Consider the following 72,089-nt stretch of genomic DNA (forward strand, 5'->3'; position numbering starts at 1 on the left):
TAGATTGATTAATTGGTAGATAATTGACTTAGAGAACAATGTTTGATTGTCCAGGAGGTTATAGATGTCCCTCAATGTCGAGAGCGATTTCCATCCATGAGACATTTGATTCTGGATTTAGATGTTGTATTTATTAGTCATATAGATGCATGTGGATTGAGACACATCTTATATAAATATGAGATCAGGATGAACAGGGGGTTACTGACAGCACTCATAGAGTGATGGCATAGTGACCACAAATATTTTCACCTTCCTACTGGCAAGATCAATGTTACACTTGAGGATGTGTATAGGATCTTACGCATCCCTATCATTGGTGAGTTGGTGCAGTGTGACCATCATGAGATGGATGGCACAATAGCGTTGCAGAGAGTATTTGATGATTAGACAATTGGTGGCTCTGAGGTGTGATGGGAGGATATGTTGATGTAATATGAGCCTCTGCCCTCCATTTTGGCAGGTTTGATTAGGGGGTTTATCTGTCCTAATAGGAGATCACATGGGCTTTTCGTTGGCTAGGGTCATATTTTGGAGATGATGATGCAGTATAGGACTCAATATGCATGGGGTGTGTGTATGTTGGCACATTTATATCACAATCTTCATTAGGTAGTGTATGATGGTGTTGCTAGTCTGTCGAGTAGGGTTACATTACTACATATATGGTGTTGGGAGCATATTGCAGTTACACGACCTATACATGATCAGGTGTGAGGGGATGGACAAACATATATATCTATATTGCGGTATTGTAACCCAACCCAAGCTACGTAAGCTAGTGTACTAGAGGTATGTGTTAGATACCATGGATGTCGTTAGGTCTGGAGGCCATATGTTGCTTGTGAGCCCTTGTTGGATGATGCTAGGGTTCTGCTAGTGATATACCACAATCGATATCTTATTGGTAGGACACCTTATGTCATTCAGCGCCAAAGTTTCTCTTAGATTTATAGATAGTTTGAGAGAGTTCAGGGGATGCCACAGGGAGTTGCCTAATATGCATGGACATACAAGGATAGGGCAGAGTGGGGTCCATCTCGTTCTTTTGATTGCACCTATGTAGAGTTTGTTTCTATGCCACATTTTCCATATGATTTATGACCACACATATTAGACGCAAGGATGATAGAGGATTATGCTCAATATTTCGCATAGCATCCATTCCCTAGGTTGATTGATCCTGTAGAGCCACCACCTAGCTCAGGTGACTTAGATAATGATAAGGTTTAGGACCGATGACTGAGGAAGAGACGACAACATGGTGTTCGGGGTGGAGATGGAGAGGGTGGAGATGATGGTAGAGGAGGGAGGAGAGGGGGTAGAAGAGGTGGTAGAGCTTGAGTACGGGGTAGACCTTTTGGAGCTGCAAGTAGAGGATTTCCATTGGCTATTCGTGGAATGCATGGAGGACGATGTAGAGATGGGGGGAGAGATGGAGGTATAGGAGGAGATGGAGGTCGCAATAGAGTTAGAGATGTAGGGCAAGGTTTAGAGGGGAGAGGTGGTCCATTACGCAGGATTGTACAAGATATTGGAGGCGTTGGGGGCTATGAAGGACATGACTCAGAGGATGATGTACCCCTGATTAGGTAGAGGGTAGTGAGAGCATGACAACTGGATGCCCATTTACAACAACCCACACAACAACCACAGATATAGGATCCTCAACAGCCACAAGATGATAAAGATTTGTTGTGAGCCCAGATTACACAGCTACAGACACAAATAGATTAGATGCAGACTCAAATACAAGCCTTGACATTAGAGGGATAGTTCCATTGAGAGATATAGGCATGCTAAGGGCATTCTTGAGTAGGTGGAGAAGGTTGGGACATCGGGAGCCCATGGTGATACCATTAGGGAGATGGTGCATGTAGGGAAGGAGATAGCACATTGGCATGGATTGTATGAGAGTATGGTTCCCCCTAGCCAGATATCAAGCAACTATGCTTCTACATCACAACGACCATCAAGACAAGCTTAGAAAAAGAGTGGCAATATCATGGGGCCACCTCACAAAGATCTAGATCCAGGGGCAAGACCATTTGGTGGAGCAGGCACAGGTCCTCACAGACCCACAACCTCTGGTGGTAGCGCCACCTAATTTATTGAGACTTGATTTCATACTTTGTTATATCATTTGGGACTATATATTTTGGACTCAGATATCATTGTATACTTGGACATTTTATAATTCATGATATGCAGACAGACTTTGATGGACTCTCTACATGGTTTATATTTTGATTTTCATGCATGCTATTATGATGATGATCTATGAATATGCTTTTGATGTTTTTTTGATGATCTACGTGATGATGATACCTATATGCATTGCTAGAGTTATTTTTAGCATGATGATATATATAGTGATTTATGAGATATTGATGCCATGACCCTCTACATGTTCTTATGATGATTATGTTTCCCATATGTATATCTATGATGTATGTTAGATGTATGATGTTCATGATGTTCTATGATGAGATGCTTATAATGCTTACAATGCCTATATTATGTGATTAATGATACGCTGATATGATATTGTGGTAATAATGGTATATACACATGTTATTTAATATGACTATATACTAAAATGATCCTACAATGATATATTATATGAAATCTTATTATGAGGATGAATATAATGATGAATGGATAATGTTAAATGAACTTAAATGATTCTAAATGATAAACACAACAAACTCTAAATACTAAGGATAAGATAAACTAAATGAACCTAACAAACACTAAAAAACGATGAGATGAATGCAAATGTTTTTGTTTGTCCAAGTACTCTCAATCATAACTCATAATAATCGTTGACCCCAATGAATGATTAAATGATGACCTAATGAATGAATAATGAAATTATTATAATGCAATGAAATGCAAAACCTATCTAAATGATTTTTCCATCTTTTCAACACATTGTTAGAGTGCTTTATTTCATCATTGAGCTTTTAAAATGTTGTAAGAAAATACAAGCACCAAGCTGTAATTACACCAAGATGACCTGAGTATTTCTTACATGGATTTTTATTTAGCAAGTTAATACAAGCATCAAGGTACAATGAGACCAAGATGTCTGGACTACCCTCACATCAACAAACAAGGATTATCCCTTTTCACGCATAATTAGGAACTTCCTCAATGATCTTTTGCCAATCATGTCCTTAGAAAAGTATATACATTACTAAAGAATAATCCACAAGCAGAAAACAAAGAAAAATAACCATGCCCCATCATATCTCATCTAGTCTCAGACATCCTCGAGTAGCATACGAAACGTGATCAACAAAAAAATCAAGACACAAACATTAAACCATCAATGTTGTAAGTATGATATCTTATCACAACATATATGATCATCCCATTTAATGGCTTTTGATACAGATTGATAGTTGTTCATTTATTTGTTAAAAGTTGATATTTCCTATTTGTGTTATGCTCATCATTCAACAATCCATATCTTGATTTTTTTTAAAACCACATTGACTTGTTTCTTAGCATCCACATATCAAAATCCAAATTGTTATCCTCTGATGTGTGACACTCAAGGATCCTACTCCACAACCAGGTCAAGGATTTGTCCCCAGTATAAGAATGAGCCACCTTATTATGGGTGGAAAGATGATGGACAAAGTATGGAAATTTTATTATGGATGAAATGGGATAGGCATATGGAAGCACTAGCTATCAAGCCATGACAAGATTTATTAATGGGATATGGAAAATGGATAGATGATGGGTGGATGGGAACTTTATTAAATGATCAGATAGAAGTGAATAGAAGGTTTTATTATGGATATATACAATGATGACAGATTGGAAGGAACTCTAGAATGCCAATAGATAGAAGAGTTGGTTTGTCACAAGTAGTGCCTGTTGCCAGGTTTTCACCACTTGTTTTATTGCACTTTTTCTCTTTTTGTTTTTGTATTTTTTGCCCCTTGCACTAGGGTTTTCAAAAATATTAAGTATAAAACTTACGAATATTTATACTGTTGATTGGATCATCCAACAGTTCACCTTCGGGTGTAGAGAGATGATAAGCCCTTGATCCATAGACTGCCACAACAACAAAAGGACCCAACCAATTGGGTTCGAACTCCCCCTTATGTTATCTATCTTGTTGATTTTGGGGATTCTCTTCAAGCACAAGATCACCAACCTAAAAGATGCGAGGCTTGACTTTATGATTATAACTTCTTGACATGCATTGTTGGTAAGCCTTTAAATGATTGAATGTCTTTTCTCATCTCTCATCCAACAACTCTAGTTCTTGCAACCTAGAGACACAATAATCCTCATCTGATATTATCCCCTTCAATGAAACTCGGAGTGATGGCAACTCAACCTCAATGGGTAAGAGGGCTTCAGATTTATAGACAAGAGAGTAGGGTGTTGCACATCTAGGTGTGTGAATACTAGTTCTGTAAGCACATAAAGAAGGGTTTAATTGTACATGCTAGTCTCAACCAACTTCATTGATTGTCTTCTTTAGAATTTTCAAAATAGTTTTATTTGAGGCCTTAGCCTGGTTCGTTGCCTTGCAGGTAATAAAGGGGTGGAAAAATGATGTTGGATATGAAATTTGCTACAAAGTTGCTCAACATCTTGGTTTTTGAAGGGCCTACCATTACCATTAATAATGGTTTGAGAAATACCACAACAATAGATAATATAATCCATAATGAATGAAGCAATTCGTTTTCCATTGATATTGGTGAGAGGTACAACTTTTATCCACTTTGTAAAATAATTTGTGGCAGTGATGATAAACTTATGATCGTTAGAGGATGGGGGATAGATCTTACCCATGAGGTCAAGTCCCCATTGACAAATGCATAATGGATTTGCCAAAGGCTATCTCTTGTCTTGGTGCATGAATCAAATTGCCACGAATTTGACACTTTTTACTTTTTTTTGAGAAATTGATGTGCATCTGTCTCCATAGTTGGCCAATAATATCTTGAATGGATGAGTTTCTTAGCTAAAGTCGAACCACTAGAATGAGTCCCATAAATGCCTTCATGAACTTCTCGCAAGGCAGTTTCATATTTGTCATGTTCCAAACGCCTAAGAAGGGTACCATCAAGACCTCGCCGATATAAGGTATCAACTATAAGGGTGTAACGGGATGCTTTATGGATGAAGGTTCTCTTTTGATTGTTGGATAAATTAGGAGGAAAGGTATTATTTTTCAAATAAGTATAAATGTCACTATATATGAGGGAATTAGGTCTGGTGAGATGACATATGACTTGGGATTGTGGGTCTTCATATGCAGGAGTGTATAATTGTTCAACCAAGAATTCATATCGCTCATGCTTTTCAAGTATCTAAAGTAATGAAGCAATGATAGCCATAGCATCAGCTACTTGTTTTCCAATTGAGGCACTTGTTCAAAGCGATCGGAGCAAAAATATTTCTTAAATTCATCTACCATACTTTTATATGGCATCAAATTTTCATCCTTGGTTTGATAATCATCATTCGCTTGATTGATAACCAACTGAGAGTCTCCATAAATATAAAGATTTGTTATTTTCCATTTCACTGCCATTTTTATTCCAGTAACCAATGCTTCATACTCAACCATGTTATTTGTACATGGAAACATCAAGCGGTTTGATTTTGGTATAGTGTCTCCTTGTGGTGTAACAAACCATATTCCCACTCCCGATCCATGTTGAGTATATGATCCATCAAAATATATTTTGCATGTGGTTTCTGTGACTGTAAGAATTGAAGCATGTGGAAATTTTGAATAGAGTGGTTGATTATCTAGTAAAGGTGCCTCAACCAACTGATTTGCAATCACTTGCCCTTTGATAGCTTTTTGGTCTACACATTGTATGTAAAACTCACTAAGAATGAGCACCCATTTTGCTAATCTCCCTATTAAATCTACCTTGCTAAGCAAATACTCTAAGGGGTCTATATTGGCTACGAGCTTTACAATATGAGTTAACATGTAATGGTGCAACTTCTGAGATGCAAAAACTACGACCAAACATGCCTGCTCAATTGGAGTGTAGTTTATGTCATAGCCTACAAGAGTTTGATTAATATAATAAATTTCTCTTTCTTTCCCCTCATGATCTTCCTGGGCTAAGAGAGCATCAAGAGATACTTGTGTAGTTGATATGTAAAGTAAAAGAGGCTTTCCCTCAATAGGAGGCATTAAAATAGGTGGATTCATTAAATATTCTTTCAACATCTAAAAGGCTTCTTCACACTTGTCATCCCACTTGAAAGGTACATTTTTGTGCAAGAGATGCGAGAAAGGATGACATTTGTTTGCTAACTGTGAGATGAATCTTTAGATAGATTGCAATTTTCCTTGTAGAAAGCGCAATTGACTAATGTTCTTGGGAGGTGGCATCTTCATGATGGCTTTTACTTTCTTAGGATCTACCTCTATTCTATTTGCTGACACAATGTATCCTAGGATTTTGCCAGATGTTACTCCAAAGACACACTTTTAAAGATTAAGACGTACATTGAATTTATCCATCCTATTAAAGATTTTCTCTAGAATAGTAAGGTGCTCTTCTTTGATATATGATTTTCCCAAGATCCCATCAATATAATCTTCCATAAAAGTGTGCATCATATCATGGAAGATTGTGGTCATTGCCCTTTGATATGTAGCACCTGCATTTTTCAGTCCAAATGGCATGATGTTCCAATAGTATGTTCCCCAAGGACAAGTAAAAGATATTTTGTCTCGGTCATGTGGGGCTATCCTTATCTGATTATAACCAAAAAATTCATCCACCAAAGATAACATAGCATGTCCTGTAGTCATATCCATGATAATATCTATGTTTGGCAGGGACATGCTTTGTTCAATTCTCTAAAATCTATGCTAGAATTTTTGTTTTAGTTTATTTTGGCCTCACATGTGAAGGTGGGCATCCCATTTTAAGGTGGCATGATTGTTGATATGTGGCGACTGATCAACAAAGTACTGTACATATTTTTTTGGATATTTTTTGTTGATGAAAACCGACATTGTAATAAAACCCTAAAAAGGCCGACTTTGTTTGTTTCCCTAAAAACGCATGTTATAAGTGGCTGGGATGCTTAAGGCATTAAGATGTTTATGTATTGTTTTTGCTGGATAATAAGAAAGATTGGATGATTGTGTATGGTGGACGTAACCCATTCTGGATGAACCACGTTAAATCTCTATGTTATCCGTGTCTTGTTTTATTCCTTTATCTTTTGTATTTAGATCTGCATATAATTGTTAGTTCATATTTGCTTCGGATCTGCTTGAAACCCTAACAATGCTTTTTCCATGTGTTGGCATCTTGTGGCATGTGTAAGTATTAGATTATGTGAGAAACAAGAATTGAGTCAAGATCTAATGTCCCAGTCACAGATCGCATGTAAATCCAAGCATTAGACAATTGAAGATAATAATAGTTGAATGAAGAGAAATCTAAAATGACGTAAAAAAGAGACAAGACAAGAGAAATTGCATAACTCTCAATACTCTCACCAAGCTATCACCAAACTAGTGAAGGTGAGAGGAGAATGTTGAATATATAGCAAAATAAGGGCATATACATCTAAGAGGTGCATTAAATCCCACTCGGGCCATAAAAAGTGATGCCAAAATCTGTGGCATAAGCTCCTTACATGAAGACAAACGATTTATGAAAGGTGTCACATTAAGCCAAAAGAGGGCGAGAAACCCAACTACCTAATGACCTAGTTAGGTAATGACAAAATAGTGGTTATGAGAGGTGGCATAGCATGCCAAAAGAGGGCATGTACCTCAAATACCCATGTGTGGGAGACAATAACACATGTAGCTGAAGTATTTCACTATGTTTCCTCATATTAACTACTCCTAATAACCTAAGCAAGCTTATATAATATGTGTAGGAAAAATAAATACCACCTAACATGGGAAAAATAAAAAACCTACACTAATAGTAAGGCCATCATGAAGGGAGATATGTATGGTATATTTTATGATGCATAATAGCATGTAAGAGGGAGGTTAGTTTGGAATCTTGACTAACATCATGGAAGGTTGTTGCGCTCATTAGAGGACATATTTTTAAATGTTAAACAAGGATAAATTTGGGTGCCCAAGTTTGGGTGGTCGAATATGGGAGTTTATGAAATTATAAGATGTGATAGGAATATGATAAAAATAGATAGGAAGATCAATACCAAGGGGATGACATTGGAATTCAAACCCAATTTTGGGTGCCATGATTCATATGGTTTTTTTGATGATTTTTTTAAGCTATCCATGGTTTCTATTTTGTACTTTGTCTATTTATTGGTTCTTGGAGTTGTAGTTTGTATGGTTGATTATTAGGTATCATTATGCTCTCAGATTTACTCTAATTTTACATGTTGATGATAGTAGTTTTCTTTGTAGAGTATTATATCATTTGATTATTGACTACTATAGAGTTGCTTTGGAGTGGTGTCTTGATATATTTATTTTGTGTTTATTTACTTACAACTTTATGACCAGTTTATTTTTTGCAAACTTCCTCTCAAAGATTAGTTTAGGAAGCATATTTTGTACATCTTTTCTTCCTTTCTTAGGGTAGTTGTGGTTGCTATCGCATATTACCTAAAAATAGGTCTCTTACATCATTTTTGGATGATAAAATCCTATCGAGGTTGTAAAAATTTTGTATATCCTTAAGGAGAAGTGATCAAAACTAATTAATAAGGAAATAAAATGTATCTTCATTACCTATCATATCAACATAAAGGGGTACACGATTTAGGGTCCTATGACTAACGAAGTTTGATATAATTATAATGTGATATTTAGAGATATTATGACTTATCTTAAAGTTGAATATGCAAGGGAGAATGATAAGTTAGTCCTAAAACTACAACCTAAGACAAAGAAGATTTCACCATATATTGATCCATGGGTTGAGGTTGAACCTAATAATCAAATTTTTTGGAGAGCTTAGAGAATTCAAAAGAAGGAAAACACCTCCTCCTCAACCTTTGAGGAGATCCATTTAGTAGAAAAGACAACTAGAAAGGTATATTCAATTTTTTTCTTTGTTGTAACATTGATGAGCCTAGAATAGTTAAGAAGGTAATGTAAATAGATGATTGCTAGTCTTGGATATCCATCATGGATGAGGATATGCATGCATTGAAAAATAATGATCCCTAGGAGTTGGTTCAATTTATTGAAGGATGAAAATGATTTCGATGTAAATAGGTATTGAAAATGATACATTGGGGGGATATCCAATCATTTTGGGAAGACCTTGGCTTGCTACAACTGATGCATACATAGGTTATAGATCAAGGGACATGACCAATTCAAATGGTATGACCACTAAAACTCTTGCACTTTATTCTCCTGCACAACCACAACTTGATCAAGAGAAAATAGTATGGCCAGATATAGGAGAAGAAGCAGAGGAATTTAATTTTGTTCAGCAGCTTATGATGTTGACTAGAGAACCATTCATAGAACTCCAAGAAGATGATAAGGTACTCTCCAAGATCATAGGAAATCATTATGGAACAACTCAATAGTTTCCTGGTATGCCAACATGTATTTTGCATACACTCCTTCCATCTGCAAGTTCTTTGGATTCTCCTACACTTGCAGCTATATTTCATACTTTGTTGCCACAGGAAATCCAAACCTCTTGTCTATTTGAAATACCTAATATTGAGTCAAGCACTCAAGTAGAGGTTGTTGCAAGAAGGAACCTAAACATCAATAGTGGACTTACAACAGACCAGAGATTATCCTTAATAGAACTACTCAGGACCCATAAACAAGCCTTTGCATGGGATTATCATGGCATGAAGGGATTGGATCCTACATTGTGTATTCACAAGATTTATATAAGAGAAGAGTGTAAACCAGTTAGACAAACTCAACGTAGGATTAATCCTTCATTAAGGGAAGTAGTCAAAGAGGAATTACAAAAATTACTTAATGCAGGGTTCATTTACCCTATTTCAGACAATCAATGGGTATCTCCTCTGGTTATAGTCCCTAAGAAAGGAGGTAAATGGAGAGTTTGTGTGGATTATAGGGAGCTCAACACCGCTACTAAGAAAGATCATTTCCCACTTGCATTCATCGATCAAGTATTGGATTCTTTAGCAGGCAAACAATACTTTTCATTTTTGGATGGGTTTCGTGGTTACAATCAAATCAGAATAGCTCGAGAAGACTAGGAAAAGTCAACCTTCACTTGCCCTTGGGGAACGTATGCCTATCCAGTTCTCCCGTTTGGTCTGTGCAATGCTCTTGCAACCTTTCAAAGGGTTGTCCTCAGTATGTTTTCAGATATTTCCCATGATTGTATGGAAATCGACATGGATGATTTCACTGCTTATGGGGTTACCTTTGAGGAAGCATTGCAAAACCTTGCCAAAGTGTTGCAATGGTGTGAGGATCACAGTTTGTCCCTAAACAGTGAAAAATATTTCATGATGATGCAAGAACGGATAGTGTTGGGGCATTGTATTTCTCAATTAGGCATTCAAGTTGATCTAGCCAAAATTGAGGTAATACTTAACCTTCCCGCTCCTGCAAAACAAAAGGATGTAAGAGGCTTTTTAGGCCATGCAGGGTATTATAGGAGTTTTATAAAGGACTTCAATAAGATGGAAGGACCTCTATATTTTCTCTTGACACAAAATGTTGAGTTTTAATGGATGCCAACATGTGAAGAGGAATTTTCTAAACTTAAGGGAGCCTTAACCCAAGCTCATGTACTCAAAGGACCTGATTGGTCTCTTCCTTTTCACATTCACATAGATGCATCAGATTTTGCAATTGGAGCAGTCTTGGGGCAGAAACAAGGAGTTTTAGAGAATGCAATTTATTATATCAACAAAAATTTGCAGGGACCTGAGCTAAACTATATTGTTACAGAAAAGGAAATGTTAGTTGTTATCTATGCCCTCAACAAGTTCAGACACTATATCACTGGCTATCAAATCTTTGGGCATATTGATCATCCAGCCATCAAGTACCTTATGAATAAAAGTTCCATTTTAGGTAGGTTGGCACGATGGTTATTGCTAATGCAGGAATTTGACATCACTATTATCGACAAGCCAGGAAAGGCAAATATAGTGGAAGACTTTATGTCCATACTTCAAAAACAGGATGGTCCTAAAGCCATTGATGATTCATTTCCAGATGAGAATTTATTTTCAATTAATGTGAACATTACATGGTATGCTGACATAGCTAACTACTTAGCTGCTAACAAAATCCCTTCTTATTTCTCACCCAAAGAAAGAAGATTACTTGTAGAAAAGAGTTTCAATATTTCATGGATAACAGATTGCTTGTTCTATACAGGGCCAGATCAAGTTATGAGATGATGTATTAGAGAAGATGAAACTTATGATATCCTTCATGCCTACCATAATGAGCCTTGTGGAGGTCACTTTGCTGCTAAGAGAACAACACTAAAGATACTGACTACAGGATATTATTGGCCAACTTTGCACAAGGATGCAGTCAAGTATACCAGGAAGTGTGATAGATGTCAATGTATGGGCAAACCAACTTGGTCTGATGAGATGCCTTTGCATCCACAAGTGATTGTTACACCATTTGACAAATGGGGGTTAGATTTTGTTAGGCCAATTGATCCATCCTCAAATGGTAGGTCATATATTCTTGTGTGTACTGACTATGTTACAAAATGGGTTGAGATCAAAGCATTTAAACATGTCAGGGATAACAAGGTAGCAAAATTTTTGTATGAGGAGATCTTTACACGATATGGAGCTCCCATAGAGATTGTGACTGATCAAGGGGCACAATTTACTTCCACTTTGATCACTGCCCTAGTCAATAAATATAATATAAGGCATAGAAAATCAACTCCCTACCATCCTCAAGCAAATGGGCAAGCTGAAATCACCAATAGGGATCTTGAATCCATATTAACCAAGATAGTATCCCTTCATCGTAAGGATTGGTCTAGTAGGTTGTTTGAAGTAGTATGGGCCTATCAAACCACATGGAAAACTACTATAGGGTTTACACCCTTTGAGGTGGTGTATGGGACAAAGGCTATGATGCACGTGGAATTTGAGCATAAGACACTTAGAATAGCCATAGCTTTGGATATGATTCTCTCTGCAGCACAACATGATAGGATCCTGCAACTTAATGCCTTGGATGAAATTAGGAAGTCAGTTCTGCAACACACAGAAACAATTCAGAATCAACACATGAAATGGCATGATAGATATATAAAATACAAAGAATTCAAGCCAGGTGATTGGGCCCTTCTTTATGATTCCGAGAATAAGGACAATTTGGGAAAATTGCAAACACGCTGGTTAGAGCCTTATGAGGTGATTGAAACATTTTCCAATGGTGTAGTACGCTTGTCCATAATTGATCCTGTAAAATTCAAATTGTTGGTGAATGATCATTGCATGCGCCTCTATCATAAGCCTCTTTCCAAAGAAAAATTCCTACAACAGTTCACTACTCCAGCAAATGCCAAGATTCCTGCACCAACAGGCGGCAGGCTTGCCGTCTCGCCTTCTTCCTAAATCTTTGCTGCATGCTCATAATAAATACTTCCATATCTTGTGGAATTACTTTTCTTCGTAATAAATATTCCATTTTCGTATTCACCCATTCCCTTCCACTCCCATCACTCATTTCTCCACCTCACTTGTCGTGCATTACAGATCAACTTCATAAATAATGAATTTCTCCAACAACCGCCATGATGGTACGATATCAGGTATGCTCGTGTGTATTTATTTTTTCTTGCATACATTTAATTAAACCATATTTCATATCATAATGATATTTGCATAGTGTACTTTTAAGTCATCCTCTGCATGTGTGGACACCTGTTAAACCTTAGGTTGGGGGGGGAGTACGATGCAAATTATTCTCACAGATAATTCTTATGTCATCTCAATTTGAATTTAAATTTTTAAATTATTTTGGTTTGATGTGATATTATGTACTCTGTTCCTTTTGTCTGCCTTAAGTTATTTTGGAATTGTAGTTGGGTTCTTGGCAAATAGAGCATATTTCTTTTGAAAGTTTGCAGAGTTGGACATATTTTCGCCATTGGTGAGTTGAGAGTTTCAGTGTTACGATGGGTGGTCCACCAGTTCGTCATGAACCTACAGTCCATGATATCCTGCTGCAAGACTAGGATTGTGAGCCTGCATTCCACAATAGTGGGTGGTTAGATTATTTTCTGAAGCTAACCGAGTTCAATGAGGAAGTTGCAAGAGAATTCACCCATACATTTTCAGATGGATAAGCTTAGGTGAAAGGATTGAGAGTTGTAGCAACAAAAAAATGGATTGCAGAAGTAACTGGGTTTCCAACAGATGAGAAAAAATACCCTGAATCAAAGGATGCATGAAGTGAGAGAACAAAATTTACATGACAGGGAGACCCACCTTTGGTAATAGATAAGTAGGGGCCCAGATGAGAATCCCTTCCGCCTAAATGGAGACCAGTAGCGTTATATGTGATTAAATATTTAACTTGTGAAGGGAGATTCTCATGTCTACATTCCCATCATTTCAAGCTTCTGAGTCATCTGCGCCATGGAAGAAGAATAAATGTTCCAAATATATTGTACAATATTCTTTCTATTAGCACAACAGAAACACAAAAAGGTAGGCCTCATTTTGTTACTCATCATTGCTTGATTAAGTTGTTGATTGAAAGGTCTTTAAGAGATGTTTCCCTGATGTCCTAGGATGAATTTGTAAAAATTAGAAGAATTAGGGTAGATAATGTGGGTCCAGCAAAACCGAGCCCATCTCAAGAGTGAGAAAATTTAGAAAGACCTGGTCCTGCCATTGAACCCTCATCCTTCGGGATATCACTAATTCAAAATATTCTTGCATTAGAGGAACCCTAACAAGAAGAATCCCCATCTGAAGCAGCAGGAGCCTCGACAGGGGTTCCTTCTCAAAACCTAATAAGAACTAGGGATACTGCACACAGGGAGAAAGGTAAAGAAAAGAAAATTGACACGAAAAAGTGGGGATTTAGACTCTCTTGTTGCAAAGAAAAGAAAAGTTGCAAAAGAGGTTTCTCCTGCAACCACTATAGAAGCTAAGGATGAAGCTAAGGAATTAGGTACAAAAAGTCGTCCTGCAACCACAAAGAAGTGTCTCAAAGAAGAAGCGATAGGCTTCAAAAAAAGCGTAAAGATTAAAAGCAACCAGAGAAGCCAAATGTCAGTATTCTGGTTGATTCCCTAGAACATGAACCACACACTCCTTACCAGAATGATATTCCTTCATCCTTGCCTAAGGAGCTTAGTAAGGAAGAAGATAAGGATGAGGAAAAAGAGCTACAAAATCCTCATGAGCAGCTATAGGAAGGTGTAGGTTTTGATGGGCTAAACAGTTTGGCATCCGCCACACACCAGATTGTTGAAATAGGAAGTGGGGCTGGAAAGTCAAAGCCTAAAGCTCCTATTCATATACCACCATCTTCTCTTACTAGTCATGTTGTTGCACTTATCTTTTACTGAGAATGCAAATTAGAGAAAGCAGAAATGCAAAGGCTCATTGATAAAAAAAAGAAGGTTATTGAACAAAAAGATGAGGAGATTGCTCAATTTAAAATTAAGGTGGAAACGGTAGCCACCATGGTACCACAGCTCATGTAATGCAGAGAACCGCCTCGCGTTTACTCCTTGTATTTGAAGGAACAACATATTTATTTTCAAATGATGAGAATTTTTAGGGATCTAAATGTTGGCATCATAACAGACAAGAAGAAGGTTGGCATTCCAATTACAATGAGAGATTGTTGGCATTTCAATAAGGATATTGAGAAGGTTGTTGATGACTATGGATATAACTGATTTAAGATGATTATTGTCTTAATATTATTATTTTGTCATTGATGTCAAGAAATTGATTTTCTAATTCAGTATGATGTTGCCATATCTTAAGAAGTATGATTTGATGAGTATAAAGATGTCGGTAAAAGACATAGAAAGAATATGATGAATAATGGGATAAGTTATTCAATGGGCAACTATTGCCGAGTTAGACAATGATGAGATCATGATGTTTAGATTGTTTTGATATCCTACATATGCTATTGTTTGAAAGGTTGATACTATACTATGTTACCGAGCAAAGAACCTAGTCAGTAAACCCTAAGGAACCTAGTTGGTAAACCGTAAGGTTATCGCTATCGGTTAATGAAGGCAGAATGTCTACCGAGTGAAGTTTAGTATTTACCGAGTTACAACCGAGATATAACAGAATGCATTAAATGTTTACATGTGATATTTAATGAAGGAAGCTGATGAGCTAGAGCGGATTAAATGATTGGTAAGCTGTGTATGAAGATTGTTAAAGAATCTATGGTAAAGAAAGATCGACAGGAAGATCTACAGCTCAGATTGAACCGCAATACCCTAACACAAGTTCCAAGGTGGGGTAAAACATTTTCAGATTGAAGGATACATCGAATCTGGACAAGATAGAGGATCTGATGGTTATGATTGATCATGGGAAATGTGATCAAGGAGATTAAGCGGTTGGAAGATTGTTTATAAATAGGAAACTGTTGATAAACAATGTATGCGACAAGTGTATGCACAGGGATGCTACATAGTGATTACTGAGCACAGAAGCTTGAAGACCTGTTAGAATAACAGAGTATAGAAGCCCAACAGATAGACAAGAATAGTTCTATGTCTAAATTGTATTGAACAAATAGGAATCTACTTTAGCATTTTTAGATGTGAAGTTGCAGACATATTTTTATTACTGTTATTTTGAGAAGTAGCAGAAAATCTCTTAACCGAGTGGACTTAACAGTCTTATTTGTAAAATCCTCTAGCAAGGTGACATTCTTATTGAGTGTTTGAAATCCTTTAACAAGGTCACTTCTCACAAGGTGAAGATCCTAACAGATCTGAGGGAAATCCCTTAACCGGGTCACATCTAGCAATGTGTTTGTAATCTTTAACAGGATTTGCTTTTAATCGAGCATACTCTAGAAGAGTATATTTCTTAGTGGGTCTGAAATGCCACAGTGGTTTTTCCCTATTTGGGTTTCCACGTTAAATCTGGTGTTATATGTTTGTGATCTTATCTATTTATGGGTTTGCATACATTACTGTTTTTCTGATAAGGTTACTGAGGTTGAATCTGTTGTTTTTATTGAAGATTAAGTTTGAATGATTCACCCCCCCCTCTCATATTGTTAGCTTGGCATCTGTACTAATCATATTTAGTATCAAAACTATCAATTGGTATCAGAGCTTTGGACTCCAGAAGAAAAGTTTAAAGGCACTTGAGTTAAAGATCCAAAAGATGTATAAGAGGGATGCACCGAAGCTGAATAAGTCAAGTTTCTCTACATGGCAGAAAAGGATGAAGATGCATCTATCAAGAATTGGAGAATATGCTGTCTATTATCTGGAGAATAATTTCATCACACCGAGCACCTATCCATTGACAATGGAAGAGATAAAGGCAAAGCAAGAACGTATTCAAGCAATGATTGAAATAACATCTGCATTGACCGACTCAGAGTTTAATGATCTAGAAGGATGTATCGATGCAAAGGCAATGTGGACTAAGCTCATATCTGTGTATGGTGGAGATGAACACGTTCAAAGAGCAAAAGTGGATAGTCTAAGAGGACAAATTGAATCTATGAGGATGAATGAAGGTGAGAACATAACCCAATATAGTACAAGACTAAAGGAGATTGTAAATCAAATCAAAGGAGCAGGAGGAACTATTGAAGAAAAGGATGTAACAAGTAAGATGCTGAGAACCCTTCTACCTGCCTATGCAATCTGAGTCTCTGCAATCAATGAATTGAGGTCTGTACCCAATATGCCAGTTTCTTTAGATGCTACTATTGGTAAGCTACATGCATTTGAGTTAAGTAACTTTGATAACAGTGGGTCTTCGGTAAATAAAGTTGAATCTGCATTCAGTTCTTTTCATATTGATGAAACTAATGATTACAATGATAGAAAGTATAAGTACTCTGAAGGAAATCACAGTGGAGCAAGTGAAAGATTTCGCAAAAACATGGAGGAGGTACACAAACTGTATGAGGAAATCAGAAAGCAAGAAGAGTTTGAAGCACTATTAGCCAGAAGGCTACCGAGAGGAAAAGGTAAGTATAAAAGAAAGCTACCTTTAAAATGTTTCAATTGTGATAAGATGGGACATATGGCTTCTAACTATCCTGACAAAGAATCTAGTGAAAAGAGAGATTACCGAGATGATAGACAGAAAGATAATCATTACAGAGGACACTGAGACTTCAGGAGAAGAGATAAAAAGACATGCCTAATAGCTGATGAGGAATCCAATGATGATAAATCAGATGAAACTGATACATAGGAAGTTGTTTATGTGGCTATCAAAGATGGATCAGATGAAGAAAGGTATGAAGAAAAAGCTTTAATATCTCATATAAATACTAATGATTCTTGGATCATAGATAGTGGTTGCTCACATCACATTACAGGTGATAAACACAAGTTTATTAAATTAGATGATTATGATGGAGGCTATGTAAGATTTGGTAATGATGCACCATGTCTGGTAAGAGGTAAAGGATCCATAACACTTCTTGACAATGCTAAATGTAATGATGTTTATTGGGTTGAAGGTTTGAAATACAATTTGTTGAGTGTAGCACAACTAAACAACACAGGTCACCGAATAGAGTTTGAAAAAGGAATTGTCAAAGTTCATGACAAGCATGGAAAGTTAGCTGCTACCGGGACACAAACAAGAGGTAATGCATTTCATCTTGACTCAACTCAGAATAAATGTCTATATGCAAGGATAGATGATACTTGGTTATGGCATAAAAGGTTTTGTCATGTTAATTTTGATAATCTAATCAAAATAAGTAAGAAGCACCGAGTAAGAGGTCTACCGAGTCTTGAAAAACCTGAGAATACTATGTGCCAAGGATGCCAGATGGGTAAGATGACAATATCAAGCTTTACAAGTAAGTCCTACACTTCTAAGGGAATTTTAGATCTTGTGCATACTTATCTTTGTGGTCCTATGAAAGTTCAGAGCTATTATGATGATAAATATTTCATATTATTTAAGGATGATGTCAGTAATGTTTTTAAAAGAAAAATTAGAAGCTTTTCAAATGTTTAAATGGTACAAGGCTAGAGTTGAAAATGAAACAGGAAGACAACTGAAATGTCTCAGATCAGATAGAGGAGGAGAGTTTACTTCTGATGAGTTCAACTTATTTTGCAATGATCATGGTATAAAAAGACAAGTCTCTGCACCGAAAACTCCACAGCAGAATGGGATAGCTGAGAGAAGGAACAAATCTATTGTGGATTGTGTTGGGACTGATTAAAATTGAATCAAGTTTAGAGGCCCATTTCAAAATTTTGCCCTGCATTTCCAAATGATTAAAATAAGTCAGTTTGAATGGCCTAGTTAGCAAGGGGGTAAAATGGAGCCGGTTGATTTTCAGAGGGTAAGGCTCGAGATTCATGTCCCACACCTTTCATTTGGCCTATGCAGTGATGTGCATCTTTCAGAATTCAATTTGGATAAGTTTACTAGGTACCCATTTCGAGGGGTGAGCTGAAAGTGCATTCTAGGCACAAGTGCAAATTTTATTAAGTAGCCTACTTTGGGTGTTTATATCTTTTTCCATGTTTATTATCATGAAGAATTTCAAAATGGATTGAATTTTATGCATAAATGTGAGTCAACATGCAAAATTTCAAGTCCTTATGAATCCGTTTGCTCAGTTTTCAAAGCTCAATCCGTTTGTAGTTTGTGATGTTTGCACAAGTGTAAAAATGTCCTGGTGAGCGTCATGTCAGAATGTTTGTTCCGGGATAATGTTGGTATAAATGGTGAGCTAAGTTTCAAATTTCAAGGCTCTACCAATCCGTTTGATCGGTTTTCAAAAGAGCTCATTTTGCCATCAAATTCAGTTATCCACACTCCAGTGTTATATCAGTTAATGTAGCCATTTTGGTGAGCGTGCCGTTTGCATCCTGTCAGTCTAGTGATCGAATTGAGAATTCAAAGATTTAATATGTACTTTAAGGTACCTATGTTTCAAATTTGAGGACCCACGGAGGTCGTTTGATATTTTTGAGAAAGGCATCATGTGTTGCCAGAACATTGACTTCATCAGGTCCGCAGTGTCGACAAAGCCAGTTGGCCGTTTTCGGAAATTAATATCTCTTCGCTTGGGACTCGTCTTGAGAAACCATTTGGTAGATTTCATCCCTGTATATCAAAGTACATGCCTGTCAGATGGCGAGCTCCAGAAAGGTGTTTTGACAGGTTTGAAAATTACGTCTTCGCGATTAAATGCGAAAATTGTGGCGTAATTGCCTGAAGGTTGTAAAATGCGGATTAATGATCCAAAAACGATGTCGATCTTTTCCAGAGGTATGTTTTAGGTCCGCGAAGCATTCCAGGGGTCAGTTGCATGAAAACAAATTTTTTTTTAGTCGGACCCACTTTGGGGCCCGACCTGGCTCATGCCTGTGCATTAATTTCATGGCGAAGTGGTCTTAATTCAAAGTAATGTATATCACTGTTAGCTCGACTGTAATTCACTAGTAGGATGGAGAGAGGCGACTTCAGTGTACTTGTTGTTTATGGATCGAAGGATATATATTTGAAATGAAAATGTATAAGCCATTTTAAAAAAAAAGTGTTTGATGAACTAGATGCTGTTGGCCATTTTTCCAATGAGATGCCATATTGCCCAATAATGCATGGACTGATTTAGGCAGCCATTAAAAAACTCTCAGCAAATCCAATTGATGGATTAGAACCTTCAACAAAGTGGTAAACGGGCAGCATAGTGAATAGTAAATGCAATTAAATTGCAATGTCTTCCCTCCAATGGCAGCATAGAAGTTGAAAGAGGGCATCATGAACTTTCTGGCAAATGAAAATTGCCATTCCTTCCTCTCATATACAACAGCCCCATGGTGAAATTCCAAGCAAATGCAAGTGGTTGTTTGAGACCACATTCAATGTGCAACTTACGGAAAGTGGCATGCTGAAGCAATCATGCCAACACCCATTTCTCCCTTTGGTAGCAGCTACAACAGCAAACTAAAACATTTAAACAAATGCATTGGCTACAATAAGACCTAGCCAAAATCCTCCTCTCCCTGTGCATGGTGCATGAACTGTGAAGCACTGAAGAAGGCATTTAAAATCACAGCAAATCCAACGTGGCTATGGCAGCAGAAGTTTTTTTTTATAAAAAAATGAAAATGCTATTGGCTGCTGTAAAGCCATCCCCTCCCCTATGTAAAAACGTGGCAGATGGCATTTTATTTTGAAGAAGAGTCTTCCTCCTTCATCCCTACGTGGCTATCCCTCTGTGTGAGTTAAACAACATGAAAAACTTTTAAACAAATGCACAGGGTAGCCTTCTCCATGACGTGGTGGATGGGGAAAGAAGTTTAATGCAAATTAATGTATATGGAAAATACAAATTCGACCCTGGTAGCAGTCTCTTTGTGTTTGGTATGAAGAAAAGGCCATTGAATTCCAAGCAAATGCAAAGAAATCACCATTAAAACTCAGAGAGAACCTCCAAAGTGCAGCTACAGGCAAATAGCTTTATCCCACATTGGCTGGGAAGTGGTATTTTTTAATCTTTATAAGCAAAAACGCACAGTAGTAATATGTCTAAGCCATAAAGGCTTTTGACGGATGGTGCCCGATGCCGCCCAAGGTGGGCACACGCATGAGCACAGATCCCGAGGTGACGGAGGAGTTGATTGGATGGCGACTAGGTGGACCCCACGCAGGCACACTTCCCAAGGCAAGCATGTGAAATTTTGCAGAGGAAGGCCGGCTTAATGAGTGAGCAAGTTCGAGATGGATCAACGGTGCGCGCTATTTCGTGAAAGGAAGATGCACGTGAGTTACACCCTGCGAAATAGCGAAAGTGAACGAGAGCCATCCACGTGTCGTGATAGATGGTCATGGTAGTCCAGTGGCAATGACATGGCGATGAAGTGGCATACAAGCAAGCAACCCAGTGGCGGTGACGTGGCCGACAGGGGGTAAAGGATGAGGTGTCGTCCCAAGTGGCGTTCGGTCAACCCCATCGACCAATCAGAGGCCACCACGTGGCAAGGCGTCAGAGCACAAATGGAGGCAAAAATCAAAATTAAAATGAATAAATGATATAGTTCTGACTATATTAAAATTCGAAATATTTAAATGACTGAGCACAAATGGGAATTAATTCGCCCAGGGTCTAAATTTTGGCCAAGATATAAAGTATTATATATCGCCGGAAAGCTCTCGGAGTGAGGAATCTGATTATGAAGTTAATTTTGACAAATGTGGGATATTTTGGAGGCAGTTTCCATGGGAACAAAATTCAGTTAGAGAGGAGACACTTGGCAATTCAGTTGCAGATTTGATTTGGTTCCCTCTCCCTTTTTATTCCCAATTATTCTCAGTTGTAAGGGTTCCAGAAATTTGGAAAATGCTTCAGATTTGATGGCTTCCACTTTCTGAATATCATGACCCAGATTTGTGAATGCTTCTGTTTGGTTTCAGGGTACAAAGATTGCAATGCACTGTTGTAAATATGGTTTTAATTGTAGGTCTTACTTGTGTCAGGCATGAGTAATTTCCCACAAGATTGTCTCTGTGACATGTTTTTTCATTATTATGAATTCAATCCTCAAGGAGGATGAAATTTGTCATCTCAAGGAGATTGTATGATTGTTTGTAAGCATTCTTCAATGAAGAGTTTAAATTCTATAGTCAGTCATAAATAATGAAATATGTATCTAGATCTGATGAATTTGTGAATGAATCAAATAGTGCATTAATATAAGGTATTGATGCATGAATATCTTGTTTAAGGAAAACAAACTTGCATCTATGATTCATATTTGTAGTTCTGTGAGTGACTCTGCTGCCCAATGAACAAGGCACTAGTCTTTGATAGATTTGGGAATGGTCTTAGATATGCATTTTAAAAGACAAATCTATTTCCCTTTATGTTTAGGGGTTAATGTTCTATCCTTCCAAAGCTCTATTTCACCTATTATTTGTATAAGATCTAGCCCATCTGTACATGTTACCTAATTTGGTGAGCTTGTGGAATGGTTTGTCTGCTCATTGTTGATGCAGTCTTATGTTTGTGATTGTTGTATTCAATGCATCAAGAGGGTGTCCCCCCCTAGGTCTAGCAGAACCTGAAGTGCAGGAGGATCATTAGGATCCTATGTTATGTTGTCCCAGCCCTGAAGTGTTTCATTGATTGAGATTGGCTATCTCATAGATAGATTTACAGGTGTCTTGGGTTATCACTTTTGGTAAACAACAGATTGTGCCAGAACCTTGATGATTGAAAAGAAAGTTCCACAAACATTTTGGAGAGAAGCAATAAGCACAATAGTTTACACCTTGAACCGAGTTCAATTGAAGAAAGGTACTTTGAAGACACCTTATGAAATCTGGTATGAAAAGAAACCTAATGTAAGTTATTTTAAAATCTTTGGGAGTAGATGCTATGTTCACAAAGATGATAGAAATGGTAAGTTTGATCAGAAAAGTGAAGAATGAACATTTCTAGGTTATTCTTCTAGAAGCAAAGCATTTAAATGTCTGATCAAATCTGTAGCGTCCTACAATTGTGACACTTACAATTTTGACTGCATTTGGGTCTTCACGATGGCGATGCAACACGGAACTTGAATGGAGACCCCGAAACTTGTTTACAACACCAAAAACTGCATTTCTCAACACCCTGGCCTGATCCTCCTTGCACCCTGCTGTCCCTGGAGGTGGGACCATGGCGCCCAGCGCCCTGGTCCCTGGCCCTATTTTTGGGCCCGGTCTCTTTTGGGTCTCGGGTCTTTATGTTTGCAAATTGGAAAATAACATTTCCTGGTCAGCCTAAGGTCAGGAAAATCAGTCTTTTAACCTTAATTGGCAAGTATATAAACTACATTTCCTCTCCCATTTTGGAAGAGGGAAAAAAAAGGCAAAAGCGATATTCAAACATTCAAGCATTCAAGCATTCAAGCATTCCTTCAAGCAATTGAGCATTCTAAGTCTCCATTCAAGGCCAAGTGTTGCATTCAAGACAAGGATTCAACCATTGAAGAGGAGATCACATACAACACATTACATACTACATACATTACACCTTCGCATGTAAGAATACAAACATTCTTACAACAAGGTATCAGTACTTGTTTACATTACAAACATTTACATTTACAACATTCTCATTTCTTGGTTAATTCCAAAACCGGGGTTTGACCTAAAGGCAAACCCCTCATCCCTAACCCCCCAATCGTCCTCTCTTTTCTATGTGTAGGTTGCAGGTACGCGGCTGTAATTGAGGATCTGGAATCCTTGTGCAGAGACGAATAGATCCCCCTTCATTTCGCGGATTTTTCGGAGGACCGTGTGCACGCCGGGCGCCATCGTCCCATCAACTTTCGCTCAAATTTGTAGAACAGCACCGTCTCGACATTTTACTACTAATTCCAGGTCCGTAGCTTCATCCCATATCCCTATCTCTGTTTATAAGCGAATCTTTCCTACTTTACATGCATTCCTAGTTCAATCTTTCTATCTACATTCTTTACAAAAGAGGGTATCCTATGTCACAACCCTTGAAACTCATTTAGAATCCAATCTTGCATTGCGTGGGATTGGATCTTGTGGGTTTCAACCCCTTTTTTGAATGTAAAGTCTCTCCTAAGTGAAAACCATCAACCCTAGTGACTCTCCATTCTCTCTCCTCGGAGTTGGGGAGGGGAGAACGACTAGGGTTCGATTTTTCCGCTTTACAAAATCATCTAACAAAATAGTAGAAAGTGCAAATGTGAAAATTGATGAATTTGCAGAAAGAAATGATGAAGGAAACTCCAAAGAACCAGAAGATTATGAAGGATTTGTCTATGTTCAACTGAGAAGTCTTACCGAGAAGACTGCTGAAGAAAATGAAGAGAATATCCAGTTACCGAGTGATGAAGAAGATCATACAGAGCCTAACGAGCCTGTATTAGCCAAGTATGTTAGAAGGAATCATTTACCAAGTCAGATTATAGGAGATAAGGATGATCCAGTGATGACAAGGAACAAACTAAGACAAAACACATATTTGATATCTGAATTTGAACCGAGAATAGTGAAAGAGGCATTTAACAGTGAAGATTGGATAAATGCTATGACAGAAGAGATTGATCAAATCAAGAAGAATGACACATGGACACTGGTCCCAAGACCGAAGGACAAAAATGTAATCGGTGCAAAGTGGATCTTCAGAAACAAGCTAAATGAAAAAGGCGAGGTCATTCAGAATAAAGCAAGACTAGTTTGCAAAGGTTATGCCCAAGAAGAAGGAATTGATTATGGTGAGACTTTTGCACCTGTGGCAAGACATGAAGGAGTAAGAACATTGTTGGCATATGTTGCTTACAAGAATTTCAAGGTATATCAAATGGATGTCAAATCTGCATTTCTAAATGGTATATTAGAAGAAGAAGTTTTCATTGAACAACCTGAAGGATTTGTTGAAGAAGAAAATAATGATCAGGTATGCAAATTGAACAAAGCTTTATATGGTCTGAAACAAGCACCTAGAGCATGGTATGAGAGATTGCACTCATATTTGATCAAAATTGGTTTTATAATAAGTGAAAACAACAATATGTACATGAAGAATGATGAAAATGGAATACTTATCTTAGCCATATTTGTTGATGATATTATCTTTAGTGGAAATAACTCTCTATGCAAGAACTTTGGAAATGAAATGAGTAAAGAATTTGAGATATCATTAATCGGTGAGATAAAATATTTTATAGGTCTGCAGATACTGCAAATGAAAGATGAGATTTTTATTACCCAATCCAAGTACATAAAGGAAATCTTGAAGAAATTCGGAATGGAGGATTCAAAACCAGTAAGTACTCCTATGACTACCAATTGTAAACTATCAAAGAATGATGAATCTGCATCTGTTGATGAGACACTTTACCAATCTATGATTGGAAAGTTGCAATATGTTGTTCACAGTAGGCCAGATATAGCACATCCAGTAGGTATTGTTGCAAGATTTTCTGCAGATCCTAAGGAAACACACATGACGACAATCAAAAGAATTTTCAGATACTTAAAAGGCACTGAAGATTATGGCTTAGTATATCGGAAAGGAAATGTTTTTGATTTAAAAGTTTATACTGATGCTGATTGGGTAGGCAACATTGATGACAGGAAAAGCACAAGTGGAGGAGCTTTCTTTTTAGGAGAAAGACTAGTGAGTTGGCTTAGCAAGAAACAAGGATGTGTTTCTCAGTCAACAGCAGAAGCTGAATATGTTGCTGCAACACTGAATTGCACCAATATAGCATAGATCAAACAACTGTTGGAAGGTATAAATGAGCAAGTTACAGAGCCAGTAACTATATTATGTAATAACACTAGTGCCATTAACATTTCAAAGAATCCTGTTATGCACTCTAAGACAAAGCACATCTCTATCAAATATCATTATCTTAGAGAAGAAGTTCAAGAGAAGAAAGTGGTTTTGGAGTATGTTAGCACAAAGGAACAAATTGCAGACATCTTCACCAAGCCACTGCCAAAGGACACTTTTGAGTATCTCAGAAGTCAGTTAGGGGTCCTACCCCTATCTTTCATTCACTGACCGAGTTCGGTGAAAGCATGAATTCGATGACTGTACAGAATATCTTTTAGGAGTTGATGCTGATTTACACACTTTAGGAGGTTTTCTAAAGGTGTGCAGGAAACAATAAACAGGGAACAGGAATTGAAGTAAAAAATGCTCTGACCGAGACTGAATTTATACATAACATCATGGAATTCACTTCTCAGAGGAAGAAATTATGTTTTTAGTTCTTTTCATTTTTGGCATTGTTGTCAAAGGGGGAGAAGACTAATGTATGGGGGAGAAGTCTACTGACCGCAGGAGAAGACTACATTTCAGAACCAGGGAGAAGACTAATGACAGAGGGAGAGCATTTTAGAATTTCACAGCAATCTGAATCCGAATCAATAAAGTCAAATCAATTGGTTTTGCCATCAATGCCAAAGGGGGAGATTGTTGGCATCATAACAGACAAGAAGAAGGTTGGCATTCCAATTACAATGAGAGATTGTTGGCATTTCAATAAGGATATTGAGAAGGTTGTTGATGACTATGGATATAACTGATTAAGGATGATTACTGTCTTAATATTATTATTTTGTCATTGATGTCAAAAAATTGATTTTCTAATTCAGTATGTTGTTGCCATATCTTAAGAAGTATGATTTGATGAGTATAAATATGTCAGTAAAAGACACATAAAGAATATGATGAATAAGGGGATAAGCTATTCAATGGGCAACTATTACCGAGTTAGACAATGATGAGATCATGATGTTTAGATTGTTTTGATATCCTACATATGCTATTGTTTGAAAGGTTAATACTATACTATGTTACCGAGCAAAGAACCTAGTCGGTAAACCCTAAGGAACCTAGTCGGTAAACCCTAAAGTTATCGCTATCGGTTAATGAAGGCAGAATGTCTACCGAGTGAAGTTTAGTATTTACTGAGTTACAACCAAGCTATAACAGAATGCATTAAATTTTTACATGTGATATTTAATGAAGGAAGCTGATGAGCTGGAGCGGATTAAATGATTGGTAAGCTGTGTATGAAGATTGTTAAAGAATCTATGGTAAAGAAAGATCGACAGGAAGATCTATAGCTCAGATTGAACCACAATACCCTAACATAAGTTCCAAGGTGAAAATGCAAGTTCCAAGGCGGGGTAAAACATTTTCAGATCAAAGGATACATTGAATCTGGACAAGATTGAAGATCTGATGGTTATGATTGATCATGGGAAATGTGATCAAGGATATTAAGCAGTTGGAAGATTGTTTATAAATAGGAAACTGTTGATAAACAATGTATGCGGGAAAGTGTATGCACAGGGATGCTACATAGTGATTACCGAGCACATAAGCTTGAAGACCTATTAGAATAACAGAGTATAGAAGCCCAACAGATAGACAATATTAGTTCTATGTCTAAATTGTATTGAACAAATAGGAATCTGCTTTAGCATTTTTAGATGTGAAGTTGCAGACATATTTTTATTACTGTTATTTTGAGAAGTAGCAGAAAATCTCTTAACCGAGTGGACTTAACAATCTTATTTGTAAAATCCTCTAGCAAGGTGACATTCTTATTGAGTGTTTGAAATCCTTTAACAAGGTCACTTCTAACAAGGTGAAGATCCTAACAGATTTGAGGGAAATCCCTTAACCGGGTCACATCTAGCAATGTGTTTGTAATCTTTAACAGGGTTTGCTTTTAACCGAGCATACTCTAGAAGAGTATATTTCTTAGTGGGTCTGAAATCCCACCGTGGTTTTTCCCTATTTGGGTTTCCACGTTAAATCTGGTGTTATATGTTTGTGATCTTATCTATTTATGGGTCTGCATGCATTATTGTTTTTTTGATAAGGTTACCGAGGTTGAATCTGTTGTTTTTATTGAAGATTAAGTTTGAATGATTCACCCCCCCCCTTGATATTGTTAGCTTGGCATCTGTACTAATTATATTTAGTATCAGAACTATCACTAAGCTCCTCTCTAAAGATACCCGAGGAGTTATACCATGTCTACCAAACATTTTCTACTACCATAAAAAAAATTCTCTGTGAATTCTATTTGCATAATTACGTCGTTCTTGATGACACTAATTGGAATCCTCCACTTTACATTAGGGATATCCAGCTAAGGGCTCTCATGTCATGGGTCCAAAATGAAATTACAAGGGGAGAACAATTTAAGATACATAGGAAGGAAGAACTTGGTCTCTCCCTTCCATTGAGAGCTAAGTCAATAAATCCAAGAAGACTTTATTGTGACTGACAAAATTGTGTATCAACCAGATTTTGGAAAAGACATTCTACCCTTGAGAGAAGAGATATACAAAGAGTATGAGCAAATGGCTATAGGAGAGGGACATGTGGCAATTGGACATTTAGTCCAATGCTGGAATAGTCTAACAGATGAGATGAAACACTCCAATCCACACTCCTTATCAAATTACCATGCAACACTAAGGAGGGCACCCAAATATATATAGTTGGGTAGAACAAAAGGAAGACGCTGGTTGCCCCTTAGCTTCCAGCCGCCAATTCTCCTATGGCCACTAATGGGTTGTAGGAATAATGACCCACAATATGATGAACCAGCAGAACACTCCAGGTGGACATGGTTAGAAAATATGAAAGGGTTCTATTGGAGTTTGTCTACAGGAAGTTCTGGGCAGGTTACCCCCGACAATTTCATAATCAATGCTAGAATTATAAACTTTCTTGTTGTTGGAGGATCAACAAGAAGCTAGTTTGGGGGAAACGATGAGCCAAAATAATGGCTCAATTTTGATAGATTTTTTCATAGAATTCTTTCTTATGTCTTGTGTCTGGGTATATTTGGGTCAGAAGACTTTCTTGGTTAATATTTTTTTAAGTATTTTTGGAACTAGTTTATCATATACCTAAGGATGTTATCTAATGATTTTTAAATGGTCCATCTATGCAAATTATCTAAATCAATCTTAGAATGTGGTTTAATTTATGTTATGTCAACATCAATAGATACACATATTTTTGTGCACATTAACGTCATGATGCAGGGTCAACCAAGATGAAAGATAAACTAAACTGGCGGATAAGAGGAACATTAGCATGTTGCTAGGATGGAGACCCAATCAAAAAAATATAGCAGCATTGAAGAAGATTATAACCACTTGATCGCTTCCTCAACATAGAGGTTTGTGAAAAATTCATAATTGATCTGAGTGGAGCTTAAATCCAGGAAGGAGATTGTGCTATATTTTCTCAATTGCATGACAATTGTTGTTGTTATGTTTTCCTGTGTTGGATTCTTCTTTAATGTAATAAACCTTGTTCACCTATTCCTTTGGGATGTGGGTTGATCAGTTAGGAATCTATTATAAAGTTTCCTTACAAATAAAAGGTCTCTATCTCCTCTCAGGGGGATGAAATAATCATAGAATTTGTAGTATCCATCTTTCAGACTTATATATTTTGCAGTTGATTTGAAATAAAGAAGACAATTTTATTTTGAGATTATCAGTTGTCATCTAGAGTTCTGGATATACTCACCCAAGGGGGCCCACTTGGTGAGTAGTCCCTTTGTGTTTTCCAGTTAATTTTCATTTTGTTATAGTTGTTGTTTTGGCATTCGACTATTCCTGTAGCCACTGGAAACAGTTCCTATGTCTGTTCCTACAACCATTGTGAGAAGAGTAGTTCATATCCATTGGCCAGAACATTGTTATTTAGTAGTAGTTGCTTAAGTTACTTTCAGTTGTGAGTTCTGATTAAGTATTAGTTCATTATGTTTTTGCACGTTTATTTCAAAGAGTTTCCTTTTTCAGCAATAGGATAGAATGGTTGCAATTTGAACTTAGTGCACATACAATGTTGGCACGTTTCAAGTTTACCTTTCTGGTCGATAAAATAAATGAGTCTTTGCTATAGGAGAGTTAGTTGTCCAGTAAGGATGTCCAATCTATGAACTGTGTTTTTATAACCTAGTTGCTATTCCAATTGTGAGGACCAATAGGAGACAGTAACACATGTAACTGAAGTATTTCACTATGTTTCCTTGTATTAACCACTCCTAATAACCTAAGAAACCTTAAATAATATGTGTAGGAAAAATAAATACCACCGAAAATGGGAAAAATAAAAAACCTACACTAATAGTAAGGTCATCATGAAAGGAGATATGTATGGTATATTTTATGATGCATAAGAGCATGTAAGAGGGAGGTTAGTTTGGAATCTTGACTAACATCATGGATGGTTGTTGCGCTTATTAGAGAACATATTTTTAAATGTTAAACAAGGATAAATTGGGGTACCCAAGTTTGGGTGGTCGAAAATGGGAGTTTATGAAATTATAAGATGTGATAGGAATATGATAAAAATAGATAGGAAGATCAATACCAAGGGGATGACATTGGAATTCAAACCGAATTTTGGGTGCCATGATTCATATGGTTTTGTTGATGATTTTTTAAACTATTCATGGTTTCTATTTTGTACTTTGTCTATTTATTGGTTCTTGGAGTTGTAGTTTGTATGGTTGATTACTAGGTATCATTATGCTGTCAGATTTACTCTAATTTTACATGTTGATGATGCTTGTTTTCCTTGTAGACTATTATAGTATTTGATTATTGAATACTATAGAGTTGCTTTGGAGTGGTGTCTTGATATATTTCTTTTGTGTTTATTTACTTACAACTTTATGACTAGTTTATTTTTTGCAAACTTCCTCTCAAAGATTAGTTTAGGAAGCATATTTGGTACATATTTTCTTCCTTTCTTAGGGTAGTTGTGGTTGCTATCGCATAGTACCTAAAAATAGGTCTCTTACATCATTTTTGGATAATAAAACCCTATTGAGGTTTAGACAAGAAAAAAACCATCATTTTAGCATAATTTTGTATTTGGTTGTAGAAAATTTGTATATCCTTAGGGAGAAGCGATCAAAACTAATTAATAAGGAAATAAAATGTATCTTCATTAGCTATCATATCAACATGAAGAGGTACACGATTTAGGGTTTTATGACTAACAAAGTTTGATATAATTAGAATGTGATATTTAGAGATATTATGACTTATCTTAAAGTTTAATATGCAAGGGAGAATGATAAGTTAGTCCTAAAACTACAACCCAAGACAAAGAAGATTGCACCATATGTTGATCCATGGGTTGAGGTTGAACCTAACATTCAAAATTTTTGGAGAGCTTAGAGAATTCAAAAGAAGGAAAACCTTCTCCTCAACCTTTGAGGAGATCCATTTAGTAGAAAAGACAACTAGAAAGGTATGTTGAATTTTTTTATTTGTTGTAACATTGATGAGCCTAGAATAGTTAAGAAGGTAATGTAAATGGATGATTGCTAGTCTTGGATATCAATCATGGATGAGGATATGCATGCATTGAAAAATAATGATACCTAGGAGTTGGTTCAATTTATTGAAGGATGGAATGATTTGGATGTAAATAGGTATTGAAAATAAATTGGGCTAGATGATAACATTGAGATAAACAAAACATAGTGAATGCCAAAGGTTATGGCCATGCGGAAAAAATACATTTTGGTTGGATTTTCTCCCCCATTACACTATTGGCATCTATTAGAATTATTTTACCAATGAGTAGCTGGATGTGAAGACAATTGTCTAGCATGTTGATTTGGAGGAAGAGACCTACATGTCACATATAGAGAACTACCTTATAAAATGCAATAAAAAATGGCCATATCAACCCAAGGAAATTAGATAACAATGTTAGAGATCCTCTTTTCTCTTGCAATGTATTTAAAAAGTAGGATTTTTTTGTAAGGGTGTCTCAACCTTACATTCGCAATGTTGCAATTTAATATTTGTTGTATCTACTTACCATTTTATCCTCACATGACAAGCGGGGCATCTTACTTTGAGGTGGAACTCTTTGTTATATGTTAGCCATCTTGGATTATGTGTAATGATTTGTAAGAGAATCTATTATTATTACTATGCATAATAATATTTCATGACATTGTAATATGTGGGAGTTACGTAAGGCAGGTTCAATGATGTATAAGAGCATGATTATGTGGATGAAAACTTATGGAAGAGTTTTATAGACATAATTTATCATTATGTTATGTAATATGCTTACAATGTATTATGGTATGTATTTAAAGAAAAAACATGTTGAAAATTTGTGATTGATAATATCGTTATTTAGTGATTGTTTTAATTGGGTCATTGTAAATAGTAAGATTTATGAGAATTGAGACTAGACCATACATACTGTTATGGCCATGGAGGGAAGTCCATTGAATTCTTTGATGACAATAAAATCTAGTGGCTAATGTGATAAGATAGAAAACATGTAGACAAGGAGTACAATGTTGATGCAATTAAGATTGAGAAGTCTAACACCTAGATTGTGTTTTTTGTAATTCAATGTAGACATAATATTTTCTCTCTTAGATGATCTATTGATGATTAAAATAATCTAGAATGATATCCTTAAATACAAGTCCTAGATAGACATGTCAGGATCCTTGGTGCACAAGTCAACATGGATGTGATCATATTCCTATAAAGCAAAACTAGGAAATCAACAAATTTAAAATTGCAAGACTAGGTTATGGACACAATTCTATTCAAGAGATAAAACCACATAGATAAGCTAATCGAAATTGACAAAGCCATTATAGAATAGACCAATCCTAATATAAAATTACACAATAAATGTATCATAATGATAGATTCAAGACTAAAACCAAATAATACGCCAACAAAATCAAATTAAATACCAAGACTATATACTAATAAAATCCACAAAATACACACACTTTTCCTCTGCAAAATGATCAAATTTATATCTAATATTTACCTGTATCCCACTTCTGTTGAAATACATTTAAAAAAAGAGCAGGATTACGATACATCGAGCCAAAAGTTGATTTGTGTTTGCCAGATATTTAATCATCTCTGAATCTCACAATCCAATTTGTGCTACTGTTTTTGGGATAAGGTATAATATTTTGTGATACAAATTGGATTGTGAGAGTAGTGGAATGTGAAGAGACTAAACGGCATGACAAGTCAGGGTGATGTGAATTTGTTTGAGTGGATGCCACGATCAGTTGAAACTTGGTTGGTTGGTTTATCAACAACTAGAGTTTGAAAGCACTAACTCCTTATGCTTCAGAGCTGGATTACACAATATATATTATCACAGCCTATCGATAAATAGCACTAACTCCTTATTTGGTATCTCATCTGTACTTTATGCCTCCATCTCTTCACAAATAAAATAACAGATTTTTAATTATTATTGATTAGGACAAAGCAACAAAAAGAAAAGACATAGGTTAATTATGGAAGAGAAGAAAGCGATTGGAAAGAAAAAACAGATCTGTTAATTATATTTCTTTTGACCGTTTGGGGGAGAACTAACACAAGAAATCTGGAAGAAAAGGAAATATCTTTGTATACCAATGTACCCATTATCATATCTTATACGTACTTTGTATTTGGATAAGTGATATGCTTGTTTATTTATTGTATGTTATATATTTTTAAGTTTTTGTAAAGAAAGAGATTCAAAATGTTAATCACATTTAATGTGTATGTGTATTTGATTTTGTATTATTTTTTTCTAAATGAACATTAAAAATGTAGAATACAAATAAATATATTTGTATGATTTGTGATTGAAAATAAAAATATGGAGTCATATCTTATATGTACTTTATGTCTTGATCAAGTGAAGAATAAAGTGAGAGATTCTCGATTATTAAGAATAAGAAAAGAGCATTAAAAAAGACACGTATCAATTATTGATGAGAAATAATGTGTGTCTGTGTGAGAAAAGTTCATACCTTGCACTTTTTCCTTGTTATTTTATTTTACAATGTTCTTTATATGTATAGGGTTTTAATTAGTTTAAATATATACTAGCAATCACACCTTGGTATGTTGAAGAGGTGTAGATGGTCAATTGGGAATTTTTTTGGTATATTAGTTGCAAACATTTGTGTAGTACACGAGGTCAAGTGGTAGGCCAATTAGCAAATGTTCTTGCTCATTGAGAAGTGAGAGCTTTAAATAAACTATACATCCTTTCAAACATAACAAAAAAACCTTGGAATTAGGAAGATAATTAGGGTTCATTAGCAATAGGCTCACGTTATTTTCAATAGGGAGAGAGGGAGAAAGAGATATGGATAGAAAAATGGAGAGATAGTGGGTGAAGAGATATAGAAAGAGAGGGGGGCAAGGAGATATAGATAGGGGAAATAGATAGAGACAAAGATGAAGGTAGGGAGATGGATATGGGGAGATAAATAGAGAGAGGAGATAGAGAGATAGAAATGAAAGAGATAAATATATAGATAGAGAGGGAGAGATATAGAGGAAGAAAGAGATATAGAGGAAGAGGGAGAGGGAAAGAGAGGTAGAGATATAGATGGTCAGATGGATCAATCGAGAGATAGAGATATAACGACATAGAGAGAGAGGGAGAGAGGGATAGAGAGAAATAAAGACATATAGAGTGATGGATAGAGATGGAGAGAAGAGAGAAACAATGGAGATAGAAAGTGGGAGAGATAGAGATATATGAGAAGAGAAAGAGAGAGATGTAGATATATGGGAAGAGAAAGGGATGAAGAGGTAGAGATAGGGAGATAGATATTGGGATATGGAGGGAGTGAGGGAGGGAGGGAGGGAGAGGGATAGAGAGGGAGAAATAGAAATGGAGAGAGAGGTATAGGAGGGATAGAGATAGGTAGAGGGAGGGAGAGAAGTTGGAGGAGAGGAGAGAGATAATTAGAAAAGGGGGAGGGAAGATATCTAAATTTATATAGAGAGAGGGGGGGGGGGGACAAAGAGAGGGAGATAAGGAGAGACATAGATAGAGGATGCTATAGAGAGATAGAGAGATAAGGGGAGATGGATGTAGAGAAAGTTATGGATAGAAAGAGATAGAAAGAGGAGTGAAAGGGAGGTAGAGAGAGAAATAGTGAGATAAATATATGGAGTAGGAGAGGTGGAGGGAAGGATGGAGTGAATGAGAGAGAGAGATAGAGAGAGAGATAAGTTAAGTAGAGTGATAAAAGGAATTGATAAGGAGAGAGAGAGAGGAAGATTCATGCATAGAAAGAGGGAGATAAGGATAGAAAGAAGAAGAGATAGAGAGATAGGTACAACCTGGGAAAGATAGAGGGTGTGTGTGTGTGTGTGTGAGAGAGTGAGAGAGAGAGAGAGAGAGAGAGAGAGAGAGAGAGAGAGAGAGAGAGTACTATAGAGAGAGAGAGGTAGAGAGGGATATATACAGGGAGAGAAAAACAAGGTGTGTGTGTGTGCGTGCGCGCGTGTGCGATAGATATGAAGTTGGAGAGGGAGAGGGAGAGGGAGAGAGATATATATAAAAAGATAGAGAGGGAGGGAGAAGGAGGGAGAGGCATAAAGAGGGGATAGAGGAGAAGTATAGAGATATAAAAAGAGGGAGCAATAGGGAGAGAGAGGGAAAGAGATAGGGATATAAAGAGGTGGATATAGTGAGAAATGTAGAGAAGAGGGAGATAGAAATGAGAGAGAGGTAATGAGATAGAGATAAGGGAGAGAGCTATAGAGGAAAATAGAGATAAAGATATAGGTATAGATGGAGATGGATATGATTGCTCTTTGTTGTAGATATCTTAAACAAATTCTAGAAGCATTTTTTTTACCTTAATAGTTCTATTCATTTTTCGTCCATAAAAATGGATGGACAACATGATTGACATCAATCAAAGTATTATGAAAAGAGATATCATCACTCATTCACTTTCCAATATGTGAGAGGATGATTTGCACACAACTTCTTTTCATAATTTTTTGTAAAACTTGAGACAAATTTAAAATTTATTACTGTAGCGTAGAAATTAGGAATCATCACAAGATAAGTAGATCAATCAAAACACAAGACATGATAACTCAATCATGAGAGCACTCATTGCAAATGAACCTAATCCTAAGCACACTCAATAGAGATATGCCTAAGCACACTCAATAGAGATATGAAAACAAAGCATTCAAAATGAAAGATTATGCAAACCAAATGCAGAATTGAATGCTCCTTCCATGCGGCTCCATTGTTGTTCTTTCCTCTTCAATGGATTTGTGGATCTCACCTACAAGTGCACATACAATTGAAAGCAAGATTGATGAAAAGCTCAAGAGTACTAGAAGCGTAAGTTCGGTAGTTTGATTAAGGATTCGAGATTCAAGATTGAAGAAAATCATCCAATTTATAGATAAATTGGAGAAAAGACAAGATTAGCATGACAGTGATTCGAATGGAAATTCAAATCAAGAATAGCAAAATTATGACATGTTTATGACAAATTGCTATGCAAGGATTTATGACAATTTATGACAAATTCTATGACAAATTGCTATGCAAAGATTTATGACAAGAATTTGAAATAGAAATAGACATTTAGGAATTTAGGAGAAATTAGAAAATTAGGTTGGAAATGATGACTTGGAAATTAGAAAATTGATGAAAAATAGGTAAATTAATTAATAATTTCTCATTCATTAATTAATTTACAAAAGAGGAATAATTAGCCAATTAAATGAACATTTAATTGTGACAAGAAGACTTAGGATAAATAAATAAATTATTTAACCTAGAGGGAAAATGCCAAACAAGATTAAATGAATAAATCATAAAACCTTGGAAGATGAATTAGCAATGCGAGAATGACAATTAGGTCTTGATTGAAGATAATTGATATTGATTTAATCATGATTTTGAATTGATAAATGACCAGTGTTGATAAATGATTTGACTGAGATTGGTTGACAAAAATCAATGACAAATTGACCAAATTGATATGATTGGAAAGGACAAGGATCGATGACGAATCGATCGCAATATGACAAGATTGACAAGGACAAAGATCGATCCTAAATCATGATTGAAGATTGTTGTCGACAAGACCAAATTCGAGAGCGAGATGAATGAAGAATGTAGAAGAATGACTCGATGTTCGCAAATGATAAAAACCAAGTACGAATCATAGGAGAAATGTTAATGCGACGCAAAAACCTAAAATGAGGCAATGCGCAAATGTTAAAGTATGACTCCGCAAGCGTTGACAATTTTTAGGTGTCTACAATTACATTGCAGTCAAACATAGTAATTAGTGTGTTGTATACATGATTTATTTTTAGTTTAACACTATAGTTTATTTATGTTAGATATATTATGTATTTAATATTTATTTGTCTCTTCGCCTATTAATGGGAATCAATGGGTTGATACATCTTCGAAAAATAGAAATGTAGAGTGGACCAAACTAGAGGAGGGATGGGTCAAAATAAACTTCAATGGAGCATCTAAAGGCAATCCTTTCCCTTTAGGGGCGGGTTGTGTGGCTCGAGATTGGATGAAAAACACTCTTGCCATTGGAGCTCAGAAGCTAAAGTTGGGAACTAATAATGAAGTGGAAGTTCAAGATGCTTTGCTTGTCGTAAACCCGGCGAGAAAAATATCAATTTCTAAGTTGCACCTAGAAGGTGATTCACAAATTATTATTAATACAATAATTAACAATGCATATCAGATTCAAAAAATCAATAAGTTTATTAAATTAATAAACGCTAAACTAGTTTTGTTTCATGATTTCAAAATCATCCATACCTATCATAGTGGTAATGGGTTGGTAGATGTATTGGTGAGTTGCGTGTCTACATTAATTTTGACAGCCAGAGAGTTGTGTTGGAAGATTATCAAGATGTGTGCTTTGAAGAGGATGAAGTACCCTTGCCAGATGATACCTAGGAATAATCATGTGAAAGGATTTAGGGAAAGATTTTGGGTATTGTTAATGAGTGCAATTCTTTATTAGGATGGTGTGGTCATGGAGATTTATTTGGGGTGTTTTTAAAGTTGCAATTGTCATGGTTAAGTGAGCAACTTTGCAAGGATGGATGTTAATAGAGAAATGGCTAGGGTTAGAAATAATTAAATAAATAATAGATATTTATTTAATTTAGGACAATTTTTGGTGTCTACACTACTATGACATCAACATGATGTCATCTAATCTTTGTGGAGTACTTGTGCCCAACTCAATCAAACTTAACCAAAAAATAAATTTCTATCTCACATTGAAAGTTTCACTTCTATATAATAATCACATCAACATGTGCTAGAATAGAATCATCTATCTTAAAGTCCTAATTGAGCATACTCTCACATCTTAATAATGTCATTATTCCTTTTTGTGATGTCATAATTGGAAAGATCCATTTGAACTTGAACTTAGGCTCCTTAACACAATCGGTTCACTAATGGTTTCCCACATGTTGATAGCAAATAGAAAACCCACATTAATAAAAAAGAAGCATCTATTTGAACCTGGCCTTGAAATTAAGAGAAGTGACTAGTTCTTTAAAAATTTAAGTGCATGTGGGTAAAAAAGTTAAAAATCAATTCTATTTGAACTCAATTAATTTAAACTATCAAAAACTAAAAGGCAATTAACCATTCAAAAGTCTGCAAATGGTCCTCCAATGATTGAGGAGAAAATTCTTGAGGATCAATTTAACAAAGGAGAGCTTGTAGAGATGACATAGCTACACATCTAGAAGAAGAATATCCATGTGCAACATGGTTTCCTTATTTAATTAAAAGGTTTGATTCACCAATCTCAAGATTTAGGTATGCAGCTACATAAATTGACGATTTCAAAATTACTCAATTATTCTTTATTGCAATTAAAGTTGAATTCTCATTATTTAGATATTCTTATCATTTGGAGGTGATTATTATTTCATGCTTTGTTTAGGAATTAAATGTAAACCCCTACCTAAGTAGAAAATGCAAATAAAATTTTAATCAAAGAATGGTTATAAAACCCTAGCACATTCATCTCGTAATTATAGATTTTCCTTATCCTTGCATGATAAATGAAGCAAAGAGAGAATAAAATGAGGGAATAAAATGAGGGAAATTAGATGTCTTGGAAAATGAAGTTACAATTGAAATTGATAGTGAAGAAGAGTAAAATTTGATCATTAGTTAATTTTGTAGACCTTCAGCTATCATCTTGTTATACCATTTGAGTTTTGGATCATATCTTTGCTTGCCACATCACCAAAGTAGTTGAAGATGTATTCAAATATTTTTATTCAAAAAAAAATGTTGCTAGTTGTTTGCTTTTGCAAAGGGAAAAATTTGAGAGGGAATAAAACTAAAATATCACAACGGGCCAAATGCGAATGATTTGAATGAATCTATCAATACTTTCTTAGATCAATAAATCAACTCCAAAATTTATTATTTTAAAGTTGTAATAAATCAACTCCAAAATTTATAATTTCAAAGGTGGCATTGAAGTTCCACGACTCATCTTGTGACTGATATTTCTCTTATTTTAGATCTAGTTGCTAGAGTTAGGCTTTAGTTCAATTATTTTTCATATCCTAAAATGATGTATGATCCATCATTTTTCCTCTCTTCTCATGCTTTCTTTCCTTGATGATGGATCATAGAGTTTGATCTAAAATGTTGGCACAAAAAAATCTACACAGTTGAACCCAAAAATAGCTTGTGTATATTGGATTCCATTACTATATCAAATGACTAGAATATTTCATTCTCTTCAATCTCAATAAATGTGTCCAACTATAAATATTAGCAAATAATAATTGAAATTATGCAAAGATATTTATTATCTACTTGAATCATTAATATATGTAAAATTGAATCATTAATATATGAAAAAAATCATTATTTCTATTAAAAAAAATAAAAAAATCATAATACAAAATATTTTGGCTATTCACATTTCCTTCTTCTATGAATGCCTCTTTCACTTTAGAAGGTATAGTATATAAAGACAACTCAAGGATCACACGTCTCTTTTATTTCTTATATTTCTCATGCATTTATTTATTGACATATGCAAGATAGTTATTACTCACAACCTTTGTAATACGCCTTCACTGAGTCTAAGGTTTAATATTATATTATGTGTAGTAAATTTCAGTGTGATGCAATAAAAAGGAAGAACTTAGATATGTAATAAGCATATACCAAATTATAATAAATTACATACATTCATATATACACACCCATAACATCCTATATTAATATATTTTGTGGCTTATACATGTATAATTTATTCTAATAATTTACTTCCTCTTGTCATCTTCCTCATTCTCACATTTATTTAATTCATGTTACACTATTACACACATTTATATCCCAATTTTCTCTCTGTATATAGCCTTGTAATGCCTTTTCATATTGCATTTCCATCACTTCCTTTCATAATAACACTTAATTATCTTATTCCCATGAATTTTCCTCTTCTTCTATAATATCTTACTCTTTTATAAGTTAGTATGGATATTAGAGGTGTTTTAAAGCCATTTAAGCATTATGTAATTGATATATGGGGTCTAGAAATGACCCAAATAACATTTGTGGTGCATTACAACCCTCTAAATCCTCCATCAAAACCCATTCTAATTAATTTAATTTTTGAAATTCAAATCTATTTTCATATTTTTCATGTGCTAAGGGGGAATCACTACGAAACTATATTAATTTTGGGTCTCAAATTAGTTATTTTATCAAAAATTTAATGAAAAAGGCCAAGTAATTAATAAAATATTATTTTTAAATAATTTCTTGAGAGACATGTGAATTCATGGACAATGGATAATACAACTCCCAAATCTTTTGGTATTTTTTTTTATGATAGGTTTATGACACTTTTGTTGAGTTCTTCATTAGGGAGTTATAAGTTGGATTTTATAACAACATGATCTATTTTAATGGGAGGAATATTTTATGAAAATGAATTAGTAGGCATTATCAATTGGATATGGAGCATTATTACTTATGACGAATTTATGACGAATTTATGACAATTGTAAGCAAGTGTAAGAGAAGCATCCTTATTGCTTAAAAATACTTGAGAATTAAGGGGAGGTTAAGACAACTCAAAGAGTTGACTTAAGTGGAGAGAGGATATTTAATATTTTAATTATCTTTCAAATTTGTGAAAACATTGAGATGAGGTAATTTGTACCCTAACTTTTATTTAAGTCAAACAACATCACCAGTTCGTATCTTATTCTAATTTATTCATTTTTTTCAAAGCTTGAACACTTGTGTTCATTTGTAGGATTTGAGGATGAAATCCCTTGGATCTCGGAGAATAGAGGAAAAAATACTATGTTTCCTTGAGGACAATGTCATACAAGAATTGAATTTGTATTTTAGAGTTTCTATGAATTTGATGGAGTGGATTTTAGCATGCTTTCTAAATTTTGTTATTGTAGGATTTTGGAGTTTGGACCAACAACATTCTCAATATGTTTTTAGTTCTTAATATTATATGTATCGCTATGATTTTTAATATATCATTAATCTTATATACATTTGAGTATACAAATCAATGCTAATATTTTGGTTTATGTTTGCAAACTTAAATGCTTTTATAGAATAGTTTATGAAAGTAAGCATTATATATTTTAGTACTTTTGGCATCATTTTTTTGGAGTATATTGTAGGTGTTATCATATATTTTTTAAATTAAAATCTAAAAATATTTGCATAATTTTATGGTTGAGGGCATTAATACCTTTTGACAAATTGGGTTGGACAACATTTTCCTAAGCATTTCAAAATATTACATCACTGCCACATTTATGAAGTGACAATATTTGGTACCAATAAGAGATTTTGCAAACCAAAAATTTGAATGGTTGCATGGATTCACATCCCTATGGATGAAATAATGAGGACAAAATACATTATGTCAAGTATCATGTAAATAATTGTTCTTTTGGTTTAAACCACTTAGGTGTTCTACATCAATATTTTAGTTCACACTCAATGATCAATCATCAAGATGAGGAGATAATTATCTTGTTCTACAAGGTTATGGTGTTGTAATCTCAAGTATATCCCGAAGATCATGTTGTGAATTAGTTCCCTGACAAATTTATAAGTATGGTGATCATCCTTAGGGTGATGGAGAGGTGATTGCTTGGGGCAAAATATGTCAATGAAAAATATAAGAGAAAGTTTTCACTAAAATTTCGGTGTTTGAAGGTGAGTAGTATCACGAAGGAGGATAGTAAGCATTGTAGAAGTCATCCCGTTAGCCCCTATACTGCAAGTGTTACTCCTCATTACTATCGCTAAACAACATGATCATAGGTCACCTAGACAGGCAAAGTGGTTGTCCCAAAGTGGACATTAGACCTCAATAATGGTGCTTAGAATTCTCATAGTATCACCTATATTATCTAATAACTAGTATCTTTATAGGGATGAGGGTTCCTAATTCCACTTAGGGAAATTGAGAAGTTGATTTGAGCCATAAGCAAATGAGGCATCCTCATGATCCTCAAAGAATTTGAACCATTTAAATGACAATCACCCCATCTAGGAATTGATAATCTTACTAGCTCAAACATAATTGTTCCTTGCTCCATAGAAATTCAATCACTTAAACCTCAACACATCATAATCTAACTAATAATCAAATTAGTTGTAATTAATCTCATCATACAGATTACTAGATAAATCAAGATACTTTCTCAATGACTACATCCAATATAACTCTTAAAATATGATTCTTTCAACTTTTTTTTTAATATAAATAAATAAATAGTGTGTATATTGTATTAATAAAGTATATGCACGGCATGCTTCCTTTTAAAAAACAATTAAAGTGGCATAGGAGCAAATCTCATCAGCATCATATTCTCACATCCTCACACTTGTAAGAAAGCTTACATTTAACTCTTTAAAAAAACTTAGTGAAAGTGCAAATGAGAATAGCCGCTCCTTTGTAACTCCACATTCCTTACAAAATTCAAAGTCAAGTCAATAATTGGTAGTCACTAGCTCCTTCCCCATGTAACTTTAATATAAAGTAATATATTTACTAAAAAAAATAATGTGTGGTCCAAATTAAAAAGTGCATGAATATTTAACTTTTAATGTGAGATGAGGCAAAATCAAGCTGTCTCGTATTTATCTTGTATACATCATCTCATTTTTTTATTCGAAAGTGCATATGAAATGAGATGACATGTTTTCATAGTTTTAATTATGACTCCAAGAAAAAATTCTTAAAAGAATTCAAGGTATAGGTTGATAAATTATTGGGTTGGGTGTAATGAATTAAGAGAGGTAAAATAATAATATTGATATTAGATGTGTTAAAATGGAAACAAAATGAAATTATAGTTGTGTGTTTTAAAAAAGATAAAAGGTATATTTTGAGTGATGTCACGTCACAACAAGGATTTGCAAATTAAGATATGAAACTAGATTCTAGATTTGAAAGTGAAGACAATTGAATTTTGAGAACTCAAGCATTTAGTGACTCAACCTCATTAATCGTCTTGTTCAAGTGGTATGATTTCATCTTGAGTTGAGTTTTGACTTTCGACACCTACAAATCTCTCATATGATATACAAGGATCAAGAACTCTCCCATATGGAGCGTGATATACAAGGATCAAAGTACAAGAATTCATTGCGCTTTAGTCAAGTCCTAAAATTGAATTAATAGTAAAGGAGAGAATGAGTATCAATGAATGCCAATAGTATTCGCAGTGGATGCTACTAAGTTGGTCACTAATTCTTCTTGTTTAAACCTAATGCAATCCAACAATTGACTATGTTTTAGATGTCATTTGAAGACTACCTTCAAAATTGTTGTGTATTGATTATTGATTATTGAGGGATGTTGATGTTTGATGCTAACAATAAGGATTATTTCTAATTACCTCTAAGAGGAGAAATGTTCTTTGATAATTTTTATGATTTTGAATTCATCATCATTTAATGATATAATCATGTGCAAATAACTTATGATGGTAACTTTTGCATAATTTTTTTTGGCATATTTTGTTGACAAATATATCCTAGTATTCTAGGCGTTAGAATAAAAGAATTTGAATTTTAAAAATAAGGGATGTGATTATGCCTATAATATTTTCCAAGGGATAGAATAAAAACTGTGATCTAGGAGATGATGAAAATCTAATAAAAAATAGGTTAAGAAAGTTCTGAAAAGATAGATATGATAAAGCAAAATGTTGGATTTGGTATTGGGAGTGAGTGCATGAAAATAGTCAAATTATGTAAAATCACATATTCAATACATTGGTCCAAAGTATTTTAAAATGAAAGGGGAAAAGTGCAAGGTATGCACATTTTCCTTTAAATTTTCCCTCCACTATAGTGTCCATGTAAAACTAAGTGTGCATATTTGCTTAAGTAAAATAAGAAGAAAAAAACTATGATAAAAAGGATATTAACTTTCTAGATTCATAGAATTCACACCATTGATGGAAATGTGTGTCATCTATAAGGCTATACATAAAATAAGAAAAATAATCAATAGATAATATGCCTCTTGAATTTTGTGTACTATAAAGGATTCCACATAAATCACAAAGAGAGAAAAACTATTACTATATGTAAGGCCCCAAACATTTTTAACTCATTCTACTACTCATTTTGTGTTTTAGATTTGATACTTTATCATAAATAGCAATGATATTGTTTTTCTATTGCCATCAAGGTGTATGCATTGTGTATTTTGGATTCACACACACACACACACACAAAAAAAAAATGCTCATTTTTGCAACCAGAAATCTCCCCCCTCATATGAATGCGGCAACATTTTTTATGGAGAACTTTATAGGCTTGATGATATGTCCAATGTTGCAAATCTTAGTGATCATGATCCTATTTTTACCAAACGATTTTTGGAAGTATCTATTTAAGCTCAATTGTGCTACCTTGCACATCAGCTCACCCTATCATCCCCAACTGAATAGAATAAAAAATGTGTTAACAAGCATCTTGGAGTTTCTTGCAATGCTTTAGTGGTACAATACAACATTCCATACATCTACCATACCATTATTGATGCAAGAGCATCCGGTGGTGTGGGCAATCATGCATCATCACCAAAAAAAAAAAAATCCTTCTGTTTTGTAGGTTTCTTTAGTTGTTTTATAGCCCATGATGACACTTACAAGGTGTAGGATAGTCAAAAGCTTAAAATGACCAAAAATAATCACTTGTTATGTTTAGTAAGTCAGCCTATATGGGCATGTATGGACATGAAAATTAACTTTAAGGAGAAAAATTGAAAAATATAATGACCAGTGAAAGAATAATCTCAATATCATATATCCTTTGAGAAGTATTAATGTTTCAAGGTTCAAACTCCTATAAAAATATTCAACTTGAATTTTGGACCTTTAAATGATCAAATGGGGTCTCTATGAAAGTTTGATCAATTCTTGATCTAGGAAAAGTGTAATGTAAGATACTTTGGGATCTTCAATTTTAAGAAAGAATGCTTCATTAGGTTCTCAGATCAAAATTTATGGCCTCTAAAAGTAGCATTAGTTTAGGAGGGAAAATCAAGAAAATTTCAAAATACTTCGATGGGTGCCAAAAATCATTCTGAGCATATTTTCAGCATATTCCAAGGCAAGGAAAAAGGAGAGAAAAGTAGTAGGTCAAAAAAGGGGGAGTTACATTTTCCATAACTTTCTAAGCTGGTTATCGGAGTCAATAAGGAGGTGAATGAAAGTTACAAAAGATAGCTCCATCGGTATAGATTGTGGCTCCAAATTGTCGAGTTTTCTTAGAGAGTTTATTTCTTTGTAATGATTTAAGCTCATGTGGTTGTAGCATTGTATTTTTTTGAATATGTAATTATATTTTATTGAAAAAATAGAAAGTGATTTCTTTTTCTTCTTGCAATTTCTATGTTATTTTTTGTTGTTGTGCTACGTGTGAGTGTTGGGTAGAGTAGGCCTTCATCAATTATCATAATTGTCAATGATGATCACATAGATTGTTATTGAGGTGTGTGGATTTTGTACCTATAATAATATGTGTGGATTATGATATGTTACACTCTACATATTTGTAGACACTTAAATATGATTAATTAATTAAATCAAATTTAATTCCTTTGGTCGCATATATTAATTGAATAATTAATATCATTTAATTGATTATTGCATCCCCTTCCAATTAATTAATTAATGTGTTATGACCAACATTTTAATTGATTAATTATCTTTCTTTTCTTCTATTAAATAAAATAAATATGTTATTTATTTTATTTTATTCATATTCCTTTTTTTCTCTTAGTCATTTTATTTGAATTTAATAACTCAAATAATTTAGTTAGAGCACACAGCTCGTATTCTTAATTGTCTTCTAACCTCTCATCTACTCTAATTGATGCAGGAGTATCCCCGATTCATGGCAATCTTGCATCAACCAAAAATATTTCCTTTTTGTTTGCAATTTCAACATTTCTTTATGTGTTTCTCGGATTTGGCTCACCAGAACCTGTGGAGTTGTATTTTGCTTGAAGACTTGATCATCTTCCTTATTCCCAAATTGTGGAGCATTTGGATCATTTTCTGGCAACTTATCGCTACTGGTTTTCGAGACCGTTTTCTGTTACTGATTGCTTGGACCTATTTGCATCGGTGATCTACCAGATCCTTTCCGTAGCTTATGGAGCCCTAAGCATTGATTCCGAAGTTCCTTGGCATGTGACCGACCTTCCCCTTGATTCTCACTTCGTCCTTTTGATTTTCCAGAGGATTTTCTTTGTTGGAGGCCGACCTTGTTGGTTTTACACATTAGGTCTTGTTCTTCGGGTTTTGATCCCTTTTGGGACGACTGGATCCCCTTGGATAATATAAATCATTGTAATAGAGCATTAAAATGTATCAAAGAAGTTAGATAGAACATAGAAGATAGATCCTAAGATTTGAGGTCCCGGTTGTGACCTGTTCTGTATTTTGAGCATGTTTTAGTAGGCTTGTGAGCCAGTTACTGTAACCCGGTTGTTACCGGTTGGTTGTAATCAGTTGGTTGTTACCGGTTGGTTGTAATCAGTGTTTGCTCTTGTTGAACGGTCTAGACTGATCTCTTTGAGGTCTCTCCTAACCAGTGACTGCACCACTAACCCACTAACCACCTTTTTTTTCTAACCAACCTTATCCATTCAACCACCCTAGTCACATGTCTGCACGTTCCTAATTTTGCAAATATTTAGAAAGGAATCAAATTTATTTGGGTGTTTCTCTCCCAAACAGACATGTGTCTTTGGCTACACTTGTCATCTTGAGCAATGATACTTGGCCTTGAGAAGGGACATGTGTCATCTCCTGCATTGCCACTTGTCCTCAAGTGGGACAAGTGACACATTTCTAAGACTATGCATTCCCTCCTCCTTGCCTATTTAATCTGGTCATTTTTCTTCATTTTTCAACACGTTCGCTTGATAGCATCATTGTAATGTCAACTTAATCACTTTCTTCATCCACCTTTGCATCAACCATTAGTATATATCTCACAATTGCATAACCATGGAGCATTTTCAAGCACCTTTGGAGATGTAGCATCGAGCACACATTCAAATCAAAGGACAATCAAATCAAGGAGACTTGAGTTTGCACCTTTTATCGCTTTTATAATTTGCTTATTTAGTTTCCTTTTTAGCGTCCTAACCATCAGTGTAGGCTTGATAATTGTGGAGTTTTAGGTTGTCATTTGCATTTCAATCTTTTTAATTTGCAAAATTTTCTACTCACATTTTTGGCACACTCGATGGGACCCACTTCATGGGTCAGTTATCATGTTTGTTGTTGTTTGAGTGTCTTTTATTGTAGATTTTGAGCTCTTGTAGGAAAAAACACAAGATTTTAGGTTCATTTCCGCTTTGGCGAAAGTCAATTCGGCTCCAACTACATTTTTCAAAAACTACAGGAAAGTATTGATAAATGATGGAAACAACACCACGAACTACGTGAACACATTCTTGAGACCCATACAGAAGGTATAAATTCAAATTTTAATTTTTGGGTTTTTTAAAATATTTCTAGTTTTTATCTGTTGAATGGCGGGTTTGCGTTAAAATAGGCATTTCTGTGTTTTCTGGTTTTCTGTCTATTTTCGTCATTTTGTTAGAACAATATATTTGCTTTTGAAAATGGTGGGTTTGTGCTAGCTTTTGTTTTTCTGCATTCTGTTTTTCTCTTTTATTATTATATTAAAGTTGTGGGATTGCACTTTACAATGGCGGGTTTGTTGGCATAATTGAAAGATAGTGGGATTGCACTGTGTAACGATGGGAATACATTTTCTGTATTTTTCTACATTATTTCTCGATTTTAAAACTTGTCATTTTCCACTAACCTACTCATCTATTTTTTGTCTTCTATTTTTTGCAACTATGTGTGCAGATTTGATTGTCAAAGACCCCAAACTTTCAAACTCTAACTTGTTTGTTGTAGGACTGCCAAAGAGGGGTGCTTTAAAAACCAATTTTAAAATGAACCTTGTGAATGTTGGTAGCTTAGAAAACGTTTCAATTTCACAAGGGAATTAATCTTGTTTGTCGTGCAATCTTTTAATTTGTTTTAGATTAGATCCCTTAAAGTTAGTATACAAGTATCCTCTCCCCTTACTCTCTCGGGCGACGTTGGGTGTAAGAGAAATTATACTAATTTTGTTAGAGAGCTTTCCTTGGTGGGAAAAATTACTCACCCCAAGAGCGACTCAAAGCAATTTTTTCATTTTGGTCCACTATATAAATAGGATATAGTGAAAACCTGAGTCTTCTTGGTGAAAAATGTATTCTGATGATTCCCCCAGTATCCACATTCGTGTGAGATACATAAAAATCCTCTCGTGAGGATTGGGATAGGCTCTTAAGTGAGTCATCATTGAATGGATAGCCATCAAGTCCCTAAATTATGACTAGACACCTTTTTTGTAGTGACTAATAACCCATGCTTATGGTTTAGAAAGTGCAGATCGTACCTTGAAGATACTCTTCATGTACCATTTATAATGAGATAGTAACTCCTCCTAGATTTTTGAATCTTTGAGGTAAGAGAGAAGGTGTGTCAATGCCATGGAGGGGAGCGAGTGCCACCTAATCTCTATTTATGTGTTGCATCTGAGGTGTTATGTTATAAGAGCTTCACAAAGTAGTATCCAATTTTCAACCTTAGGTTGTCAAATGCATGATGTGTTTTCATGTGAAGTCTAGTAATATGCTATCACTTGGGCTAATCTAGACCCTCATACTTTAGTTGAGTCAGACAATTATTTTTATTCTTGTTGTGTTTGTGCCACATAATCATCTTTTGCCAAAACCAAGTCCAGCAAATTCAGAGTTTGCAAAAAAAAACTCACATCATTTTACCCTATCAAATTAATTGTGGGTTTGCTACATAGAACCACGAGTTTGCACCCAGAAACAATGGGAATGCTATTGTTTGCACAGGTTATATTACCAACTCCTATAATTGCGGGTTTACTATCTCAAACCATAGGATTGCAATCAAGAGTAGTGGGTTTTCCTCTTGTCTTAGTAGGAATGCATTTTGTCTCAATACTCTGCCAAAATTGCCAAGTGTTGGGTCTGCTACGTCATCCAACGAGTTTTCCTTTGGTCCTAGAAAGTGTTTAATCCATTTGCATTATCATAATCTATGTCCAACGTCTCATTTTGCATGTCCATTATCATCGTCCTAGTCGTTTGCATAGTCACCTTGAGCGTTGTAATTCAAATTTGCATCACCATTTGTCCTTACAATCATGTTATTAATGTTTTCCTTTTTTCCTAAGTCAAGGATCCTTATCAAACATCAAGTCAAAAATTGAACATCAATGGAATGTTAATCAAGTTTAATCAATCATCCAGAGTCTAAAATCGCATTTCAAATCCAATGCATTTAAATTAGTTGATTAAGACAATCAACAAGCATCAATCAATCTTTTTCTCCAATCTTTTCATCAAATCAATCAATCCTTCGGGTGAATCAACCATCAATCAATCAATTAATCCTTCAATCAAATCAATCAATTGATCAATCCTTCAATCAAGTTCAATTAATCAATTGGATCAATCAAGCCATTTCAATCAATCATCCAACTCAATCAAAAAAATCAAACCAAAAATCAGTCTTTGTTCAATAGTCGGTCTCATATTTCAAGGTTATCATATAATATACATCACTAGTGACCATTATTACTATCTCTTTGACTATATTGTGTCTAGAATTCAATTCCTACATTGTTGTAGCCTTATCACCTCAAGCTACAAGTTCGATTTTCATCAATTCTTGTTGTTATTTGAGTGCATCCTCTTGAGTAACTATTGTGTTTCATTACTTAATAGACTTGTGAAAATCCGAATTTGAATACCAAGAATCTAATCAATCCCATTGGCTTCAAATCAATCATTTTGTTTCATCAATCTTTTATCAAATCGATCATCAATTTTGATTCTTGGCTTTAGTGTTGCATTTCATCTTCACAACTTCTCATTTCATAGTTCATGTCTGTCATGACCCAAAACAAGACAAGCAATGGAGCAACAACCTTCCCAATTTAGCCTAGGATTCCCAAATGCTCAACTAGATCCTAACCCGATTATCACGCCCATTGTGTTAGGAAACCTACCTTTTAAATTTGATTCACTTAATCAAGTCCCTTTAAATGATACCATGGTAAATCAACCAGATGAAATAGATGTCCAAATCATTCCTATAGACCACTTCCTCGAAAACCTGGATAATGCTCAAATAGTGGAGGACATCATTGAGAGCCACAAGGACATCATTTTTGTAAACTTGATCGCTCAAGGTATGACCATTGCCTCCTCAGTCACCCCAATGATTGTTATTCCTCAAGAGCCACCCCAATAGCAGATCCCCCTCTCAATGTCATCACAACTATCTCAACAACAAACATCACTCCCGCTTTCTCAGCAACAAGTTGTGATATCATCAGTGTCACCCCAATCGCAAGTCCAATCATCTATGGCACCACCTCACCAGAGTAACCAAATTGCATCAATAAGATTACCACCTTTGGACACACTTAGCACACATTATCAACCCTTTTATGCCAGTTCATCAAGGTTTGCACTACCTGCATTTTTAAGAGGAATTGCCTAGACAATCGTGCTATCAACATATCTTATCACGTCAATCCTCATGAAAACCCAAATGCCCATGACTTCTAGCATAATCCATGTTACATCCTTTATCAATCCAGTCTTGCAACCACTAAATGTATCTTTAGCACAAACACAAGCCATGACTACTAGAATGTCTAGCTATCCCCCTGCCACCTATCATGCAAGCTATGATTGGGGGCATGATCTTTGTTGCACTAGCATCCTTTGTGACTCCTTATGCACAATCCATTATGCAAGTTGCTAATGTCCCACAATACCTACCACTCGTATCTATTTAACCTATTGTATCACAACAATGAGTCAGCTACTTGCAAGTGTCGTCCTCTTCTCGTGTTGCGATGAATACTTACCAATTATCAATCGGTGATAATTTAAATCCCCCATCTTTGAATCAACAAGTGAGTTCATACCATCATACCTATGCTAGGGGTATTTATCTTCAGAGTGGTACACATCAAGTAGAGTTGCAAGGAGGGATGGAGGGGACAAAGGTGGTCCCTTACGGATTGGATAGGATATTGGTGGTGCAGGTGGCTATGGAGGTTATGTAGAGGGAGATGATTCTAAGGATGATGTGCCACTCATCAGGCGGAGGGTGGTGAGGGTACAACAGGTTGATGCCCTAGTGCAGTTATAGCAGCCAACAGAGTAGCCACAGGTACATGATCCCCATTTACAACAGCCAAAGGATGACACTGCTACTTTGAGAGCCCAGATTGCACAACTATAAAGATACAAATTCAGGCTCTTACATTGGAGCACAATACAACTAAAGGATAGGTCACCTAGTAATTACTATATAGTGTGATACTGCTATTGAGCGCAATGACCGATCTGAGAGCACCTTGAAGCACATACTACAGGTTGGGACCGAGGGCCTTCATCCAGACACTATCAGAGAGATAGTAAACGTTGGGAAGGAGATTATTTACTGGCGTCAGTTATATTATGATGTTGTTCCTCCTGGACAGAGAGCAGATAGTTGTGTTCCTTCCTCCGAGCAATCATCCAGATGGGCACAGACAGAGAGTGGCGGTGTCATGGGGCCACCTCACAAAGATCCAAATCCAGGGGCAGGACCATCTGGTGGGACAAGTACACATCATCAGAGACCAGCAGTCTGTAGAGGGAGTGCTACTTGATGTTGATTGAGACTTGATTTCATGTTTTGGTTGTAACATATGGGATTGTATATTTTTTATGACTCAGATATCATTGTATACTTGGACATTTTATGATTTTATGATGATATGTAGACACACATTGATGAACTCTCTATATGATTTTATTTTATTTTTATGCATGTTATTATGATGATTATGCTTATGATCTACATGATGATGATACTTACATGAATTACCTAGATTAATTTCTATCATGATCTTATATACATTGATCTTGTGAGATGCTAATGTCATTATTCTTTACATGTTCCTATGATTATGATGTTAGATGTGTGGTACTTATGATCTATATGATCATGATGTTTTATTATGATTGATGAAATGCTTATAATGCTTTCTACATATGTTTATGATGCCTATATCATTAAATTGTTGTTATGATAATAAGATGGTATGGAATAATGGTACATACATATGTGATATGAAATAAATTTACGATGAAATGAAATATTTATAATGATTTACTATATGCAATCCTATTGTGAATTTATGCATATGATGATGAATGATATGAACAATGGATAATGATGAATGGACCTAAATGATCCTAAATGATAAATGCAATGAACTCTCAATAATAATGATGACAAGACCTAAAATGAAATAAAATAAAAGACTCTAAATGATGAGATTAATGCAAATGTTTTTGTTTGCCCAAGTATACTCATTCCTAACTTTGAGAATAATGTGATAAAATGATAACCTAATGAATGGATGATAAAATGCTTATAATGAAATGAAAAACCTATCTAAATATTTTGTCATCTTTTAGACATATTATTTTAGTGTTTTGTTTCATCATTGAGTTTTTAAAATGTTGTAAGAAAATACAAGCACCTAGGTATAATTACACCAAGATGACCTGAGTATTTCTTACATGGATTTTGATTTAGCAATTTCAAGAATTGAGGTATAATGAGACCAAGATGACTTGAGTATCCCTTGAATCAATAAACAAGGATTATTCTCTTTTATGCATAACTTGGAACACCCTTGATGATATTTTTCCAATCATGTCCTTAGACGAGTATACACATTACTAAAGAATAGTCCACAAGCAACAAACAAAGAAAAATAACCATGCCCCATCATAGCTCCTCTAGTCTCAAACATCCTCGAGTAGCATAGGAAACATGATTATCAAAAATCAAAACACAAACATTGAACCGTATATGCCATAGGTATATTTTCTTATCAAAATAGATATGATCATCTTGTTCAATGGTTTTAGATGTAGATTGTCATTGTTTTGTTTGAGTTCATAAATCAATGTTTCATGTTTGAGTTGTGTTCATCCTTCAATTGTCCATGTCATGATTTTGTTTAAACTGTGTTGTTATGTTGCTTGTCATCCATGTATCAAAATCCAAATTGTTATCCTTTAAATCGTGACATTCAAGAATTCTACTCCACAACTAGGTCGAGGATTTACCCCCAACATAGGAATGAACCGCCTTATTATGGATGGATGAATTATGGAAAGATGGATAATGAAAAGATGGGTGACAATTTATTATGGAAGGAATAGGATAGGTGTATGGAAGCACTTGTTCAAAAGCCATGGCAAGATTTATTAATGAGACATAAACAATGAAAAATGGATAGACTATGGATGGATAGAAATATCATGATATGATCAAATAGATGAAGGTAGGAGATTTTTTTATGGATAAATACAATGATCATTGATATGGAAGAAATCCTAAAATCCACATACATAGAATGAATAGTTTTTCACAAGTAGCGCCTGATGCTAGGTTTTCACAACTTGCTTTTATTGCACTTTTTTCTGATTTTATGAATTTTTTTTGTACTTTTCTTGATTTATTTATTTTTGTATTTTTCTTGATTTTTATTTTTTTTTGTATTTTTGTCCCTTGCATTAGGCTTTTTGAAAAATCTCATCGATAAAACTTATGAAGATGTATACTATTTATTGGATCATCTAACAATTCACCTTCGAGTGTAGAGAGATAATAAGCCCCTGATCTGTAAGATTCTTCAATAACAAAGGTAACAAGCCAATTGGGCTCAAACTTCCCCTTCTTTTCTCTATTTTGCTGATTTTGAGGATTCTCCTTAAGCACAAGATCACTAACCTGAAAGACATGAGGCTTGGCTTTATGATTATAGCTTCTTGATGTGTATTGTTGATAACCCTTTAAATGATTGAAAGCCTTTTGTCGTCTCTCATCCAACAACTCTAATTCTTGCAACCTAGAGACACAATAATCCTCATCTAGTATTAGACTCTTCAATGAAACTTGGAGAGATGGAAACTCGACCTCAATGGCTAAGAGGGCTTCGGATCTATAAATAAGAGAATAGGGTATTTCACCAATGTGTTTTCAGATACTAGTTCTATAGTTCCATAGAGCAGGGTTTAAGTGTACATGCCAATCATGACCAACTTCATTGAATATTTTCTTTAATATCTTCAAAATGGTTTTGTTAGAAGCCTCAGCCTGGTCGTTGCTCTGCGGGTAGTAAGGGGTGGAAAAACGGTGTTGGATATGAAATTTACTACAGAGTTCCTCAACATCTTGATTTTTAAAGGGTCTACCATTATCAGTGATAATGGTTAGAGGGATACCATAACGACAGATAATATAATTCAAGATGAATGAAGCAATTTTTTGGCCATTGATATTGGTGAGGAGCACAACTTCAATCCACTTTGTGAAATACTTTGTGGCAGTAATGATGAACTTATGGTCGTTGGAGGATGGTGGATGGATCTTACACACGAGATCAAGTCCCCACTAACAAAATGGCAATGGAGTTGCCAAAGGTTGCAACTCTTGTGTTGGTGCATGTATCAGATTACCATGAATTTGACACTTTTTATATTTTCTGACAAACTGATGTGCATCTGTCTCCATAGTTGGCCAATAATATATTGCACGAATGAAATTCTTAGCTAAAGTAGGACCACTAGAGTGAGTCCCATAGATGCCTTCATGAACTTATCGCAAAGTTGTTTGATATTCATCATGTTCCAAACACCTGAGAAGGGTACCATCAAGACCTCGTCGATATAACGTGTTAGGTATAATGGTGTAGCGGGAGACTTTACATATGAAGGTTCTCTTTTGGTTGTTGAATAAACAAGGAGGCAGGGTATTGTTCTTCAAATAGGTAGAAATGTCACCATATATGGGGGAATCAGGTCCAATCAGATGACATATGACTAGGGACTGTGAGTCCTTGTATGTAGGAGTGTATAATTGCTCAACCAAAAACCCATAACACTCGTGCTTTTTCAGGTATCTCGAGTAGAGAAGCAATGGTAGCCATAGCATCAATTGCTTTATTTTCCAATCGAGGCACTTGTTCAAAATGAATGAAGACAAAATATTTCTTGAAGTCATCTACCATACATTTATAAGGTATTAACTTTTCATCATTGGTTTGATAGTCGTTATTCACTTAATTGATAACCAACTGAGAGTCTCCATAAACATTGAGATTTGATATTTTCTATTCCACTACCATTTGTATTCTTGTCACCAATACTTCATACTCAACCATATTATTTGTACAAGTAAATAACAAGTGGTATGATTTAGGTATGGTATCTCCTTGTGTTGTAATAAACAATATTCCTACTCCTGATCCATGTTGAGTGTAAGATCCATCAAAATATAGTTTCCATGTGTACTTTGTGATGGTAAGAATAGATGCATTTGAAAATCCTGAATGCAATGGTTGTTTATCTGGTAAAGGTGCCTCTGCCAACTGATCTGCAATTACTTGACCTTTAATAGCTTTTTGATCCACATATTATATGTCATATTCACTAAGAATTAGAACCCACTTTGCCAATTTTCTTGTCAAATCTGCCTTGCCAAGAAAATACTTTAAGGGGTATATCTTGCCTACAAGTTTTATTGGATGAGTTAACATGTAGTGGCACAATTTCTAAGATGCAAAAACTACAGCCAAACATGTTTGCTCAATTGGAGTGTAGTTTAATTCATATCCCACAAGAGTCCTACCGATATCCTCTTTCTTTCCCCTAAAAGTCCTCTTGACCTAAGAGAGCACCAAGAGATGCTTGCATGGTTGATATATAAAGCAGAAGTGGTTTTCCTTCAATAGGAGGCACGAGGATTGGTGGATTCATCAAATACTCTTTCAACATTTGGAAAGCTTCTTCCCACTTGTCATCCCACTTGAAAGGTACATTTTTGTGCAAGAGATGTGAGAAAGGATGACATCTATCTGCTAATTGTGAGATAAATCTGTGGATAGACTGTAATTTTCCTTGTAGTGAATGCAGATGATTGATATTCTTGGGAGGCAACATCTTCATGATAACTTTCACTTTTTCGGGATCTACCTCTAATCCATTTGTTGATACAATGTATCCTAGGAGTTTACCCGATGCTACCCCAAAGACACACTTTTTGGGATTAAGGCGTACATTGAATTTCTCCATCTAGTTAAAGATCTTAGAGTATTGAGATGCTCTTCTCTGGCATATGATTTTTCTAAGATGTCATCAACACAATCTTCCATAAAGGTGTGCATCATGTCATGGAAGATGGTGATCATTGTCCTGTGATATGTAGTGTCTATATTTTTCAATCCAAATGGCATAACATTCCAACAATATGTTCCCCAGGGATAGGTAAAATTTGTTTTGTCTTGGTCTTCTGGGGCTATCCTTATTTGATTATAATCATAAAAACCATCCATCAGTGATAACATAGCATGTCCTGCAGTTAGATCCATAATAATGTCTATGTTTGGCAAAGGAAAATCATCCTTTGGACATGCTTTGTTTAGGTCTCTAAAATATGTGCACACTCTAATGCTTTTTTTCTGGTTTTGAAACAGGCACTATATTTGAAATCCATTTTACAAAATCGATAGACCGAATAAACCCTACATCCAACAAATTTTTCAATTTAGTTCTCACCAATAAGGCTATATGCGGGTGCATTTTTCTCGGTATTTGTTTCATAGGCTTGACCCCTAGAGCTATCGATAAATGATGCATAATTAAATGTGGATCCAAGCCAAGCACATCAGCATATGACAGAGCAAAGTTTATTTATTTCTCTTTGAAATTTTTTATAAAGTTTTATTTTTCTTCTGCTGATAGAGATGTTGATAGATGAAGGATTTTAGGGCTATCCTCTATTCCAATGTTGATAGGCACTGTTGGTTCTATGATGACTGAAGGCCTTTCCTGATATTCTAGTTAGTGAAGAATGCCAAGCCTCCCATTCTTTTGTGCCTCAAGGAGGTTTTCACCACCAGATACGTCTTTTCTTTTTACTTTTTCCATATCTAATATTTTCATATTACAGTTCTCACCATTAGATCTATTATTCATTTTTGTGTTTTTATGACTAGAAGGCTTGGCATTTTCTCCAAAATTGGTTGCATTGTTGAGCTCATTAGTTAAGTGTGTGTCATTAACTCCTACATATAAAAGGCTCGCGAGATTTAGATAATCTATTATGGCATGGTCATTATGAAAGGTTTGAAGCTCAGGTGGGGTTTCTTTCCCCTAGTCAATAAGTTTAGGATGTACAAGTGAAAGGTCATCGGGTTCATTGGTATCAAAGGACATGATGGTTAGGATAGAAATTTTTTGAAGGTCAATGATAATATCTTCAAGATTGAGATCGATAACCACCTGTAGGATGTCTAATTCATCTGATATTCGATCCTCCTCATGAGAGTCACTCTCGATATTTCGCGAGTCTTTCTCTAATGATCTAGACCTTGAACTAGATCCCTCATCATCCAGTCTATTATAGGAGTGAATCACGTCTATTTTATTATCCTTAGAAGATACATCTAAAAGTCCCTCCCATTCATGGCAATCAGTCTCACCATTCTCTTGCAATTCTTGAATTATCTCATACAAATTGTGGGTAGCTTCCTCAACGTTTTCTTAATATCCCAATCCTTTTGTTTCTTTAGGGACTTGTGAAGCAGGTTGTATATGTTCGACAATTCCTTCCTTTCTTATTCCAATTGGACCATGGCCATCATACCCCATATTTTGCATTATATTCAACCCTTTTCCATATTGCTCAAGAGATAATGGTATATTTGATTCTGATGTGTCTGTTTTGTCTTCTTCCTCTTTGCATAGCCATTCCTTAATGCCTTTTTCATCAAATTCGTCTAATAATGTCCCCCATCTGATAAAAGTGTCTCTCGACTGTCTCCTAGAATATAAAGATTTTTGTTCGCCCAACATTGGTTTGCCATAAGATTTAGGTGAAGGAGCGAGTTATCAAATACAAAAGATTTGCTCAATAGAATACTCCCCCATACCTTGGTCTTTGATTTTGAGTTTTGGTTTAGCTGCTTTAGAAGTTGATGGTACTGAAGTTGGGTCAACTTGTGAGATAGAAGGTGATGTTGGGAAATTATTCAGGACAATTACTTTGGGCTCCGACTTCATGGTATTTCAATATTGGAAAGGATTGGGATCTCCTTGAATTGTTATCTCTTATCCAGTATAAGGAAATTTCAAGCACTTATGGTGTGTAGATGTGATTGCTTGCATTGCATGTATCTAGGGTCATCCAAGGAGTATTTTATAAGCTAAATCAAGATTGATCACTTGGAAAACCATGTCTCTCTCAACTGGTACCACTCTAATAGGCAAGATAATGGATCCTTTTGATGCTCTCTCTTCCTCATCGTAAGTTTTAATAGTAATTGTAGTCACATAAATCTGTCCACTTAATTAAATGAATACTTAGTATTTATTTGATTATTTAACCATCAATTAATAATTAATTAAATTAATATTTAATTAATTCATCTTAACCCTATTCTCCTATTAATTAAATAAATTATTCAATTTATTTGATTTAAATCACTTAACCAAATTCAGACCATTAATTAAATAAATAAATCATATTTGTTTAATTAAATTTTCTCTCACATTTAAATAAATAAATATTTATTTAAATCCCCCAAAATCCCACCTCTCACATTTAAATAAATTAACATTTATTTAAATCACCTTTATCCTCTACCCACTTGTATTTTCCTACAAATGCAAGTTGCACAATTATTTTAAATAAATAATTTATTTAAATCACCTTTATCCTCTACCCACTTGTATTTTCCTACAAAAGCAAGTTGCACAACTATTTTAAATAAATTATTTATTTAAAATCCTATTTATCCTCACCCACTTGAAACTTTTAATGGTTTCCCTTAAAGTCTTCAAACTTGATGGCTTCCTTCTATAGTCTTCTTAAGCCTTTAATGGTTTCCCTTAAAGTCTTCAAACTTAATGGCTTCCCTTAAAGTCTTCTTAAGACTTTAATTGTTTTCCTTAAAGTCTTCAAGCCTTTAATGGTTTCCCTCAAAGTCTTCAAACATTTTAATGCTTTATCTTCCTTTTTCTCATTTAAATAAATTAATATTTATTTGAATATTTATCCAAATGCAAATTACACCATTTAATTGAAATAAATGATTTTATTTTAATTGAAAATACCAAAATTCCTCCCACTTGCATTTTCCTACAAAATCCACTTGCATGCCTAAACCCCTTCTAGATTCTTCTAAACCCTTCCTAATTAACCTAATCCATTCCCTAAATATTGTCACATTCCTAAGCAAATTGGAGTCACTTCTCAAAGACTCCAAAGTCTTTGAAAATCAATTAATGCTTTGTGTGTTCAACAAATTAACCTCTAAAGTCTTCCAAACCACTTATGGCTCTTACATGACCATTAATGGTTAATTCCACTTGCACCCATGGTTAAGGAATTTGACCCCTAACTTAACCCTCATGTAACCCATGTGTCTCTTCAAAGCATTTATTTCTTTGACTAGGGTAACCATCATGTCCCCTCAAACATTTAATGCTCCTTATCTCTCCTCTCAAGCCTCCTCATGGTGACACTTGTCAACATGGGATTGGGTTGAAAGTCTCACATGGATTGAATATCTTTCAATCCTAACCCTTGTTAAGATTGCTCAATCTTAACCCTTCATTTCCCCATTTCTTCTATAAATAGAACCCTTCTCCTCAAGCAAAGGAGAGAAGCATTAGAGTATTGTTGTTATACTGGCATTAGCATAGAGCTTTCTTATAGCATCACTATCTACACTTGCATAGCATTTGCTTATCATATTCAACAATCTTGAATCTCCATATGGCATCCATGGCTAGTGCTAAAAGCTGAGAGCTACACTCATTTGGGACTTGGAGAGGAGAGGAACAAGGGAGGAGCAACTATGAGCATCTTGATTAGCTATTTTATTCTATGTTTATATGCTTTCTATTTCATGCTCAATATCTCTCTTGATATGCCTGTTTAGGATAATCTTTTGTTGCTAACACTAACGTTTGTTTCTTGTGCTCTTGTGTGTGTTGCCATCAAACAGATTTTCTAATCCTTTTTGCAGAGCATCATTTGGTGAACCCGACGTGAATCCAAACACCAAAAAGATCAATTTTTTTTTTAACCAATAACATGTTTGAATGTTGAAAATGTCACACAGGTTGTGTTTTTGACACTGTTTTGGTGCGTTTGACATTATTTTGGTGCTATTCACCCTGTTCCAGTGCTTTTGCCTTCTCTTGTCTTTCCCTTTTTTTTAGTGCGTTTGTGTTAAATAGCGCCTCTTTTCAAATGCAGACTAGCGCTATTGTAACAGAACGTTGTACAAATCACCTTGTAACCAAAAAAAAAAAAAAATTAGGCTTGTAGAAGCCCACCAAATAGGCGGATTTTACTAACTATTTTTCTCTTTTGTGCAGATTTAAATTAGATTAAAAAGTAGATTTATATTTTTTTACTAACTTGTTTTTGAAGTTGGTTTTAAAAATGAATTCACTTTTTATTTTGGTTTAAAATTAACTTCACATTTCAAATTTGGGCTTTTAAAAAAAGAATCACACATTTGTTTGGGGCTCTTAAAAAGAATTTCATTGTTCCAAGGTAAAAAGAACCACAAACTTATACAAAACAACTTTATTTCTTGCAAGTTAGGAAACAAACTTTGTTTTGGTGCTTAAAATCAATAAAACAAAATTTATTTTCTTGCATCAACTTAAAAGAAATTTACAATCAACACTTTGTTTTGGGCAATCTAAAAAGAACAAGTCATTTTTCCTTCAAGCTCAAAAACAATTTTACTTCAAGCAAGATGTGTTTTCAATTCAGTTGACTAGGATTTCAAAGTTCCTAGTTTACAAAATATTTTGCCTTTGAAGTTAAAAAGAACACCATGACTGTTGGAGCAACATCTCCAAATAGTTAGATCACATTGCAATGACAGATTAAAAAGAACAAGTGTTTTTCATGCTTGGCACACTTGTGCAAAGAGTTGGTCGAGTGGTCCTACTTCTAACACACACTATCCTCTCCCTTGGCTTTCGTGGTCCTAGGTGCAAGAGAAAAGTGTTAGTAACACTCAAAATTTTATCTTTTTAAGAGAGGCCTGCCAAGAGACACATCACTCTTGGGAACGACCTTGTGCGGTAAATCCTTCGAGCCACTATAGAAATCAGGTGAGAGCGAAAGCTGTAGCCTTGGGTATAGTTGTTCCTACAGTGTAACTGGCCGAAAGGACAAATGGGCCCCACCACCAGTTACAAGGCTCTTAAGTGAGTCACTGCAGAATGAACTTATGTCCAAAAACATCGAACATGACTAAACACCTTTAAGTAGTAGCCCACCCGTTCTATTGATTGAGGATATTTGCGATATAATTTAGTGCAAGAGCATAGATGGTTTTGCTCCCAAGATACTCACCATACATATTTCCTTGAGTAGAAACATAGCTTTTTGAAAAGTCACTTGTGGCTTGATAAAAGTGGTGACTCCCCCATCATAGGGATCATCTATTTGTTATGCTCATGCAAGACTTAGTATATCACATCCTTACCTGCCACGGCGGGATTCATAAGGTATGTAGTACCAAAGTCGAAGAAATATCAAGATGTGGGCTAAATTTATCACAACTGGCCATTTGACCTTAGGGATAAAAAGTGTTTGAAGTGTGTTTGTTTTAAAGACCAAATACAAATTGAGCCGACTTCAGGCTTTGGAAATACACCTTAAAATACATCTAAAGGAAGGGTCATATACAAGTCCAAAGATTGGGTTGATCTAGACCCATACTCATTTGTGCCTTTTAGGCAACATTCTTGTGTTTGTGTGCTTGCTTTGTTTTCTTGTCAAAGAAAAATCAGAAAATCACTTCCCAAAAAAAAAGTATTCATCCAACCAAACATCTGTCAAAACAACCAAAAACATCAAAAACAAGGTACAAACAACAAAAAGTCAAATTTTATGACCATTCTTCACATCTTGCGAAAGAAGAAGCGTCATCAGAATATCAACTTGAAAAGAAGACCATTGAGCTCAAAGGTTTTGATAAAAATGAGGAAATTCTTCTATATAAATAGACAAATCTTTGTCTCACATAGAGTCTTTCTACGTCACATGTGTCTCTACCTTCAAGGAAAAACAAACGAATTTGATTCTGAATCATTGAACCGCAGAGCTTTTATGCAATATAGAGCTCTAAGTTATCACAAAAACCAAGGAGGAAAGATTAATCCCAACTTCTTCCCAAACGTCTGTATCACATACAACACAGCTCAAGAAATACCACCAACACCCGAAAGGGAAGAGGTAGAGTTTGTCCCATTTGTAACACAAAGTTTTTATTGAAGTTGAAAACATTTCATCCATTATCTCACTCATACATCATCACTTCATCATCAATCCGTCCCAACTCTCAAAACATTAAAAGGTTCTTGTCCCAAGTTCTCTTTTAGATATTGCTTGAAATCAAACACATCACATCACTTTTTAGATTGTTTCTACATCTAGGATAAGCTCATCCTAAGAGACACATCTACGCAGGTTAAAACTAGTTCATGAGTGAATCCTCTCATTACTAGGTAGTTAAATCTGTAACACATCTCAGATTTCTCTACACCTTATCACATCAAAACTTATCAAACAAACAAGCAATTCAAAGAAGGAATTTTGGTTACATCCACCTTAAAGGTGCTAGAGATCCATGTGCAACACAATTCACCAACCATCAATCTCTCATTTCATCAAAAACTCATCATTATTTTCACACAACTTCAACAATAGCTTGCAAGCAAAATGGCTCAAACCCGATCACAGTCAAGACAACGAGAAATAGAAAGGGAAGAAGAAGAAGAGGAAAATCTCAATGAATTTCAAGAAGCACTTGGAGGAAATGCAGATGACGAAAACCCAAGTACTCCCACTCCTGCAACAATAGAAAGGGCTCAGCATAACCCTCTCTTTAACAGAATTTTTGATGAAATACTCAGGAGCAATGCGGATGCTCACTTCTTAAGACTCGCTCAAGAAGGAGCAAAACTCCCCTCTGACTTTGATCTTGCCTAATTAAGACAAGCATCAAAAAGACAAAGTCGCCATGAAGAGGAAAGAGGTAGAGATCCCATCAGATATAACATTCCTCAAGGTAACCCACGACCTCCTCCTCCAAATGAAATGGAGATGTTGGGGCAACAAGTCAAGAATCTCGCCCAACAGCTTCATAGTGGTGTCAAGACTAACCAATTCTCACTCAATGACATCTGTCCCTATCCTTTTGATAGGAATCTTTACATGCCACCATTTCCACGAGGATTCGAAACACCCAAATTTGAAAAATATAGAGGAAAGGGGGATCCCCGTGATCATGTCCAAGAATTTCATTCCGCTTGTCTCGAAGTAGCATATGAAGACACATACCTAATGCGCCTTTTTCCCCAAAGCTTGGGAGGAACAACCACATCATGGTTTTCCCGACTACCAGGTGGCATTAGAACATTTGAGGAACTTATCCAAAAATTCCTCGCTCATTACTCTCATAACATTGAACGCGACATCACCATGGCTGATCTGTGCAACACCAAACAAAAACCAGGTGAACTATTGTCAGTATTCCTGCAACGATGGTGCCAAATGTCTAGCAGACGTTCTCTTCAGTTACCTGAATGAGAACTAGTGGAAATATTCATTTCCAACTTAAATGAAGAAAAGGAATTTCACCTGGATGTCAAAGACACAGACTCTTTTAATGATATGATCACCAAGGGTTTAAAATGTGAACGGGCACTCATCAAGAAAGGACTCATCAAAATATTTAATGAACCAAAAGATGGTCCTCGCACGCGCTTCAATAGTGATAAACCAATAAATGAGAATGCTGTAAATGTAAATGTTTGTAATGTAAACAAGTACTGATACCTTGTTGTAAGAATGTCTGTATTCTTACATGCGAAGGTGTAATGTATTGTAAGTGATCTCCTCTTCAATGGTTGAATCCTTGTCTTGAATGCAACACCTAGCCTTGAATGGAGACTTAGAATGCTCAATTTCTTTGAAGGAATGCTTGAATATCATTTCCGCGTTTTGCTCTTGCTTATTTCCTTTTTTCGACCTCTTCAAATGGGAGAGGAAATGCAGTTTATATACTTGTCAATTAGGGTTGATAGACTGATTTTCCCGACCTTAGGCCGACCAGGAAACATTATTTTTCAATTTGCAAACTTAAAGACCCGAAGCCCCATAAGAGACCGGGCCCAAAATAGGGCCAGGGACCAGGGCACTGGGCGCCATGGTCCTGGGGGACCAGGGCGCTGGGCGCCCTAGTCCTGAAGGACCAGGGCGCTGGGTGCCATGGTCCCACCTCCACGAACAGCAGGGTGCAAGGAGGATCAGGCCAGGGTGCTGAAAAATGCAGTTTTTGATGTCATGAACAAGTTTCGGGGTCTCCATTCAGGTTCCATGTTGCATCGCCATCGTGAAGACCCAAATGCAGTCAAAATTGCAAGTGTCACAATTTTAGGATGCTACATTTAGCCCCCACTTTAGCGAGAGTATAAGCATATGCCAATACTTTCGGTAAAGTACAAGGAAACAACATTGAAAAACTTTCACCACGTCAAGGAGGCAAGATACACCAAGCCCCCAGTGGACTAATGATCTTACGACTTAGATTGACAAAGTAAAAGGGAAGATCACGAGGGAGAACCATGACTGTCAGTAGTAAGGTTCCCTCACTATGAGTCATGCAAGAAAGATATCAAAAATTTTCAAGGCAAAGCTAAATTTGTCAAGAAATTTTCAAGTATCTTGAAAAGATATGAACGGAATGTATGCTCCCCTACGTTAAAGCGATCGCACATGCCTCACCGGGGGTGATTGCTTTAAGGTAGTGATACATATAAGAAATGAGAAAGGAAAGGAGCACATTATCACAAGGATTTAGCCCCCAAGTGTGAGATAAGCCCAAGGATAATAGACACAAAACACAAAGCACAAGGTGTTATGTTATTGAAAGAAGGTAGAGAGTAGGGTGGTGGGACACTATGATAGTTAGTCATAGGAGATGATTGGAAAGGAGGAACACTACAAGGAGGAATGGAAGGGTTAAATGAATTGCCCCCTTGCGTCATGTTCATTTGTGGAGATATAATAGGAACACTCATTGAAGGAATGAATGAAGAAGCTGGATTGAATGAAGGAAGAGGGTTGATTGAAGAAGAAGGATTGCCCCCATGACTTGTGATCATAGGAGGAATGTCTTGTATTGAAGTAGTCATTATGTTTGATGTAAAAGTAGGTATACTAGCAATAGGAGTTGTCAAAGGAATAGAATGATTAACTTGAGTAGGAGGTTGTGTATAACCTAAGGTTTCGGCACAACTTTTCATAGGCATCACATTCGAATCCACAATGTGTGCAATACCATGCAAAATATCAATTCCATTCTTATCACTTTGAACCATACATTTTAGACCCTCAATTAATGAAAGAGCTTCACTATCAAGGTATTCTTGAGACATCCATTGTCGAAAATCATCAAATTGGTTATCCAATTTTGAAAGTTGTTCTACAGAAACTTCATGGAGAGCTTCTTCATCATTAAGAGGATTAGAGGAATTACCCATGTCCTCGTTAAAAAGGCCATTCAAATTAGGTTCCATCTCCTCGGTAATTACACCTTGGAAAGACGTAATTCTAAGGCTTCGTCTAACGGGAATAGTGTAAGTAGGGCTTATTGTTGTAAAACTCATGCACTAAAGAGAGACAGAAGATTTTGAATTTTAGAGGTAGCAAATTTCAATAAAATCAGCCAATCTCCTAGATTTAAGCTGTTAAATGCAATCAGGACAATCTCCCAAAATTTCGGAAAAAATGTCCGGGACCGTGGCGAACGGAGTGCACACGGTCCTCGCAACTTTTTTTGAAATTTTCAAGGATGAAAGTTATGATGATTTTAAAGCTAATCTGAAAAAATTGAGTGATTTTAAGATCTGTAGATAGGCCAAATTAAAGTTGCAATCTCAAAATTGAACCCTACCAAGATTGTTGAAAAATGTAAAATTTGAATTTTGAAAAAGAGAGGGAAACTAAAATTTTGAATTTTATGATTTTAGAGGGAATGCTGAAAGCAATGCAAGTTTTGAAATTTAAAAGTTGACTCGATTTCATGCAAAATTCGATTTTTGAAAATGGAAATCAAGGTTGTTGCAATTAAACACTTAATTTTAAAAGTCACAAATTGTAAAAATTTGAATAAAGCACTGAAATTTCGAATGAATGCCAACACACTTTTCAGATTTAGGACTGTAAGAAACACTATTTTGATATGAATTTTAATTTCAACAATTTTTTAATGATTAGAAGCCTCAATCCAAGCAATCACTAGACCAACTTTAACTTTAATTTTGAAGGTGTTAAAATTGATAAAATCAGCCAAAATTCTGGATTTTAGCAGAAAAATACAGTAAGATCTAGCTCCCGAAATTTTGGAAAAAATGTTGGGGACGATGGCGCTCGGGGTGCACACGGTCCTCGCAACTTTTTTCCAAATTTTTAGGGATGAAAGATATTGTGATTTTATTGCGGAATCCAAAGTTACAACCGATTTGGAAGTGTTTTGATTAGTGAAATTATCAGTCAAAGGTTGAATCAAGAAGGTTTTAAAAATTAGGGTTTTGACATTTAACCACTTAATTTTCAAAATTAAAGCACAAATATGAATTGATGATTTGCAATAGAAGGGTAGATCTGAAACAAGCATTAACAATTAAACATTTCATAAGTTTTATTACTTAAAAGAAAATTTTAGGGTTTTTATGCAATTAGCCTCTAAAATTTGCAAAAGATCAAACATTGAAATGTAATTAGGAAAGCAAAAATTTCAGATCTAACCATGAATAATCAGAATGAGGATGTTCACATCGGGTTCACCAAAATGTAAAGTGGAAAAATCAAACCCTAGTCGTTCTCCCCTCCCCAACTCCAAGGAGAGAGAAGGGAGAGTCACTAGGGTTGATGGTTTTCACTTAGGAGGGACTTTACATTCAAAAGAGGGGTTGAAACCCACAAGATCCAATCCCATACAATGCAAGATTGGATTCTAAATGAGTTTCAAGGGTTAAGACATCAAGGATACCCTCTTTTGTAAAGAAATGTAGATAGGATGATTGAACTAAGAATGCATGTAAAGTAGGAAAGATTCGCTTATAAACAGAGATAGAGATACAGGATGAAGCTGTGGACCTAGAATTAGCAGTAAAATGTCGAGACGGTGCTGTTCTACAAATTTGAGTGAAAGTTGACGGGACGATGGCGCCCGGCGTGCACACGGTCCTCCGAAAAATCCGCGAAACGAAGGTGGATCTGTTCGTCTCTGCACAAGGATTCCAGATCTTCAATTACAGCTGCGTACCTGCAACCTACACACAGAAAAGAGAGGATGATGGGGGGGTTAGGGATGAGGGGTTTGCCTTTAGGTCAAACCCCAGTTTTGGAATTAACCAAGAAATGAGAATGTTGTAAATGTAAATGTTTGTAATGTAAACAAGTACTGATACCTTGTTGTAAGAATGTTTGTATTCTTACATGCGAAGGTGTAATGTATGTAGTATGTAATGTATTGTAAGTGATCTCCTCTTCAATGGTTGAATCCTTGTCTTGAATGCAACACCTAGCCTTGAATGAAGACTTAGAATGCTCAATTGCTTGAAGGAATGCTTGAATGCTTGAATGTTTGAATATCGCTTTCGCGCCTTGCTCACATATGTCCTCCTTTTTCTCTCCCTTTCTAGGAGAGGAAAAGTAGTTTATATACTTGTCAATTAGGGTTGATAGACTGATTTTCCCGACCTTAGGTTGACCAAGAAACAATATTTTCCAATTTGCAAACTTAAAGACCCGAATCCCCATAAGAGACCGGGCCCAAAATAGGGCCAGGGACCAGGGTGCTGGGCGCCATGGTCCCACCTCCAGGGATAGCAGGGTGCAAGGAGGATCAGGCCAGGGTGCTGAAAAATGCAGTTTTTGATGTCATGAACAAGTTTCAGGGTCTCCATTCAGGTTCCGTGTTGCATCGCCATCGTGAAGACCCAAATGCAATCAAAATTGCAAGTGTCGCAATTTTAGGATGCTACAGGTCACCATAAGGCAGCTCCACAAGGCACCACCTCCATCCCAAAGCAGTACAATCTTGTGGAATAATTAGACAAAACACCTGCACTTATATCCATTTTAGAGCTATTGCGCCTATCGCCATCTCATAAAACTATCTTGGATCAAGCACTCCAAGAGGCGTCAGTCCCTGCAAACCTGAATACAGACCAATTTCAAGCAATGGTTGGAAGTCTAAAGTCATCACTTTGTCTCACTTTTTTCGAAAGTGACAACTCTTCCTTCCAGCAACCTCATAACGCTTCGCTACACATTGAAGGCTTTATCAACCAACACAGGATCAAGTGAGTCTTGATCGATAATGGAGCAGGCCTGAATATTTGTACACTACAGTTGGTCACAGCATTGGGATATGCGGTAGAATCAGTGGATCCTCGCAAGAAGATCACAATCAAAGCCTATGACGGTGCAGAGCGTTCATCCAAAGGAGTTGTGGTACTACCAATCCGAGTGGGCCCCGTGGTAAAGCACATCATTTGTCAGGTTCTGGACCTTCCTCTGCCATACAATCTATTATTAGGGAGACCTTGGATACATGCCATGCAAGCCATTCCATCTACCTACCATCAATGTATCAAGTTCCCACATAACGGTGTAGAGATCACAATCCTGGGCGATGCAAATCCCTTTGCATATTGCCATAATATCAGCCATCAACCAGAGATTACCGTTCCTAATAATAGAGAAGCCATTTCCTCCACATCATATATAAGTCCTGCCTCTCTTGCCAGTTCAAACACCACTATACCCAAGCAAGAAAAGCTTAAGATGAAGATAGCAGAGGAAGGTCCTGGGGAATACAACTTGAGTCAACTCTTTTGTGTGGGACAGATGCCCACTTCTCCCAGAACACATGGTAAACCACAGTAGTTACTCCAGCAACCACTAATCACGCCCGCATGTGCTTTGACGCCTTTCATCCTTGGAAAGAGTTAAGAAGAAGAAACCCAAGATGAGGACTTAGCAAAATAGATCTATAAAGATCCCATCACCACTGATCTACCACAAGTTAAACTTCCTACGGATCAGTATGGCAAAGGTCTCCTCATTATGCAACGAATGGGATATGATGGTTAGAGTGCTTTGGGATATTGCAAACAAGGACGACATGAACCTCTGCTGCCAGAATTAAAGCCCAAAGGTAATACAGGCCTAGGCTTTGAGAAAGAAATCTTTCCTAAACTCAGATTCAAAGGAAAACCCAGCAAACCATTATGTCAACCTACTGCAAAAAGGACACCTTTCATCATTAAAGCAGCCTCAAGCACCATCCCGACTGCCCCATCAAGGCTCAGAATCCCAACACAACCATCTACAATACCAATCATCCCACCAATCAAACCAGTAATCCCATCAGCAGCACCATTAGCAGCAGCAACTGTATCAGAACCCGCAGCAGCATCTATGGCACCAGCAGTTCCAGCAGAAGCCATTGAGTCAATATTATCGATACTCCCTGTACCAAATTCCTTGATCCCCATCGATCTTCCTGAAACACCAATCACTACAAGGGTACATCAACCAATCACACCTACATTATTTAACTCAAAAGACATCCTAGTATGGTATAGTAATCGGATGCTGGAAAGTGACTCAGAGACCGACTCACATGAGTGGGAATTTGATTCTGTATAGCTTAACACTTCAGATGAGGAAGATGCATCACTACCTCCGCCACGCAAAGATATCCCTGTTTATGGAGAAGCACAGATAAAGACCACTTGGGTTCCTGAACTGGAAACATCTTCCACAGACCCTATGTCTCATTCTACGCCTGATTCTGACAGGGAGAGTACCATTAACGACCTTCACCATAACGTCTTAACCCTCACTGATACATCTAATGCACTTAACCTAATCGATGAAGTAATGCCCATTATCCACCCTGAACTCATCGAATGGAACCAACCAAATTCCCCATGTCTTGACCTCTTCCAGAACGATGAGGCCATCATTGACTTTTTGGAATTAAGGGATAACCTACCAAGCGGGGATCACAAAGCTGGATTCGCCATTGAACTTAATAGCGCAGCATAATTCGAGGCGGATGCCAAACCTTTCAGCTGTAAAAATATAACAATAAAACATGGATCTTCTAGTGAAAACCACACTGTGGCACTATTTGATCCAACAAAAGTAAAAAGAAAGAGCGTATCCAATGGTGAAAACCTCTCTGAGGCGCCTGAGGATGAAGGGTTTGACATTCTCCCTGATAGTGCACAACAGGAACGATCAACAATTCTCATCGAGGAAACCAAAGAATACAATGTGGGGACTCCTGACAATCCTCATCTCATACATCTGGCATCTCTTCTCACTCCCGAGGAACAGCCTAAATTTATAGAGTTCTTTCAACAGTGTCAAATCAACTTTGCATGGTCATATGCAGACATGCCTGGGCTTGATCCTGATTTAGTCATGCATCACCTCACCGTAGCAGAAGGAGCCAAACCTGTCAAGCAGAAGCTTCGTAAGATGCATCTCCAGATTGCAGTGCTAGTCAAAACAGAACTCAAGAAACTCCTAGATGTTGGTTTCATTAGGCCAATTGATTATGCAGAATGGATCTCCAATATTGTGCCTGTCGGCAAACCAAAGGGGGGCATCCGCATTTGTACTGACTTTAGAGATCTGAATAAAGCATGTCCTAAGGATGACTTCCCCTTACCAAATATCGACATCATAGTGGATCTGATAGCAGGACACACCATGCTTTCACTCATGGATGGCTTTTTAGGATACAATCAAATAAAGATCACACCAGAGGACCAACATAAGACAACCTTCACATGTCCATGGGGCACATATTGTTGGAATGTAATGCCCGTCGGTCTAAAGAATGCCGGAGCAACCTATCAAAGAGCAATGACCACCATCTTCCATGACATGATGCATACCATGATGGAAGATTATGTTGATGACTTACTAGCAAAATCACTCACCAGAGAAGGGCATCTCCACATCTTAGATAAAATCTTTGATAGACTGGAACAATACCATGTTCGACTCAACCCAAAGAAATGTGTCTTTGGAGTAACCTCCGAGAAGCTTCTAGGATACATTGTCTCAAGCAAAGGTATTGAGGTCGACCCAACGAAGGTAAAAGCAATTATGGACATGCCACCTCCAAAGAATATCAATCAGCTAAGGAAATTACAAGGACGACTTCAATCCATCCAAAGATTCATTGCACAATTGGCTGATAAATGTCACCCATTCACACACCTGCTACACAAGAACATCCACTTTTAGTGGGATGCCAGATGCCAACAAGCATTTCAGACGCTTAAAGAATATCTCATGAATCCACCATTGCTGATGCCACCAGATCCAAGAAGACCGTTGTTATTATATATCTCAGTGACAAGTACAGCATTAGGTGTACTACTGGCACAACATAATGCAGAAGGAAATGAGTGTGCTGTTTACTACATCTCTCGCACACTGGTAGGCTATGAACTCAATTACACCCCTATTGAGCGAGCTTGCCTAGCAGTAATCTTAGCAGCCACTAAACTGAGGCACTATCTGTTAACACACAAAGTACATCTCATTGCAAAGATTGATCCACTCAAGTATTTACTCAGCAAAGTAGCATTGACAGGTCGCTTGGCCAAATGGGTGATGATTCTAAGTGAATTTGACATTGAGTACGTGGACCGTAAAGCTATCAAAGGTCAAGTTATTGTAGATTAGTTGGCTGATGCACCACTCATAGG

The 72,089-nt window shown here is 35.9% G+C and overlaps 1 protein-coding gene across 1 annotated transcript; it reads left to right on the forward strand.

The window, feature by feature from the left end:
- Window positions 1–11,547: 11,547 nt before the first annotated feature.
- LOC131066224 (uncharacterized) lies at window positions 11,548–12,564 on the forward strand. Its single transcript, XM_058000936.2, has one exon. The coding sequence runs from the start codon at window positions 11,548–11,550 to the stop codon at window positions 12,562–12,564; it is 1,017 nt and encodes a 338-aa protein (XP_057856919.1).
- Window positions 12,565–72,089: the final 59,525 nt, after the last annotated feature.

This window comes from Cryptomeria japonica, chromosome 5 (assembly GCF_030272615.1).
Source record: "Cryptomeria japonica chromosome 5, Sugi_1.0, whole genome shotgun sequence".
NCBI classification, from domain to species: Eukaryota; Viridiplantae; Streptophyta; class Pinopsida; order Cupressales; family Cupressaceae; genus Cryptomeria; species Cryptomeria japonica.

What these genes read in the sequence shown, in the direction of transcription:
- LOC131066224 (XM_058000936.2), top strand. Translation starts at nt 11,548, where the DNA reads ATGGGCAAACCAACTTGGTCTGATGAGATGCCTTTGCATCCACAAGTG.